Source organism: Xenopus laevis, chromosome 3S (assembly GCF_017654675.1).
Source record: "Xenopus laevis strain J_2021 chromosome 3S, Xenopus_laevis_v10.1, whole genome shotgun sequence".
Lineage (NCBI taxonomy): Eukaryota > Metazoa > Chordata > Amphibia > Anura > Pipidae > Xenopus > Xenopus laevis.
The window spans coordinates 8,660,708-8,732,796 of record NC_054376.1 but is presented as its reverse complement, the minus strand read 5'-3'; the positions used below and the strand labels follow the sequence as shown (position 1 = coordinate 8,732,796).

Genomic DNA, 72,089 nt, shown 5'->3' with positions numbered 1-72,089 from the left:
GGTCGAATTTCGAAGTGAAAAAACATGAAATCCGACCATCGAATTGCAGCAGTTTGATATTCGAAGTCGAAGTTTTTGTGATCGAATACGGCCATATTCGATCGAAGTAAAATCGTTCGATCAATCAATTAAATCCTTCGATTTGAACTATTTAATCGATCGAACAATTTTTTTTAAAAAAACATTGACTTCTAAAAACGTAGCCAAATCTTGGCTATAGGTTCTAGGAGGTCCCCGTAGGTTAACATACCAATTCGGCAGGTTTAAGGTGGCGAAGTGTCCAAGTCGAAGTTTTTTAATGAGACAGTACTAGTGATTTCGAATGGTCGAATATCCAAAGTTTTTCCACTTCGAATCAAAGTCGAATTTGGCCTATACGATGGTCGAAGTACCCAAAAATTACTTCGGAATTCGAAGTTTTTGAATTTGAGAATTCACTTCGAATTCACTTTGACCATTAGTAAATTTGCCCCATAGAATAGAAATGTCACAATATAAGGCTGATTAGTAATTAATACAGATAATTACTACATGGCAACACAGAAACCAGTGCAATTAGCATCAGAATTGAATAATCAGCAAACCTGTAGCATCAGCTTATATTACAGGGGAAGCTCATTTTCTGCTGGATAATTAGTGACGAGCCCTAAGCTTAGCTTCTCAACAGCCAATCAGAGCCCACTGAGCATGTGAGTGTCACAGACACTTTCCAAGATGGTGACCCCCTGTGATAAGTTTGAAGTCCTGGATCATTGCTGCTATTGACAAGATGAAACTTTAGGCTGGTCAATAAGTTCACTATATAAACATGGAATTTTTATCCATATTCATTTTCAGGGTTGTGTTCTCCTTTAAAGCGTAAAAAAGTCAACTTTTGGGGAAATGAAATGAAAGTAGGTAAAAGAAAAATATTCGCAATGCAAAAAGTTATGCCTTTGTGCAAACAAATTTGCCTTTGTGCAAATTTATATATATATAAACATATAGCTTTTGCAAACCTGTAAACTCTTTCGACAATAGAAGAAGGTTTGTGAATTCTCTAGTTTGGGCCAGTGCACAGGGAATGTAATAAAAGTTCTTACTGAAAAAGTCTGCAGAGATTATTTCCCGAGGCACCCATGCTAAGAACATACAGGTATTAAGGGGTGCAAATTTTCTTAGTGCTTTTGCACTTCAGTCTGAGGCAAAAGTAAATGACCTCTATATTTTTAAAGTTCAAGGGGCCGATTCACAAAGGGTCGAATATCGAGGGTTAATTAACCCTCGATATTCGACTGGGAATTAAAATTCTTCGACTTCGAATATCGAAGTCGAAGGATTTTAGCGCAAATAGTTTGATCGAACGATTTGAAGGATTTTAATCCAACGATCGAAGGAATATCCTTCGATCAAAAAAACTTAGGAAAGCCTATGGGGACCTTCCCCATAGGCTAACATTGAGTTCGGTAGCTTTTAGATGGCGAACTAGGGGGTCGCAGGTTTTTTCTTAAAGAGACAGTACTTCGACTATCGAATGGTCGAATAGTCGAACGATTTGTAGTCATAGTTGAAGGTCGTAGTAGCCCATTCGATGGTCAAAGTAGCCCAAAAAACCCTTCGAAATTTGAAGTTTTTTTACTTCGAATCCTTCACTCGAAGTTAGTGAATCAGCCCCCAAGTGTAAAAGAAATTGAAAACAAAACTCAATAAATGGTGCTCTTAAAGGGGCAGATTTACTAAGGGTCAAAGTGAATGTGAGGGGAATTTTCAAAGTAAAAAAATTCAAAATTCAAAGTAATTTTTTGGATACTTCAACCATTGAATAGGATACTACGACTTTGAATTTACTTCGACTTCGATTTCGAAGTAAAAATCGTTCGAATATTCGACCATTTGATTAAAGTACTGTCTCTTTAAAAAAACGTAGACTTCAATACTTCGCCAAATTAAACCTGCCGAAGGGCTATGTTAGCCTATGGGGACCGATCGAACGATTTTTATTCGACCGCAGGATTGACAAATTTGTTGAAAAAAATTTTTTTAATTCGATGGTCGAATTTCGAAGTTTTTTGTACTTCGAAATTCGCCCCTTGATAAATCTGCCCCAAAATTTAATAAATGGTATTAAGGCAATTAGAAACTAAGGGGCCAATTTATTAATAAATTATAGTCAATAATTATTGACTTCAGATTTAGCAAGATCTTTTATATAATGGAACAAGGTATAAGCAGACTTTTTCGCCCATTATAGTTTGTGGTGAGGTTCTTGGTTTTGTTCACAAATCCACCCTAGAATTTGATTTGTTTCAACAACATAGTGAACCGCACCAGTTTTGTTTATCACTAAACGAAACACTTTTGTGTTGGATTTTTTAGCTATCATAGCGTAGTTATTATTTCGCTCATCACTAGTGATGTGCGAATAAATTCGGCAGTCACAAATTCGCGAAACTATGGGGAAAATTTGCCAGCGGAAAATCTGCCACGAAAAAAAAAAATTGTTGTGCGGCAGAATAGTCACGCGCATTAAATTGTTGCGCGTCAAAATCTTTCAGACGGCCATTGACTTTATTGCATTTGGACAAAATGGTGGTGCGTATTAAAATTGTTGTTCACGTCAAAATTATTTTGACGCCCATTGACTTAAATGCGTTTCGAGAATTTTCACAGATTCGTCCATCACTACTCATCACTAGTTATTAATAATGGCTAATGTCTGTGAGAGTAACCCTGGACATCAGTTTCTCTCTCAGCAGCCAAGATGCCCAGTTCTCCACTACTACAAACTTTACTTCAAACATTACTTCAAACTTTACTTTCAATAATATATCCGGCAAAATCATCTGAAAATGAAGACAAATGCTTAATTTTCTTCCATATTAGAAAAGATTTTTTTTTTTATTTAAATACCAGAATCATGAATGGAAAACAGATTTTCCCATACCTTTAGCTTTCAATATTTGACGTGGAACTGAGAATCCTCTGCCAATTTCTCAACATTTAAGAGTGGATGCAAAATATATTAAAAAATACTCATTTTGGGAACAAACAGACCATGCCAACATAAGCAGAGTTTAGGCTTAGAACAAGTCTAATATAAATGATGGATAGTCGACTCCAAAATAGACCTTCATATACTGTAAAATGCAGAACATTTCATCTCCAACTTTAATTCGAATTTGGATGTTTCTCAAAGATAACCTATCGTTATAAATACCACAAAGGATATTTTGGGCACTAATCTGGGAGCATTTAACAATGGTTACAAAACACTGATAAAATATTTCATGGACCTGAAAAAAATGTAGTCTGGGGGCAGATCTATTAAAGTTCGATTTGTAAATTTTCAAGTTGAATTTTTGGTCAATCCAAACTCGAATTCAGATTCGACATTTATCATACCTGGACCCTGGGAACAACTCGAATTCGAGTTTTCGGATCAGGAATATTCGTTCTAGTTGTAGACGTTCACGTTTTTTTTATTAGATAACCTCCCATTCAAGTTGTAAGTGTATTCAAATTTAAAAAAGAGTTAAAAAAAAAATTCACATAAATTAAAAATTCTACCGTTGATAAATCTGCCATAGATGTCCCCAAAATTAAAAATGGGAAAAAAAAGTATATTTTGAACAATACTAATTGATTGTTTTAAATTTTTTCTTTATCAAAACAATATATAGATATATTTAAATGATATATTCATGTATACACATATACAGATATGGGACCTGTTATACAGAATGCTCAGGACCTGGGGTTTTCTGGATAACGGATCTTTCCGTAATTTGGGTCTTCATGCCTTAAGTCTACTAGAAATTCATTTAAACATTAAATAAACCCAATAGGCTGGTTTTGCTTCCAATAAAGATTAATTATATCTTAGTTGGGATCAAGTACAAGCGACTGTTTTATTATTACAGAGAAAAAGGAAATCATTTTTAAAAATTTGGATTATTTGGATAAGATGGAGTCTATGGGAGACTGTCTTAAATATATTGATAATGGGTTGAGTGCAGAGGACCTCTTGTAGTTGACCATATGTATTTTGTGGTCACACCCTCATTGCACCCCCGCCTAATGGTTTTAAAAAATAGTGGTGAGCACAACTTTCCCTTGTTTGTCTATGGGAGACAGCCATTCCGTAATTTGGAGCTTTCTGGATATTGGGTTTCCGCATAAGGGATCCTATACCTATATATATATATATATATGTGTGTATATTTAAACTTTTTCCTCTTAATTTTTTTCCGCTAGTAATTGACTGAAAAACTAAAACATTTTTTAGCTCACCATTGGAACTTTTTATTTTCAGATTTTTTAATAACTTTCATGGAATTTGTAGTTTTAGGAGGAATAAAGTTAAATCATAATTTCAAAAGCCTCTAAATCTGCCCCTAATTACCTTTGATAAATACAGTAGGCATCCACATTTGAAATCTAATAAGTGCAAAAACCACCAAAGTCAATGGGTGCTAAGCTGATACTATTGGACTTTTTTTTATCTTACATTTAGAATTTTTTTAAAAAAAATTCCCTAGTACTTGAATTTTTAGAGGTTTTCCAGATGTTCTTTTTTTTCAGATCGTTCAGCACTGTTTTCTGTTCGTACTTTTTAAATTTGAATCTTCCTATATCTTTCAACTTTTGTTCATGGTTTTAGAGAAATAGAGTTTAAGGGGCAGATTTATCAAGGGTCGAAGTGAATTCGAGGGAATTTTCAAAGTAAAAAAATTCGAAATCCGAAGAAATTTTTTGGATACTTCGATCATCGAATAGGATACTACGACCTTGAATTTACTTTGACTTTGATTCAAAGTAAAAATCGTTCGACTATTCGGCCATTCGATAATCGAAGTACTGTCTCTTTAAAAAAATCTCGACTTCAATACTTCGCCAACTGAAACCTGCGGAATTGCTGTTTAGCCTATGGGGACCTCCTGTGTGTTTTGCTAAGTTTTTTTAAGTCAAAGGATTTTTTGGTAAAATCGTACGATCCTATGATTAAATCGTTCCAATCGTTCGATTCGAAGTACAATCGGAATACGATCATACGATGTATAAAATCCTCCGACTTCGAATTCGAATTTCGGAGGATTCTATTCAATTGTCGAATTTCGACATTTTTTCTACTTAGACCCTTGATAAATCTGCCCCTAATTGTTGTTTCAAAAAGCTCTAATACCACAAAAATTTGACATTTGGGTCTCTATAAATAGCTGTTACTTTTTATATTCGTATCTTTTAATAACTTTCATGGCATTCGTGGTTTTAGAGGAATAGGGTTTAACTGTAGTTTCATTAAAATCCGACCTTATTTATTAAAGGTTGGATGGTTGTCAAAAATACATTATATTTATTGAACTTTCCATCCAAAGTTCTGTAGAAATCAACAACTGGTTTTATGCGTGAATAATGTATTAGCAATGCACTTAACTTGGATTCTCTATTGGTACCTGATCTAAAGTTGCCAATGTTCCATTAAACTGAGTTCATGTTTGCTACAATATATTGTATTATACAGAAACCTGTCATGTAGAAAGTTTGAATTATGGAAAGGCCGTCTCCCTTAGACTCCATTACAACGAAACAATCCAAATTTTTAAAAACGATATCCCTTTTCTCTGTATGGTGAAACAGTAGCTTCTACTTGATCCAAACTAAGATATAATTAATCATTATTAGAAACAAAACCAGTTTATTGGGTTTATTTAATGTTAACATGGTTTTCTAGTAGACTTAAGGAATGAAGATCCAAATTATGGAAAGATCAATTTTCCGGAAAACTCCAGTTCCCGAGCCTTCTGGATAACAGGTTCCATACCTGTATATTTGTATCTGAGACCACAGACAATTTATATTTTATGGAGACTGATAACTCAACACTACTGTGGATACAAAAGCCTTTTTCCGAATAATTACTTTTCAATAATATGATTAAATACTTGTATAAATAGACAATTACAGAGGGAATCACAGTTATTTTTATATAATTATTTGCTAAATATATTTTGATGATAATTAGGCGTTTTCTCTGTAACGTTACACAGTATCTTTCAAACTGTTTTTAGTAGCTTTAAGTCATGTTGCTCTAAATTAAAGAAACACCCTGTAGGGGTCCATTCTACTGCCGTTACAGTCTGGCAAATTTCCCTGCAACAATTACCAGGAAAAATCCTATTTATTAAAGTTAGTTGTTCCAAAGGGCACTTCTATGCAGTTCTGTAAAGTTGCAAATGGCTCACTTGGTTCTTCCTGCCTCCCAATTCAAATCAAGTACAGTTGCACCTAATGAAGCAGGGAAATAGGTGGTAGCTTTAGGGTTCCCACAGAGCCCTGCATTGCCCCACAGTGCAGTTGTGCTGAAGAATTGGGCAAAATGTCCCAAGTATTCCACAAAATAGATCCCACACATTATCATTAGGGAAATTAGAATTTTAGGTCAGTTACTTTTAGGTTGACAGTTAGGGGCCGATTCACTAACTTCGAGTGAAGGATTCGAAGTAAAAAAAACTTCGAATTTCGAAGTGTTTTTTGGGCTACTTCGACCATCGAATGGGCTACTACGACCTTCGACTACGACTACGACTTTGAATCAAACTATTCGAACTAAAAATCGTTCGACTATTCGACCATTCGATAGTCGAAGTACAGTCTCTTTAAGAAAAAACTTCGACCCCCTAGTTCGCCATCTAAAAGCTACCGAACTCAATGTTAGCCTATGGGGAAGGTCCCCATAGGCTTTCCTAAGTTTTTTTTGATCGAAGGATATTCCTTCGATCGTTGGATTAAAATCCTTCGAATAGTTCGATTCGAAGGATTTTATCATTCGATCGAAGGAATAATCCTTCAATCGTTCGATCGCACTATTTGCGCTAAAATCCTTCGACTTTGATATTCGAAGTCGAAGGATTTTAATTCCCAGTCGAATATCGAGGGTTAATTAACCCTCGATATTCGACCCTTTGTGAATCGGCCCCTTAAAGAAGAAGGACAATCTCTAGGGTTGTAACTAGTGATGTGCTAATTTGGGGCGTTTCGCTTTGCCGAAAAATTTGAGAATTTCCTGAGAAAATGCGCCGGGGGTCCATTTTTTTTGATGCCGGGGAATTTTTGCGGTGGTTTCGAAAATGTATTTGCAGACGGCGAATTGTGGGAATTCGCCGCAAATTCGCACCTGCCAAATAAATTCGCCCATCGCTAGTTGTAACACTAATTGCTAACATGGGACCAGCCATGGGCCTTAGGCCAGTGATTAAAGTCAGCCCCCAGTGAATTTTGGTTTAATTTTTATATACATTTTACTGCTTTAAAATGTGCACACATGGTCTGAGTGATACATGGGCTTAGTTACTGGATATTTAACCAATCAGGACCAGGCTACAAGAATTTCAGAATCATACTGATCCGACTGTAGGGGCTGTTGGGTTTTAGCACTCTATGTGTGGCCAACTAGGAACAGTAGGGAGTTTTCCTATCAATCGAAATGCGGCTCATTATTTTTGTGCATTTGTCATAACAATAAACTTATACACACTTTTATACCGTTTATATCAATGCTATATCCACTTGGGAAATGACAGAATAAAACTACAATTTAGCACTTTAAGGCTAATATAAATGTCTACACATTCATACAAAAGTGCAGCAGGATTTTTTTTTTACAGTTAACTTGAAATAAAACAAATTCAAGATCAGCGTTCAATCTGCCACGGCAGATTTAAATAGGTTTATTATTCTTAGTCCTGATATGGAAACATTTCCCTTGGTAGTTACACAGGCACCTGTCTTGCCTTGCTGCTGTCTCCTGGAAACAAACCTCTTGCATCAGAAAGCCCAAAAATACAATGGAAAACAATTACACGACGTGACAGGAAAGGCGCCAAGGGGGAGGGAGGGATAGAATGAAAATGTATTTTGTCACTATGACGAAAACTCTGGGATTCCCTCCTCGTGGGTACAGATGTCTAGTGACATTAAGTGCAGTCCCATTGCAAAGGACACAGTCCGTAGGAATTCTTGGTGGAGCTGCAGAGAGGTTGGAATTATACGAAGACCTTAAAGACATAAGGAAAGCTGAAAAGATTATATTTTCAGAAATTATCCAAAGCACTGGAGAAGCCTTAAGGACAGGAGGTGCACTTAACTGGACATGATCCAGATCCAGAATATCTGGCCATGGCAAAGGTGGGTTATGATTTGTTTAAATCAAGCATGTCTTCCAACAAATGAAAGTTTAACTCTATGTCTGATAAAGTTTTAATTTCATATCTCTATTCATAATTTAGCTGGTAATACTGAGGGGTTCAGGTTGGCACAAATTGTGATTTTAATTCAAAACAAATTACTGGAATTGTTTTAGACAAGCCTTGACTTGCAAGTTCTTTTATGGCTTTAAACAATGTCACAGAATAAAGAAATGACGCTCCTATGTAAATGAATAATACATCATTAATTTATTAAAAGAATGATAATAATTTATCACAAGTTGCTTTCCCTCTCCAACTTTTGTTATGGTGGTGCTGATGCATTTGGGTGGAGCAACACTGGATGTCCCCATTAAAAAAATATTATATATAAAAAATAAGATATGCAAAAATTCTGTAAAAAAGGAAAATTCCCCGAAATGGGCGTCAAATTTTTTTTGGCACATGACAAATTTTTGACACCCGACAAATGTTTTCACCCATTAGAGTCTATGGGAGTCATTTTCGCAGCGAAACTTGGCAAAAAATTTCGCTCATCACCACAGTGTCGGTGGAATACTACTCCTAGTATATAGCAAAATATTATCAAGGGTTAAATGACGTGTAGGGTGCTTGGCCAGGTATCAGCACTGATTTGCACTTGTGTGATCACCCTCAAGTTTTTCGTTGGCTGATATGCATGTTGATGCAGTTCACATATTGACGTTGTCCTTCAAATCAAATTTGAATCGAAAAAGACTAAACTTGAGTCGTTTTTGTTCTCGAAAAAAACTTGAATGCTAGGAAGGCTATTAACATCTTCAAATGGGTCGCTGGACCTTTGCCATTGACTTCTACATGAACTCATCAGGTTTTAGGTGGTGAATAGTCAAATTGGAGTTGTTCCAACGGTCCAGATATGATAAATCTCGAATTCAAATTTGAGTTTGGAAAATTCCCAACTCAAATTTGTGAGTTTTGACCTAAAATCCAACTAAAAAATTCAAATTGGAATTTACAATTCGGACCTTAATAAATCTGCCCCTTAGCATTTTACTAGCTAGGCCTTTTATTTATTTTATTTTTATTTACTGTATTTTATTTATTCTGACCTAAATGTGGATTTTATTAAAGGACAAGGAAAGTTAAAAACGCTGGGGGCATTCTACTTTGTCAAGGCAATGTTCAATATTAAGCAGGAAGTGAAGTCCAAAATAAATTTGTTTTACAAAACAATTCCCCTTATTCGCAAAATAATAATATTTACAAATGTAATGTAATATCTAATAATTTGCTTATAAAATGCATAGGTATTTACATATGAGGGCAGGCTCTGTTTTAGTTCTAATTCCTATAATTCCCCTCTCAACGTGGCCCCAGAGCAGCTGTCCTGTAACTGGAAGCAAATATTTTTACTGTGCTCCCATTTTTTTTTTTTTGTTCATTAACTGGTGGCTGAAAGCTCTTACAATCTGAGCTGAACAATGTTAGAGTAGAGTTTCCCAAGAGATCAAGAGATTATAATCGCAAGATAAGAGGCAACACATTTGCCAATAGTGAGAATTATATTAGTATAGTGTATTTTATCTCATACATAGCTTTATAAAATGTATTTCTCTGTAGTGTATGGGCAAAATAAAAGTATTTATAGACAAATACAAGAAGTCCTCTGCTCTCAACGCATTATTATTATATTTAAGACATTGAGACATTTTATGCATGTAGCTACTAAAAAATGCCTTACCCTTTAAACAAAACAGGGATTGTTTGTCCATATATTGCAATATATTTAAGCTGCCAACTACGTCAAAGTCATCCCATATCTGGCCAGTCCTACGCTTAATTTTCATCTGATTCATTAAGAATTCTATTGCTTCATTATACAGTTTACAAAATGACTAAGTATTATCTTTGTTTATTATAGTTTATACAGGAGCAGTGACCAGCTCCATGTTGTAGCTCCCACCCTTCCCAGCTATAGTCAGGTGATCCCACAGGTGGCCAATAAAGAGGCAACCAGGTTTGGGAGTTATACTTCCAAAAAAGTAGCAAGTAAGTTGCAGGTAAAACTTAGCCCCTGTGTAAAATGTAGAATGAAGCAATAGAATTCTTAATGAATCAGATGCAATTTGAGTGTAGGACTGGCCAGATATGGGATGACTTTGACGTAGTTGGCCAGCTTAAATATATTGCAATATATGGACAAACAATCCCTGTTATGTTTAAAGGGTAAGGCATTTTTTAGTAGCTGTATGCACAAAATGTCTCAATGTCTTAAATATATTGAGTACAGAGGACTCTTGTATTTGTCTATATGTATTTTGTGGTCACAGCCTCATTGCACCCCCGTCTAATGGTTTTAAAAATTAGTGGTGAGCACAAATTTCCCTTGTTTTTTCTAAAATAAAAGTATTACCATTCACCCACTTCCACCTACCATGCCCTCATTCATGCTCTTCCATTGCATGTCCCAGATATTTAACTTGGAGGTTGTTATTTAAAGGGTAAATTGGGAAGAGACAGTTTGCATTTTTGTTTCTCTTCTAAAAGAGTTTGCCAGGTTAAATGTTACATAAAGGGATTCATTTTCTCATATGGGGTCATTTATGACCCCGGGGGGGGAGCAAGTGCAAGAGCACTAAGTGGCATCCCCATTAGTGCTCATTTAGGAACCATTTATACCCCCCCCACTTAGTGAAGAGAATAGAGTCAGGAGTTGGCCTGCACCTATACCTTCTATACCTCTGAATGACATGCAAGGCACAGGGTGGGAGGGGGGAATCCTAAGTACCATCCCTGACCACCTCTCTTTTATCAAGTGATGCTTAGTGCTGGTGTCTGTGTACCATTTGTAATCTGTAATATTTACTATTTCTATATATCTGTAATATTTACAAGCACACCTGACCTACCCGCACTCTCTCTTCCCGCACCTCTTACCTTCTTCGCAATCACAGGGGACTGGGCAGTTGGGAGCCCCCAGTTCAAATGAGGCCCCGGGCAATTTGCCGCCCAAGGCCTGGGCCTTTGTCGCCTGCCCGCAAATCCAGGTCTGAAGGTTAATTTGAATGTCTAGAGAATCCGTTTATACAGGTATGGGACCTGTTATCCAGAATGCCTGGGACCTGGGGTTTTCCGGATAATGGATCTTTCCGTAATTTGGGTCTTCATGCCTTAAGACTACTAGAAATTCATTTAAACATGAAATAAACCCAATAGGCTGGTTTTGCTTCCAGTACGGATTAATTATATCATAGTTGGGATCAAGTACAAGCTACTGTTATATTATTATACAGAAAAAGTAAATTTTTAAAAATTTGGATTATTTGGATAAAATGGAGTCTATGGGAGACAGCCGTTCTGTAATTCGGAGCTTTCTGGATATTGGATTTCAGGATAAGGGATCCTATACCTGTATCTATAGCCGATCCAGTAACTGAAGATATTGCACCACTGACTACTTCTTTAAATGTAATACTTTAAAACAGATTCACATTAATCTGAGGTCAAATCAGTGAAAGTGCATATTTACAATTAGCCTACCTAGCTTTATATGGTGAGGGAAGGCCAGTTGACTCCTGGTCTCCTTAAATCTTTTAGGTATGCACAATAATAGAGAAGAAGCTAAAATTAGCATTGATACGGGGATTACGTTCGGCATAATTTCTCCAGAAATGTAAATATGGCACACCTTTTATGCAGCTGCTAATCACTTTATCAACCTGAATGTCAATATGAACTTTATTTTTATAGATTACCTTGGAAGCCATTCCCTGGATAAATTGTGAATACCATAACACATTAAAGCACCAATAAAAACGATGCCGAGGGCAGTATAAAGGCAGATGGTTTTCCTTAGCAAACACAACCATTCCACCTCTCATTACCCAGAATTAAGCAAAATGAAGACACTAATCAGATCCCAGACGCATTATTGCAAGATTGTAAAACATTATTTTGAGCAAATACTGTCCAATAAAAAAAACCCCACAAGAGTAAATGGGCCACCTGCCCTGACCAACTGCTGCCATGTGCATGCGGGAAAGTAGGAGCAACTCACTCAATCCATTGCCCATGGAGTCACTGACAAAACTCAACCCAATTACCATTCCAGCATTCTCCTATCACCCTAGTTCTGCCAATCAATGGAACCCCAGGCATGAAAATTAATAGACTTCATATAGTTCTCATACACATATATTGAACAGTGTATACTTATGCTATAACAAAAGCTTACAATTCTTTTCCAAATTTGGATAAAACAGAGCTCCTTACTGAGCCTTCCACTGCTTGAGTGATCCTAATCTTACCAAACAGGATGCATCTACTTGCAAATTGCTGCAGGGATGGAAAACTGACACCTGTTTAGTATCTTTTTTTTCAGACCAGTTATAAAAAACACAGCACAAGTTTCTCCCCTCCAGCCTTATCTTGCATTTTTAGCACAATGTTGTTCACAGATGCTAATTATCCAGCTGAGAATTCAATGTTTTTAGTGCCATCACAATTAGGAAAATGGTCACCGAGGGACTGAAAGACAACTATAAATGTGTTACTTTTTTTTAGTATTCTTAATAAAGAAAAAACATTCTTGCAGTTTGTGGACTCATTGTTTTGTTTCCAATTAAGTTTATTTTAAACTACCATGCAGTATGAGATGGTTCTGCAAAACCATAGGCCAAAAAAAAAGCTATTAAATGCTGCAGTTTTGAAGGCCTGTTAGAAGGGCCATAGTTCTTGGGATACAGACCCCCAGTTCCAAGGGCACATGCATCATAAAAACAAAAGGAATATCCCAAAACTCTATAATAAAGTTAAAAAGCTAGTTTTTATTTAACATCAAGTTAAAAGAATAGGCATACAGACCCACTGGTATTCTGCCTTACGTGTTTCATACCCTCTGGTACTAGTCATAGGCCTATGATTAAGTACCAGAGGGTATGAAATGCATAAGGCTGAATACCAGGCTGGTATTCTGCCTTACGCATTCTACACCCTCTGGTATTAATCATATGCCTATGATTAAGTACCAGAGGGTATGAAATGCATAAGGCTGAACACCAGTCTGGTATTCCGCCTTACACATTTCATACCCTCTGGTGTTAAACATAGGAATCTGTTTAAGTACCAGAGGGTATGAAATGCATAAGGCTGACTACCAGTTGATGTTAAATAAAAACTAGCCTTAAAGAAACAATAAAATTCCCAGGTCTAGTTGCGTAATTCTTGATCATAAAACTTGACACCACCCAAGGAAAAAAGGTTAGGTAACTAAATATGAGTGTTGTGGTTGTATCAAAGGTCCAGATGATCCAAACTCATACAAGCATCATAGTTTTGCTTTTCTAATCAACCTACACAAGAGTTCATAACTCCCACTGTACATCTCTTAATTGATCTCCAGATGCTCACCAAATCCTTCTTCTTCTTTCCCAAATTCTGTGAAACTTCCTCCCATTCATTCTGCCTTGAAAAGATCTCTTCAAACATATTTCTGTAGAGATGCTTCTGTTCATGTAGTTTAATATGGCTTCAAAGGGCACTAAATGCAATGTTTGATTGTCAACTCCCAATCATGGCCATCATCATGCCCTGCGGTTCATGTACATAGTAAAACAGGGCTAGTCTCCTTACAAAATCCCCAATTTGTTCATAGAGTATCATCTTAAAATGACAGTTCCTGAATATGAAGATAATTATCAGGAGACTGAAAGGAATGATGGGAAATTAATTTTCTCTGTGTTTTGCTTTACTTTTAGAAGCCAATCAAGCTTGACGGCATAAGAAGAACAATGTTCAGAGCGTTGTTTCTTTAAACATAAATTGTGGTGAAATTTTTTGTCTCTGTTCAACAGAACCTTAAAAAAGGTAATTATAAGTAAAAAAAAATCTATAGTCTAGATTGAAATTAAAACCAGCTATCACATTTAATCTGGTTATTATTCAAACCACACGCCTAACAGGGACTACCAGGAAACACACCATACTTTAATTCTTGTCAGTTGACGAAATAATAAGTATTGACTTTTATGATGAGTACTGATTTTAAGTTGTGATTATTTAAGGTGATTACAGTAGAAAAACCTTAGTCATGTTTCGTCATGTTTGCTTTATCGATCTGAGTGAAGGAGTACATTTCAAAATGAGAGCCTATGATCCCATTTCCTCCTTGGAGTGAAAGCCAGGGGCTTCACCAGCAACATGTTGCAGTGACCTTGTGTCAGCTGGAAAGACCTACTGGTAAATAAAGCATTAGAGAGATTATTATATGATCCCCTTTTATATTTATACATAGTTATCATATCCCCCCTTAAGCGCCTCTTCTCTAGCGTGAACATCCCCAATTTGGCCAGTCTTTCCTCATAGCTAAGATTTTCCATACCTTTTACCATCTTAGTTGCCCTTCACTGGACCCTCTCTGATTTAATAATGTCCTGTTTGAGTGATGGAGACCAAAACTGTATGGCATATTCTATATATATATATCCAATCTGAACATAAACATGTCCAAATATAAGTGTTCTATGACAGTGTTCTTTTCTACGTCATCAACTGCTAGACAGCAACCATTCCTACTCCTGGATCTGTTGACACCTAATGGTTGTTCCAGGAATGGGCATTGTCAGATTAGCTTCAGGGAGAGGTAAGAAAATGTCATGATAATCTGTCCAGTTTGCCTCCTAAAATGCCCATCCCACAGATGCAAGACCAGTAGTAAAGTTACGACTGGCAAAACTGCACACCCTCATCAGTGCATATATGGTCTTCTTTAGAAGACCTGATACTGAACTAAGTGTGTTTTTTTTTATGGGTGGAGTATATAGAAGTGGGATAACTTTGATTGAAGAGGATTGAAAACGGGCTTTTGAAAAGGAAGATACTATAGCACCTGTGTGGGGTTGTTGCATGGAAAATACACACTAAAGTGCATTTCTAAGCCAAGGGTCATCTAAGCAACTGTACTAAGTACCCTGAAGGTATAATTTACAAATTCAGCTCCAACTACACTTTAATTATTTGGAAAATAATCAGTGTTGATTTTTTTCAGTGAGGAAGTGTCCCAAGACAAAAGACTTGTGTCAAACAGACCCAGCTGGTGTAATTGCTGGGGGCCCAATGCAGCTCTGGACTATATTTATAACAGTAGCGTCAAGGAAAGTAGACGCCCATGAATGTTCTTAATAGCTACTTAGTAAAACCATGTCTGATGCTTTTGAGACACTTTATGGCCTAGAATTCTAGTATTCAGACAACACTGCTTACATTACTTCACCTTAAATAAAGCATATGACCCCTATGGCCAGAGGCAAACTTAACAGTAACACCTTTTGTTTATATAACACTAATGTTTGAATACCTTACCAGTGTTGAAAACATACTAGAATTGGCACCACTAGAGCAGAGCCAAGAGTGGGTGATACAAGTTGCACAGCTGGAAGTTTCAGGGCCCCCACTGTGGAATATTTTTACTGCTCACCAATGATATTCAAACAGTAATCTATTCTGAACACCTATATTAAAAATGTGTCATAATCAGAAGTGGCACTGGGCTGCTGTGACCCCAATGTTTTACCCCTGGAAATCTTCACATAAGCAAAATAAGTATATATATATTTGGCAGCTCTTACTCATGGGACAGAACAGAAATATTTAAGAACATGAGCAGTAACACTTTGGGGCAAATATACTAACTTCCGAAAATTCGCCATTGCAACACTTTGTCAGGTGTAGATTGGCCAAGACAACGCTAATTCACTAAAATCTGAAGTTGCGCCCAGGGCACCGAACTTTGACGAAGTTGTGCTAGCGTTACTGCCCAAAGTTGCGCTAGCGTTGCCTAATTTGCATAATGCAGGAAGTTAAATTTCAATGGACGTATATGTTGCAGCAACTACATTACACTACACAAGCCCGGGAAACCTTGATAAAATAAAATAAAGTTGTTATATTGCCCTACACATGAGCCCAGTGTATAGTTTATGTGCCATATGTTAGGAAATATAGGGGGGAAAAATTTTTGCTCTTTTGCAGCCTATCACCCTGAAAAATGAAAAGTCTCCAGCGTTTTTTTGGGACTTAGAAAAGGTCTGAGGTGGCGAAAGCAAGTCTGGCACAAGATTTAACGTTCAGTAAAATCCGCATCTTAGTGAATTTGCGTAGTTATGTCCATTCGCCAGAGCGCAACTTCACCAGGTGTAAGGGAGCAAATTACCGCTAGAGTCTATCTCTTTCGCTAGCGAAGTAATGCCTGCGCCCAATAGTAAATCGGCAAAGTAACGAAATGACATTTATTCTATAGGCACAAGCACATTGCATATATCGACATAGCCCACAGAGGGAACCCCAATAGGTGCCCAACTATAGGAAAGTACAAGGAGAATCTTTGAATGCCTGTCGCAATTGTGACTGCAACTATCAGCCCTAAAAAATCATAAAGATCTTTGAATAACATTGTTTTATAGTGATGGTCAAAAAAAAAAAATTTGCGAAACGCGAAACAATTCACCAGCGTCAAAATAGGTACCCATTAAAGTCAATGGGCCTCCGTTAATCGTCACCAGCATCTAAATTGATGCCGGTGTTGATTCCGTCGGTGCCGTCCAAAAAACTTTGACAGTTTTGGCGCAAGCGACTATTCAGACGTGCGTCCAAAATTTTTTGACATTGGCGAATTTTCACAGCAGTTTCTTGTATTTAGCTAGATGCGGAAATTCGCCGCAAATTTGTGCCTGGCAAATGTATTTGCCCATCACTAAACTCCACTCAAAGCTTCCAACTTCAAATGCAGAGACAAAGAACATGGAGCCAGATAATATGTTAAAGTATGCTGGGAATTGTAGTCCAGCACAAGTGATGGGCGAATCTGTGCCGTTTCGCTTCGCAAAAAAACTTGCAAATAAACAGCAAAATATTTGAGAAATGCATTAAAGTCAATGGGCATCAAAATTATTTTGACGTGTGACAATTTTGACGCGAGCATCACTTTTAGGGGCAAATTTACTTATGGTCGAAAGATAATTAACCCTCGATATTCGACTGCCGAATATCGAAGTCGAAGGATTTACTGCAATCCGTTCGATCGAACGATCGAACAAAAAATTGTTCGATCGAACGATTAAATCCATTTTAATCCATCGATCGAACGATTTTTCTTTGACCAAAAAATACTTAGAAAGCCTATGAGGACCTTCCCCATGGGCTAACATTGACTTCGGTAGCTTTTAGGTGGCGAATTAGGGGGTCAAAGTTTTTTTTTAAGAGACAGTACTTTGACTATCGAATGGTCGAATAGTCGAACGATTTTTAGTCCGAATCGTTCGATTCGAAGTCGTAGTCGAAGGTCGAAGTAGCCAATTTGATGGTCGAAGTAGCTAAAAAAAACATTGAATTCGAAGGTTTTTTTCTTCTATTCCTTCACTCGAACTAAGTAAATGGGCCCCTTAATGTGCGCGACTATTTTGTCCAAATGCATTAAAGTGAAAGGTGTCGGAATCATTTTGACATGTGACTATTAGACGTGCAACAATAATTTTTTTGTCGATGCAGATTTACCGCCGCAAATTTGTGCCTGCCGAATTTATTCGCCCATCACTATCCAGCACCAATTAAAGTGTGTTTGAGCAGTGCAGCTCCGCAGAGTCCCTTTTTGATGTCCCTTCGTCATTCATGAGGATGATAATAAAAGGTAAACATTTCCTACAATACACAGCCGTCCCACAAATCATCTACACGCATCATTATACCAGTCGGCATGTGCAGCACTTGAAATCCCTTATTTCTTTCTTTCAGCGCTCAGTATTCCAGCCACATAGTGGTGCTGTTGCAATGGACAATAAGTTTAGAAATATAATTTTGCACAGTAAGTAATGTTCCGTGGCAGTTTGGTAGTTAAAAGACACCAGGACTTAGGGTTCTTACACACGGGCGGTTTTTCCTGCGCTCCCCTGCGTTGCGCTTTTTTTGGTTCAGCCGCAGGGGAGCGCAGGAGTAGACACACTTCAATTATTGTGAAGGACGCATGTATGCACAGAACGCAGGTGAAATGCAACATGCTGCGTCCCACCTGCGTTTGGCGCTTACATGCGTCTGTGTGAGTACTGCCCCCTTCATAATAAGTGCGTCTACTCCTGCGCTCCCCTGCGGCTGAACGGAAGAAAGCGCAACACAGGGGAGCGCAGGAAAAACCGCCGGTGTGTAAGAGCCCTTAATGTTTCAATCCATTCCAAATAATTATTAGGGGAGTGTAACTAAAGGGCAGGATACAATTCTGTGCAATGGAGGTGTTTGCTGTGTGTTAGTTGTTTATACAGATGGATAACGCATGTGCTTTATGTGTTTATTCGCCAGAGCAAAGCAGCTCGGGATTATTTAATAGTCCTCCTCACTACAAACGCTTCTTGTTAATAGCACAGGACAGCTTCAGCCCCTTGTGGGAACGAATCCCCCCACCTTTTCATTCCTACTCTGTACATTGTCTCCTCCGTTCTATAGACTACAGTCAGGCTAATAAAACCCAGAATTCATTTTAAAGATCATTCTCCCCATATGAGTATGATAAAAAAACAACTTTCAATAATATCAAAGATGAAACATTGTCACTGGCTCCTCCATAAACAAGAAACACGTTTAACGTCGAAATGTTTTTGAAAAAAGGGGGGGATAAAAGTTCTGTTTTAAATACTTTAGCACTACACATACTTGGCTAGATTAAGCTGTCAGATCTCAGATTACAAGGCGTGTTGTTTGCATGCAAATATATACAGTACACACTCACACACACTCACACACACACAGGCTGACTTTTTCTTCTCGCACTCCCATAGCAATTTGTGCACCATGCAAAGTAATCTGGGCTTTAGTCCCTGTAGAATAAGCACCGAGAGCTGTGATCACTGCTGATTGTAGCCAGATTTCCTTAGGACTTTGTGGAATAAATGAACCTCATGCCTCTGCTTTATCTTTGTCTTTTTTAACCCTTTGTCAGACGGAGGGTTTTTTTTTATCCCTGTCGATCTACACCAGCATGAGGGTTTCTTTTCAGCTCCTAACCTGGATGGCTTATTCTGTCACTCACTACCCAGGGAGTGGTGCGTTCTTATGGGGAAACACTCTATGAGATTTGCCAGTCTATCTCTCCTCTTTGGAATCCATGGTGAAAAGTAAATTCAACGGCGGACAAAAAAAACAGAAACATTGCAGAGTTTGCCATTTTTTTCCTTTCCACTCGGAGGACATAGAAAAATGCACAGACCATTGACCGTCCTATCTACTGAGAAACAGTGTTTCAAAGAATCCTCCTGTCCGGAGCGTGTTCCAGAAAGCTCTTTTGAATCTAACTTCCAGCCTCCAGCTTCGACCAGTACAATTGTCAGAGATGATCAGACAAGAGAAATTTGTATAGCAGTGATCTTTTCCAAAGTGTTTTGTCTGCTTCATCTGATTGCGAAAACTCCTCGGTTTCCAAGTGAAATTGACCCTACTGAGAACGGTAGACCAAGAAGAGGGTGTAGGATTTCCTGAAAAGAGGGCACAGGTAGGGGTTGTCATGCTAAAAAAAAAAAATTTGAGGATTTAAAATGGGAAATTGGAGATGGATATACAAAGGAACACAAATGGAATTTGGGGAAAGTTTTTACTTAATGAACAAAAAAGGCTAATTTCGATGTAACTCAATACTTTAAGCCTTAACATTAATGTTGGAAAATAAATGGTATCTGCAAGCAGACAATGATTTACTAATTCTAGAAATTACATTATTATTATTTATTTTTTTTAAATTCTGAACGGGCAATAATTGATGCAAAGAGACAAAGACCACTGAAAAGCATTCAGAAGTATTGTGATATCACTTTATTGTGATATCATAAGCTGTACAGTACATTATCATTACGATTACACATATACAAAGTGGTGTCATATTGCACAGTGCTGTACATTAAATAGGTGTGTATGGGTATATACAAAAATACCACCAATAAAAGAGGGAAAGGGGGCCCTGCTCAATAGAGCTTACAATCCATTGGCCTTTAAATGAATGGCAAACTATAATACCCCACCCCAGAACACTGATTCTAAAAGACCATGATTTAAACATTTATTGTAAATGTTTCAATACAAAATAGCGCATTTTCCCTTTGGTTGACAGATTTTGCACACTCGTTCTTTGTTAAATAATAAAAAATAAAATAAAACCTAAACCAACCCCCCTGAGCATTTTTAGGAAAGAAAACCAAACTGCTGGTTAAAAAATCTGCACAGTATAGTTCAGGCATCTGGCAATTGAAGTGTTAATCTTCAGAGCACAGAGCCATCTGGCTGGGCTGGTTTGGTATAATCGAGAAGATTATGTTCACAAGACTCAGAGTTTAAGTCTCCTCACCCATAGAGCAACAAATCTTTGCACAAGGCTCACAAACCTACTTTTTAACCCCGACTGAGCACACTTCCAGCCATCTACAGCTTCATGTCGACGTTTTTTAAAGCATTGACGCCGATGCCATGGTTAAATCTTCCACCACGGTAAGACGAATTGCCTCTGATCTTAAGGATGGAAAAAAGGTGCAGACAATAGAATAGGAAATAAGGGAGATTGGGACATTTAGAAATGACACCTGGAAACCGTACATGTTCTGCGGAAAGGATTCTGTTTGTTGAAGGTGCTGTTTAATTTTTTTTTTTTTTTAAAAAAAAAAACCCAACTCCATGGGGATTAAGTTCATCTCGTCAATGGAGAATGTTATTGTAGTCACGAAATTGAAATAAATAGGTGTAAAGCTGAAATTTCAGTTTTTTTGCTCAGGTGGTTCATTTTAGTTTCTATACAACCCTTTTCATTGTTTGTGCCTATGGAATTTTCTGTCTCTGCTCCTTGTCTTATAGACTACAGAATATATTTGGTTATAACCTCTGGGGTGCTCTATATCTAAAGCAAGTGATTCCATGTGCATAGGATATAGCAGAACGTTGTTTTATCCTCTAGGACCAGATTATTTCTGTTCAGTTTTAAGTAACGTGTGCGTAAAGGGATTAGGGTTAGGTGATACGACACTGCTGTGTTAAGTGACCTGTGAGCTTAATTAGCACTTGTCCGCAATAAATGTCATTAACAGCATCCCAAACGGGCTGATAACAATAGGCTGCAAAGAGTGTTTGCTCCAGAGAGTGCAGAATTCTATATGTAGTTAACTGGCTCAGTTATATGACCATTGCCCTGAGTGCTTAATGACAGATATGCAAGGTCCAATAGGGAAAAAAAATAAAAAATATATATACAGTATATACATGTTTTTGGATATGTGAATATCAATAAACTTGACTGATGCTGCATGCTGGGGTATATTGGCTTCATATAAATAAGACAAAGAGGAAGCAAGAGGTGTTATTGGATAAATGACCTCAGCTAATTACCTTGTTGGCTAGAAAGTCTGTTTAGGTGTTGGAGGAGATTTATGTGTATCATTTAGCTTTCCGTTTAGCTTTCTTTCTATTCCAGCAGCATCCATCGTCTTGTTTTTTTTTTACCTCCAGGGACTGTGTAAGCACTTTGTTTAAGTCTGTGTTGGAAATTTACCCTTAATAGGATTAAATGAGTATACTGGACACAGAGACAATACTACACATCATTGAACGCAACTCATAGGACATGCGATTTTGGGGTGTGTGTGGGGGGTGGAGTGTAGAGACGAGGTACATTCCAAAAAAAATTGTAACCAGAGTACACATTTTAAATATTTGGACGAGTGGGGGCAGGGAATCAAGGAGCAGAATATTGACTTCAGTACTCTGAATATTTTATTATATATATAGACAAATGGTCAATGTTGGTCTAGTTGTGATGTTTAACTTTGTATATGAGGAGGTTGCTTAATAAATAAAATGATTATTGCAGAGGTTTGGGGCTATAGATCTATTTAATGAACTATAACAATATTGTCTTCTATATGTGCCAGGGATCTGGCTAGTTGGGAGGCTTCAACCTCAACAAAGGTCTTTGTTTCATTAAAGCATAATGTTAGCGTAGGTTTATTCTTTATGAGACTTGTCAAGTGAGTTAGAAATATGAGTTATAGAAGAGGTCACGGTCAAGAAATATCAATAATATGGCTATGGGGGGCATTCAAATAACAACAAACTCTACCTAAACATCTATGCTAGTGTGGTGAATAAAATGTTCCCTTCTGCGTGTAGCATCTTAGTCTTCAGTTGTACGTGCAGCTATTTCTGTCTGTACTTAAGGGACGGTGGAAACATGATCTTTTGGGAAAATGCTTGACTTTTTTTCTTTTTTTTTTTTTTTGGTTGTGTTGAAAGTTTCACTGTTACAAGGAAACAATGTTAAAGCACTTAATGCGAGTAGTAAACTTAGACATCCACACGTGTTTATTGCAGGGTAGCCCAGACGCAGGTTGGGGGCCTGTTTTAGCCATGTGCATTCTTCTGCCATGTTGAACAATCAACTCAACAGTGAGCTCATGGCTTGTGTCTTTTTATAGAGTTCTTTGTAGAGAGTTGTTGTAGTGGAACTGTTTTCTCCAAAAGCCTTCATTTACTTTGTCTGATTACAGTCAATGGTTAGAACCATCATCTAGAAGCCTATGATTAAGTGTCCTAGTGACACGAAGATGATTGTATAAATAAAGTATCTATTTTTCATTTACAAACCTTTGGTCTGATCTATACGTGAGTTACCAGGGTGCCCTGCACCTACATTTACTCTTTGTAGAACCATCCTCTACCCCACATCTCAAGATGACCTATCAATTACAGGTTTGTATTCGAAAAAATGTAAGCGTCTTTATATGTGACGATTTTCTGAAAGGATGACGATGCATGATGATAATGCGGTTAATAAAGAGTCGCTGCACATGTAAAATAAACTAAATGGGACAAGAATGTGCTTAAGACTCCATTGTCACAGAACATGCCTTGAAGGGGTGGAAGTGTAGCAATGTTTATTCTTATATTACAAAACATTGGCGTGTATGCCAGGAACTTTTTTTTTTTTATTGTTGGGCACAGGCATGCATATATCATCTGCTTGTGTTATTCAGTCATGTTTATTATTTTAGGATACATTTTTTTTTCTCAGTTTACCTGTCCATTTCAGGTTATGACTTGGTTATGGTAATTTTTGTTGAATAGCGGCCTTTTAATTGCATTATTGAACACTTACTGGCACTTGTTTGCTGCGATGGAAGCTGAATATTCAAAGAAATGCCTTTTTTGATAGAGAACTTGCTGCAAAGCTAAGGAGCACAAATGTAGAAGAACTTCTGACAGTGTGATGGTTTAAAGGATTTTATTGCCACTAGATTAGCTGCAATAGAGCAAGCTAAAATGCTATGTTTATTCTGTTTTCCCATACCTGATTAAAAAGCTCTAGAAGCTCCCTGTTTTTTTAGGATAGCAGCTGCAGTATTAGCTTGGTGTGACATCACTTCCTGTCTGAGTCTCTCCCTGCTCACTTATAGCTCTGGGCTCTGATTACAGCAGAGAATGGAGCGTGGGGGAAAAGGAGCAAACTGAGCATGCTCATGCCCGGGGCAAGGAGGTTTAAGCTGAAAACAGGAAGTCTGATACAGAAGCCCATGAGTACACAATAGAAGGAAAGAAATGTGGTGTTTCTCTTGACAGATGACTCAGAGCAGCACTACTTTGAGGGTTTACTGTTATATTCAGATGGGCCTTTCTGATAAAGCTTACTTAGCCAGTTATCCCCAACCAATGGCTTGTGAGCAACATGTTACTCAGCACTCCCGTTAAGGTTGCTCCCAGTGGTCTCAAGGCAGGTTCTCATTTTTAGACAGTAGAATCAGGCAAGTTGTGAGGCATAAAGACTGGTTTACTGCCAACTTGAGCTTCCTTCAAGCTGGAAGTCCAGACCTTTTACATTTGAACGTGACTCATTCACAGGAGACCTCTGGTTTCTGCTATGTCTTATATTTTTCTTCTGTGACAGCTTTGATAGTATCCAGTGCACAATAAGTAAGCAACACGTTATTGCACTGCAATTTCAACAATAGCTCACATGATCTCAATAGGGTATAAGTGAGGAATTTAGCAGTTAAAAGTTGTACCTAGGGCAAATATCTCAATCAATAAAATGTTCAAAATTCTACTGTGCCACCAAGGATGGGCGCCAAGTTTCTACTTGCAGAAATGACAGTTTTATTATGTTATTTTGTAATATGTTACAAACATTTGGTGATCATCCACAAAATGTTCATGCTGCCCAGTTATAAAACACCAAAGCCACGTGTTGATTTTAGTATTAGTAGATAACTTACTGTATTTAAGAAAACTCTTTTGCATGGGAATCCTGATCAAGTATTAGTACAACTTTCACCTTGATGATGCTCTTTACAAACAATGTTCCAGCACATAAGTAGCTTTCCTTTAAATGGCAGTTAATCAGGTTCTATAGGTGAACATGCAGAGTCACTAATGGAATTTCTTGCTATGCAGCTTCTACAGCTATCATTAATGAGTACAAAGGGCAAAAGTCCTTTTAATAGGTCCAATACCATACCTGTAGGAACATGTACACTTTACAAGAACTAGCAAGTACTGTGATCATTGCTAATTTAAAGAATAGATATAAAATATCAATTTATGCACTTCCCAGGGCCAGATTTACATAGCAGGCGCCCCTAGGCCCACTGTTGTTCGTCACCTCATCCCCTCCCTTTTATTCAATCAAATTTTCATCATCGGGACCACAGCAATGGGGATTGGTATACAGGAAATTTTAAAAACGATTGTATCTCCTGCGCCTCCCCAGTGTTTCTGAACCAATGTGGGTGTGGTTGGGCAGCATGCCGCCCCCTAAAATCCTGCCAACATAAGCCTGGGCCTGGCACTTCCTTTAACGAAAAACCATACCCTTGAAAAATGTAGGTCCCTATACAAATATATTGCATAAAACAGCTCATATGTAAAACCCTGCTTCATTTAAATATACCATTTTCATAATAATATACTTTTTAGTTGTATATGCCATTGGGAAATCCTAAATAGAAAATTGCTATTTTAAGAAGTAAGGGCCTCCCCCTAGGTTCCTACGATTCACAGTGCACACAAACAAATCATACTTGTTAGATCACATGAGCCAATGAACGTGCAAAGTTCTGTCTTTCGATTCCTCACTTCTTCCTGTTACAGTTAGAGCTGCAGTATTGTGACCAGGTGATCTCGGGGGCAGCACACAGTCCATCAGAAAATGGGGGGTTCATCTGAAAAGGTGTAAAGGGGCAATATTTAGTAAATATATATCCCAGTTTGGTAAGATTCGTTATTGTGCCACTTAATATGATATAACTGTTGCTTAAGTATTCATTTTGGGGGTATCGGTTTCTTTTAACATATATCAAATATATTAGTATTTTGGGGGACTTATGTCACTCCACATACTCTACTATGTTCACTTAAATTGCCGACTGTACATTCTCTAGAACAGTGATCCCAAACCAATGGCTCTTGAGTAACATGTTGCTCTCCAACCCCTTGGATGTTGCTCCCAGTGGCCTCAAAGCAGGTGTTTATTTTTTAATTCCTGGCTTGGAATTGGACAAAAAACAGGTGTACTGCCAAACAGAGCCTCCTATTGCCTGCCAGTCAACACAGGAACTACCAAATAGCCAACCACAACCATTTTTTTGCACCTCCAGGAACTCTTTTCATGCTTGTGTTGCTCCCTAACTCTTTTTACATTTGAAAGATTGGGGTACCACTGCTCTAGAAGCACAACAGTGGGGTAAAGAAGTAAGTGGCTTGTCATAGTAGTTTTGGGAGTAATAGTTATTTTTAAGTGTTTTTTGCCAAACTTTTTTGTGTGTATTTATAAGCATGTACCAAATTCCAGGTTTGGTTAAATATTCGGTCAAATCCAAGCCATGTTTGGCTGAATTCAGGTTTGGTTAAATAGTGGAGGCCTATTTATTGAAGGCTGAATTTTAGTGGTTTAAGAGGTTTTTTAAACCACGACTATACTCACATTCTCGAAAATCACGAAAATCATTGAATTTATTAAATGAACCAAATATACGGTATAGTAAAGTATGAACATATAAAAGCACTGAACGATGCTCTAATAGAATACGAATACCTGGAAAAACTGGGAAACTTCAAATTTTTTGGACACTACCTAAATATTTTGGATACTGCCTAAATAGTTCAAGGCATTTTTATTTGCAGTTCTGTGATGAAGAGGAGTTTGGAGACCTTTATTGCTTTTGTTAGTACCTACCTTTACACTATAAGCAACCAATGTTGAGTAATTATTTGGTATCATTATTAAACAGTATTTAATTTTATTTTTCTCCCTTGCTTTGGTTGAGCAAGAGAAGTAGAATCAGCACGAGACAAAGTTCAGGATTCAGCCAATTCCTGATCTAAACATATTTAATTTTTTTTCAAATTAGGATTTGACTTTAATGCCCACATTAATGTCAATGGGTATCCGAATAATGTGCGTCCAAATTTTTTTTGACGCTCTGATTTTATTCGCCCATTACTAGGTCAATGTAATAAAAATGGGAAAATGTGCTCAGGTGTTGAGATCTACTGAAACCAATCTGATGTGGGTTTATAGTTTCAGTAGACCATTCTGGGATCCACTGTTGGTCTTTCTCAAGGAAAGAGGAAGTCTGATGATGTCACAGGCACAGGCTTGGGTTGAGGATGAGGATGATTATGAAGTAACAATATAGTATCAATATCTGCTTGGGTTTCACTGGGTATTCTGGTTTCCTTCCACACTCAAAAAACATATATAGGCTCTTGATAAAAATGACCCTAATGTGCATAAATGTGATAAGAACATTAGATTGATAGCTCCACTGGGACAGGTACTCATGTAAATTATGTATGATGTCTGCATAGTGCTTTGCCTATATAAATAGGTGGTTAATAGTGATGGGTGAATTTGTCCTGTTTCGCTTCACCGAAAAATTTGCATCAATTCTGACGCTCTGTCAATTTTAATGCTTGCGTTAAAGTCAATGTGCGTCCGAATAATGTCCTGCCTGCATCAATTCTTACGCTCGCTTCAATATTGACGCCGGCGTTAAAGTCAATGGGTGTCCAAATAATGTTGACGCGCAATGGTTTTGACGTGAACAACTTTTTTCTGACGCACGTCCAAAATTTTTTGACGCCGGCGAATTCTTATGGCAGTTTCGCGAATTTATTCGCTGGTGCTGAAACGTAGAAATTCACAGTGAATTCGCGCCTGGTGAATTTACATTTTACCATCACTGGTGTTTACTTTAAAAATAATCCTTTTTCACAGATTTACTGTTTAACTCAGTTGATCAATGGAATCAGCTCATGCATGAACAAGGCCTGTTGGTTTTGCTCAAAGCTCAAAGCATTGCAATCAAGTCTTGCTTTGAGGAGTTCATAAATAACATAGAGGTATAATGTTGGCATGCGCAGTTCTGAGGCCTTACATGAAAGATTGCATTCCGAAAAACTCAAAGTATAAGGCTATTGTATAGAAAAGTCCCAAAGTTCCTTCTATTATATACATTATGCTACTAGAATATCTTGCCATCAGATTTTAATCTTGTGATCCAAAACAGTATTTGACAGTACATCAAGTATTAATCCATCATTTCAATAGTCACTTATATACTGCAATGTGCTGTAAAGGAAATCACTTTTAACATAACTTTAGTGCCCTCCAGCATTGTATTGGCACATAGAACCTGTACACTGGAAAACCCTTGAGGAACCTATAGAAGGAACACTCATTAGAGTATAAACTGTGAATTATTATTGACATATGTGTTAACTTGTACATTAGATTTCACACATCTGAGCACATTGTTTTGCTTAAGGTATTTTTAAATCTTAATCGTAAGCACCTGGATAGTTTGGAAAATGATGAAACCCCTTTAGTCTGTTTTTTTTTCGGGGGGGGGGGGGTCTTTAATATTTGGCATCTGTTTCCGTTAGGTTAGTCCATACACATGAGCTCAAAACATTATATGGATTTGATGACCAAGAAGAAAAATGGCTTAGTATATAATCCATTGATGGGCCCCTTTAGGAGAAGAGTTTATTTTAACATGTCATTGGCTTGACCCCATTTCAGGCCTTTCTAAAGCACTGAGAAACATTGATATGTTTGAATAAACACCTGTCAGCATATTGAAAACCCTCCAGAATTTTAAGCAGTGGTTTCTGTTGACTCTTTTATCATTATATACACTTTGCATCTTATCTTACACCAGACATTTGATGGCTGTAAACTAGTGATGGGTGAATTGCTCCCATTTCACTTTGCTGAAAAATTTGCTAATTTCCAGCAAAATTTGCAAAAATTCCCTCATTCGTGAAACTCAAAAATTGACGCAGAGTCAATTTTGGACGCGCATCAGATGCGTCAATTTTGATGCCGGCATTAAACTCACTGGGCGTGTCCAAAAATTTTTATTCGCCACCAGCGTTACATGGAAATTCGCTGTGAATTTATTCGCCCATCACTACTGTAAACTACTACCGAGTAACACAAATACAGAACAAGAGATAAACTGGTTAGTTTAATAAACTGGGAATATAGACTTCCTATTCAAGTTGTACATCAATGTTAGAAAAACGAATCAAGGTGCAGTTCTTTCCTGTACTTAAAACAGCCTTTGAGAAAAGACCATGGGGCAGATTTACTAAAGGGCTAACGTCAGTGACTTATCGCCAGAAGTCACATCTGCAGGGACATCACCAATTCACTAAAAGGCGCAGGTGCTAGCGAATAGACCATCGCTAACATTCGCTCATACTCTATCGCCAGGCGACTTTTCGCTCAGGCTAATGGTCGTTGCTCCGCAAATTCACTAAAGTGCGGATTTTACTGAATGTTAACTCTTTCGCCAGACTTGACTTTGCCACCTCAGACCAGACGAAGTGCTAAAATGAAGTTACATCCTCCTCAATCTTATGTCAGTGACATCATATCCCGTCTGCCGAAAATGCATTAAAGTTGAAAAAACGCTGGCGACTTTTCCTTTTTTTAAGCAGGATTGCCTGCAAAAGTTATAGCAAACTTTTTTTGGGTTAACATTTTCCCCAGACATTTGAGGGCCACGGAACATTCATTTTAGGGTGGGCTCATGTCTAGGGCATTAGAGGATCTCTTTTGTCTTTATTAAGGTTCCTTGGACATTTGTAATAAAAAGTGGCCGCTTAAAGCATTTGCATCAACATCTCTAATAAAGACGTCCATACGACTTTAATGTACCAGCCCTTTTAGAATTGACCTAAGCATTAGATCACTAGCGAATTTTCGATAGGCATAAACGAATGCTAGCGAATCTTCAATATGAAATTCTCTCACTGAAGAAGTATCGCTAGCGAAAAGTTTCCATAGTTCGGCGCCCAGGACGCAACTTTACATTTTATTACATTTTCCTCATAATAGGACAGCTTTATAAGGTTCAAGATCTCTCCTTTTTTCTTTATTCTTGTCTCCAGACTCACAAATGTAGGAGGTTCAATGGGCTGCAACGGGTGCTGTACGTTTGGTGGAAAATACAGGGCTGACTTGTGCCCATCACCACTACATTCATCCAGAAGTGCAGACCACAGCTAGATCTGGACAGAACCGCAAAGGGTCACCAATAGTGCTCCCCATAGTGGTCTTGCAGTTCTCTCCAGGGCTACATAAATTACCTGTAATGTTAATTATATGGTAACCATATATTTCTCTTTTGGAAAGTGCAAACCTGAGCAACTTTGCTGTTATGCAGGGAGACATTTGAATCTGGGTGCATTTTGGAGGGGGAGCTCCAACAAATGGAGCCCTATTAAGATTAAACCACCCAAAGAAACACAATGATACAGGGGTTAGGTTTGGTCCATTGGGTTCCTTGGTTCAGTTCAATCAGGACACTATCTTCATGGGGTTTAAATATATTCTTCATTAGTGATGCATGGGTTGAGGATTTCCTGACTGGAAGAAATATTCGACACGTGCATCACTAATGAAGAATATTTATAAACCCCATGAAGATAGTCTTAACCTGCCCCTTGCTAAATATGGAACTTTTATTCCTGTACCCTACCTGGCCAATGTGGCGACAGAGGTGATACTATAGGGAGGTGGGCTTGGCACAGCACAGATAGTTATAGTTAAACGTTTCTGTAAACTGCAACTAGTTAATAGCAACTAGTGATGGGCAAATTGGTTCAGTTTCGCAGAAAAATTTGCGAATTTCGCGCAAAATTTATGAAATGGGGGAAAATTTGCGAAACGCAATTTTGCCGCCGGTGACAATTGGTGGGCATCAAGATTGACGTCAGGGTCTATTTTGTCTATTAAATTGTCAAAATAGTCGTCGGCATTAAAAACATTTTTGACGAGGCAAATTATTGCTGCAGTTTAGCAAATTTATTCGCCGGCGGTAAAACGCGGAAATTCCCTGTGAATTGGCGCCTGCCGAATAAATTCGCCCTTCACTAATAGCAAACCAAACCAATAGCAACAACAAATAGCAACCAAAATAACTGATGGGTGAATAAATTCGGCAGGCATGGATTCGAGGCTAATTTTCGCATTTCGATGCCCGCAAATTTTTACGTGAAACTGAGTCAAATATTCGCCGGCAAAAAAAATCTGCCACAAAAAAAATTGTCGCGCCTCAAAATTGTCACGCGCATTAAAAATTGTCGCACGTCAAAATTATTCGGACGCCTGCCGACTTTAATGCATTTGGTCAAAATAGTCAATCGTATAAAAATTGTCGCTCGAGTCAAAATTTGTCACGCGTCAAAATTGTTTTGATGCCCATTGTTTCGCTGTTGCGCCAAATATTTGGCAAAGTGAAACGGCCCTAGATTCGCCCAATCCTACATAACATGATTTCTAAAATTTTTTTTTTCTATGTGAATCAGTTAATAGAGCTGCTCCAGCAGAATTCTGAACTGAAATCCATTTCTCAAAAGAGCAAACAGATTTTTTTATATTCAATTTTGAAATCTGACATGGGGCTAGACATTTTGTTAGTTTCCCAGCTGCCCCTGGTCATGTGACTTGTGCCTGCACTTTAGGAAAGAAATGCTTTCTGGCAGACTGCTGTTTTTCCTTCTCAATGTAACTGAATGTGTCTCAGTGGGACATGGGTTTTTACTATTGAGTGTTGTTCTTAGATCTACCAGGCAGCTGTTATCTTGTGTTAGGGAGCTGCTATCTGGTTACCTTCCCATTGTTCTTTTGTTTGGCTGCTGGGGGGGAAAGGGAGGGGGGGTGATATCACTCCGACTTGCAGTACAGCAGTAAAGAGTGATTGAAGTTTATCAGAGCACAAGTCACATGACTTGCGGCAGCTGGGAAATTGACAATATGTCTAGCCCCATGTCAGATTTCAAAATTGAATATAAAAAAATCTGTTTGCTCTTTTGAGAAATGGATTTCAGTGCAGAATTCTGTTGGAGCTGCACTATTAACTGATTCATTTTGAAAAAAAAATTTTTTCCCATGACAGTATCCCTTTAAGTAAATTGCATAAATGCATTGTTCCGTATCTGTCTGCGCTCCTGAAATGAATCCATATAAGATTTTACTGTCATCAGAAAGCCGGATATGTAATTGCCTTATCTTTAACAATAGTCTTACTCAAAACAAAACCTATACATTAACTTGAACTACATTTGTAACTTCATTTAACTTGGTTTAGGGATGGTAACACAAAAAAAAGTATATAAATCATAACAGTTAGAATACACCATAAAACAACTTGCACCCTTGAGAGTAAAACAAAAATATATTCTGGAGTAAGTGTAACCTTGCTTTCCCCTTGCGGTACAACAAATCATTTCAATCAGCTGTTCATGCTGCTGACTTGAGACAAAATTCAAAGTTCCCAGTAGAGATGTCAGCTAAAGCATAATGGATTATTTTACTACATTGAAAAACATTTCATTTTTTGTGCCAATTTCCTTTATTAGATTGCTTTTTTTTAATCTATTTCCAGCTAAAGCAATGCATATTTAAAGCATATTTGATGTGTTCTGGATAATACAGGTAGGGGACCTTTTATTCAGAATACTCAGGACCTGGGGTTTTCCCGATAACAGATTCTGTATCCAGTTGGATCTTCATACCTTAAAGGATAAGTAAACCTTTAACGTAAGTGAATGTAAAATTGATGAGAGTGCTATTCTAAGCACTTTTGTAATATAAATCCATTATTTATTTTCTTTTTATTCCGAGATATTAAGGGGCAAATGTACCAAGGGTCGAATATCGAGGGTTAAGTAACCCTCGATATTCGACTGGGGAATGAAAATCCTTCGACTTCGAATATCGAAGTCGAAGGATTTTGCGCAAATAGTTCGATCAAAGGAATAATCGTTCGATTGAATGATTAAATCCTTCGAATCGAACGATCAAAAAAAGATAGCCAAGCCTATGGGGACCTTCCCCATAGGCTAACATTGAGTTTGGTAGCTTTTAGGTGGCGAACTAGGGGGTCGAAGTTTTTTCTTAAAGAGACAGTACTTCGACTATCGAATGGTCGAATGGTCGAATAGTCGAACGATTTTTAGTTCAAATCGTTCGATTCGAAGTCGAAGGTCGAAGTAGCCCATTCAATGGTCAAAGTAGCCAAAAAACACTTCGAAATTCAAAGTATTTTTTCTTCTATTCCTTCATTTGAACTTAATGAATGGGCCCCTAGGAGATGCATGTGCTGTTAATATGAATAAAATTTGTTACAACATCACCACCTGCTGGTCAGTTTCGGATCAGTCTGACCACCAAGTAGTCAAGGAAGTTGTCAGGAGAAAGAAAGAGGCTGCTCTGATGTTCTACTGCTTAGGAAAGATTTGAGAAAGGTTTCTAATTATTTTCCTAAGCAGAAGAACATCAGAGCAGCCTCTTTCTTTCTCCTGAAAACTTCCTTGACTACTTAGTAGTCAGACTGGTCAGAAACTGACCAGCAGGTGGCGCTGTTTATTCATATTAACAGCACAAGCATCTCTTAATATCTTGGAATAAAAAGAAAATAAATAATGAATGTAAATGACAAAAGTGCTTAGAATAACACTCTCATCAATTTTATATTCACTTATTTTAAAGGTTTACTTATCCTTTAAGCCAACTAGAAAATCAATTAAGCATTAAATAAATGGAATAGGCTGGTTTTGTGTCCAATAAGAATTAATTCTATCTTAATTGGGATCAAGTTCAGGTATGGGACCTGTTATCCAGAATTCTCTGGACTTGGGGTTTTCCAGATAAGGAATCTTTCCTTAATTTGGATCTTCATACCTAAATTCTACTAGAAAATCATGTAAACATGAAATAAACCCAATAGGCTGGTTTTGCTTCCAATAAGGATTAATTATATCTTAGTTGGGATCAAGTACAAGCGACTGTTTTATTATTATAGAGAAAAAGGAAATCATTTTTAAAAATGTGCATTATTTGGTTTTAAAAGAGTCTATGCCAGACAGGCTTTCTGTAATTCGAAGCTTTCTGCTTAACGGGTTTCTGGATAACGAATCCCATACCTGTACGTATGAAAAAGTAACACAGTAGGGGGTGAATATAAGTTCATAGCTATTCAATTTCCTACATAAATTAAATTAAAGGGGTTGTTCACATTTAAATTAACGGTTGATATGATGTATATAGTGATATTCTTTTCTTATTTTATTATTTGTGGTTTTTGAGTTATTTAGCTTTTTATTCAGCAGCTCTTCGGTTGGCAAGTTCAGCAATCTGGTTGCTAGAGTCTAAATTGCCCTAGCAACCATGCACTGATTTGAATAAGAGACTGGAATATGAATAGGAGAGGCCTGAATGTAAAGATGAGTAATAAAAAGTAGCAATAGCAATACATTTGTAGCCTTACGGAACATTTGTTTATTAGATGGGGTCATTGAACCCTATTTGAAAGCTAGAAAGAGTCAGGAGAAGAAGGCAAATCATTCAAAAACTACATAAAATAAAAAATTAAGACCAATTGAAAAGTTGCTTCGTTTACGACAATCTATAACATACGAAAAGTTAACTTAAAGGTGAACCACCCCTTCTCTAGTTTTCCACAAGTGGGTGAAATTCATGATAACTATAAATTGGTATTTGAATCACTCTACAAGTCATTTATGGGGCAGCAATAAATAAGTCTATATGTAACGTATTTGTTGATGCTAGTAATTAGTAGGGATGCACCGAATCCAGGATTCCGTTCGGGATCCGGCCAGGATTCAGCCTTTTTCAGCAGGATTCGGCTGAATCCTTCTGCCTGGCCAAACGGAATCCGAATCCTAATTTGCATATGCAAATTAGGGGGGGGGGAATTGCGTGACTTTTTGTCACAAAACAAGTAAAAAATGTTTTCCCCTTCCCACCCCTAATTTGCATATGCAAATTAGGGTTCGGTTCGGTATTCGCCCGAATCTTTCACGAAGGATTCGGGGGTTCGGCCGAATCCAAAAAAGTGGATTCGATGCATCCCTAGTAATTAGAGATGCACCGAATCCACTATTTTGGATTCGGCCAAACCCCCGAATCCTTCACAAAAGATTTGCCCAAATACAGAACTGAGCCTTAATCCTAATTTGCATATGCAAATTAGGGGTGGGAAGGGGTAAACACTTTTTACTTCCTTGTTTTGTGACAAAAAGTCATGCAATTTCCCTCCCTGCAGATAGGTTTCAGATAGCATAATCCAATGCAAGTATGGGATTCATTATCCGGAAACCCGTTATCCAGAAAGCTCAGAATTATGAAAAGGCCGTCTCCCGTAGACTCCATTTTATCCAAATAATCCATAGTTTTAAAAATAATTTCCTTTTTCTGTGTAATAATAAAACAATAGCTTGTACTTGATCCCAACTAAGATATAATTAATCCTTATTGGAAGCAAAACCAGCCTATTGGGTTTATTTAATGTTTATATGATTTTCTAGTAGAATTTAGGTATGAAGATCCAAATTACGAAAAGATGCCTTATCTGGAAAACCCCAGGTCCATGAGAATTCTGGATAACAGTGACCTGTAGTATTCTTGGGCAAAGTCACAAAGTTGTCAAAGCTATGAGCAAATGGGAGCAAATAGAAAACAATCATTGTGCAAATCACTATGATCCCAAAGTCATGAATGTCACTGACAGTTTAAATGGAAGATGCCAGTTCTCAGCCAATTGAGTGGTGATTTATTGCCAGTTTTCGCCAAAGAGTATTTCCAGCCATATGATCCTTGAATCAAATCTTGGTTGATTTACCCCTCTCCATTAATTCCAAGTTGAATCATTATAATTTAGATTTGTTTTATTTATCTCAATTACTCTGTATGCAATAGCCTATTGCAAATACCATATACAGTAGGAATGCAGTTCCAATCAGCAGTTTATATAGATAGACTCCTGGTGTAAAGTGATGATTAGAGTGTCAGCGGGTATGGCCAGCCCTGCCATTTTGGGGCTCCCCTCCTTCCCCCATACATTTCCTAACTCATGGCACCTTAACTATACAGTGGGCACATGTGTAGGGCAAAATAAAAATTTTATTTGATGTTTTGAAGGTTTCCCAGGCTTGTGTAGTTCTGCTACATATACTTCCATTGTAAATTCAATTTGGCGCCGTATGCAAATTAAGCATCGCTAGCGTAACTTCGCTTTACCTGGCGAATTAACGCTAGTGCAACTTCGCAACCTTTCATTTCCCTTGAGCTCAACTTCAGATTTTAGTGAATTTGCGTAGCGCTGGTGAAAATTCGCCTGGCGAAGTGCGGCGAAGCGGACGCTGGCACAACTACGAATCTTAGTGAATTTGCCCCACTGTCTCTGTTTGTTTAGGATACATGCTGCCATATTAGCTTGCTGTGACATCACTTCCTGCCTGATTCTCTCCCTGCTCATAGATCTGAGGTCAGATTACAGGGAGGGCAGAGGAGAGGAGCAAACTGAGCATGCTCAAGCCCAAGCCCTGGAGGTTTAAGCTGAAAACAGTAAATCTGATAAAGAAGTCCATGTGCAAGGAAATAAATGTGATGTTTCTTTTGACAGAGGACTCGGTGCAGCATTACTTTGAGGGGTTACCGGTACTAATGTATTTATATAGACCTTTCTAATAAAGCTTACTTAGTTTTAACCTTTCCTTCTCCTTTAAACAGCATATAATAAATACATACAACTGCTTAGATAGAATTTCTAGACTAGGGTATTCTTCACGAGCAAATAGCAGATGGCAACTTACCTAGTATACCCAGGTACTTTTTTTAGGATGTACCTGTCTGGTGCACTTGCAAAATATAATTTAGTTTCTAATCATGACAAATAGTTAAAATGGTACCTATGCCTCCATCATGAATGAGTAGTTGTGACTTGAGATCATGAAGGGGTGACCTTCAGCACCTTCAGCTGCATCTCCTTTCCCGAGTATGTCTTTGTGCATTTTTTTCATTCCAATAATTTGCACTGAATAAAAAGTTTTCTGAAGCAACCAATCAGCTGTTTTTGCTGGCCTTGCACAATTAGAATCCCGAAGACAAGCATCTGATTTCTATGTGCCTCAAAGCTGGTAGGGCTAAATTGGTCACTTTTCAACCACAAGCCTAGTTGTCCATAATATCAACCACAATTGTCTTCAAGGGGCTGTGATGTGGTATCGCAGGGGGGTGTTTTCTGACCTTTTCAGATATTTGTCAGATGGGTTCCACTGCTGAGCAATAGGAAGTGAGGGATTTATTCTTTCTTTAGAGGAGTTCTTGCTCTGGTGTGAAACAATTGATTGGATTGTTGGGATTAGTTATTTATGGTCCATATGAGAGCAATGAAGGAAATGACTCACTGTGCGGCGGTTTAGCTGAGAGTGCTGCGTATAATGTAAGACTTTGAGAGCATTGTAATATGCACACAGGGTCAGGGAATACTTTCATTTTGTCTAATTTATTTCATATATATTGAACATCATAATTAATGTTTCTATTCAGGATGCATGAAAAAATGGTATTAGCATAAGAGCACATGAATTGTCAAACAGAAGTGCCACATGAGGTCTTCTTGATGGGGGTTATTTCCATATTGGCTGCTGGACAAACTCTCACCCTTACCTCTTGACTGAAAAATGCTTGAACATCTGGGACTTATCAACTAATGACTATGAATTTTGTCACCCGTGGTTTGATGCGTTTTAAATTAAATAAATTAGCACCATCTGTAACTCTACTGGATGCATACAAACCCATGCTCAGAGAACCTTGCCTATATTTGGTGGATCTGATTGTGTCTTTTGCCATTGGAATTAGTGATGGGTAAATTTCTCCCGTTTCGCGAATTTCCCGTGAAATTCGAGAAACGGGGAAAAATTCTGACGTTGGCGACAATTATGATGCCCATTAAAGTCAATGGGCGACTAGAATTGTCGCCGGCGTCAAATATATTTTGACGCCAGTGAATTTTGGCCGAAACATGGAAATTTGTGAAACATGGAAATTTGTCGCAAATTTGTGCCTGGCGAATAAATTCGCCCATCACTAATTAGGAAACAAAATCATGAATTTTTGATAACATTAAAACATGAATTACTAACTCTCAAACAGAGGAGTCACATCAGGTCTCCTTGATGGGGTTATGCCCATTTTGGCTGTGGAAAATCCTTTCCCACTTGATTGCAAATGCATACAAACATCTGGAACCCATCAATAGTGATGGGCGAATTTGCGTCGTTTCGCTTCTCCGGAAAATTTGCGAATTTCAGGAGAAATTCGTGAAACGGCGAAAAATTCGCGAAACGGCGGCGTCCATTTTGCGAATTTATTCGCTGGCGGCGAATCACGCAAATTTGCCGCGAATTCGCGCATGGCGAATAAATTCGCCCATCACTACCCATCAATAAAGAATTCTGTCACCCAAGGTTAGATCGTCTAAAAACAGGGGTCCCCAACCTTTTTCACCCGTGAGCAACATTCAGATTTAAAAAGAGTTGGGGAGCAACACAAGCACTGGAAATGTTCCTGGGTGGTGCCGAATAAGGGCTGTGATTGGCTATTTGGTAGCCCCTATGTGGACTGACAGCTTACAGGAGACTCTGTTTGGCAGTACCTCTCGTTTTTAAGCAACCAAAATTTGCCTTCAAGTTTGGAATTCAAAAATAAGCACCTGCTTTGAGGCATCTGAGAGCAACATCCAAGAGGTTGGAGAGCAACATGTTCCTCACAAGCTACTGGTCTACTAGGGGGTCACTGGTCTAAAACATAGGAAGGGCAGAGAAGCATTGTCTGTAAGTCCGTTGGGTGCATTCTAGCTTAGGTTACAGGATATGACTGTTATGACAAGCTCATACACAAACAGACATTGCCTGCATTTGGTGGAGCTGAGATTGTGGTATTTTCCTAACACAAAATCATTCATTTTTGACATTGAAATGCATACATTTTCAAACATAAGTGCCAAATGAGGTCTTATTGACGAAGTTACGCCCTTACTGGCTGCATAACAGCATCAGACTTATGAAGGGCAAGCATCATCTGAAAGTCTACTTTAACTAAGATTATAGGTATGGAGGATGTAATGACATTGGTATAGACATTGGCCACATTTGGTAGACCAAAGAGTTACATTTTGACACAAATAAAACTTGCATTGCTTACTGTAAAACAGATCTTTCCACATGAGGTCTTCTTCATGGAGTTACATTCATACTGGATGTGTGACAACACACATTTCACCCTCCCCTTTGGGACCTACCAACTGATGACAAAGAATTCTCTTACCCATAGCTAAAATTTTCTAAAGCCATTTAAGGGTTGAGTAGCATGTCTGTTAGTCTACTAGGAGTTTTTAGTAGACTAGGTTACATTGTCTGGTTGTTGTGACAGGAAAAGCTACACTGGCCACATTCAGAGTTCCTCAGGTTTATGTGTCTTTTAATAATGAAAATCGTTAATTTATTAAGCAAATAAAATTTGAGTTGTTAACTGTCAAACTGAAGTGCAGCACATCTCCTTGATGGGGTTATGTCAATATTGGCAGCATCTCCCACCCTCTTGATTGAAAATGCATACAAACATCTGGGATCCATCAACTGATGACTATGAATTTGGTCCCCATGGTTAGATGCTTCTAGAGCATATAAAGAGTTAAGCAGTATTGTCTGTAAATAACTAACACACAGAGATTGGGGAGCACCTACCATCATTTGATGTTTCAGATGATGGAGTGCAAAGTCAAATATATTGATCAATTGAAAGAAGGGAAAAACAGTAATGACTTATATAGTTACGGTTACGGTTTCTGATACAGCTTTGGCCAGACCACTAAATGAAGTTACTCTATGTGGATGGCGAGGCGCACACAATTCAAATCCTTCGCAAGTTGTGTAGTTCTATCAGACCCTCAGGGCATCCACCCACTGCCTCCTGTCAGTCAGTCCCCCTGTCCTCTACCTTTGTTTTAACAATAATAATGTGCTTTGGACATTGTGTTTTAATATAATTCAATAAAAGTATATTTTATTTAACAATCTCTCGTGGGTAGCGGAGGTGATGGATGGGATGGTGCAACAGTATTGTCTGTAAGTTTACCGGGTGCATTCTAACACAGGTTAAGGCTAGGGATGGGCGAATAAATTTGCCAGGTGCGAATTCGCTGCAAATTTCTGCGTTTTTGTGCTGGTGAATAAATTCTCAAAACTACAGCGAAAATCCGTTGGTGAAAAATCCACCCCGTTGAAAAAAATTGGCATAAATTTTTTTTGGCAAAACGGGACAAATTCACCCATCACTAGTTAAGGCATCTGACTCTAAGTCATTCATTGGAGTTGAATATGTAAACTCACTTGTTAGTCGCTAATGTAGGGGTCCCGAGCCTTTTTTTTTACCCACGAGTAGTCATTTATTCGCCTGGCATGGATTTGTGGCAAATTTCTGCATTTCGCTGCCCTCGAATGCTTTTGCGACATGGAGGTGAAAATTCTTTGTATCGCAATTTTTTGGACACCCATTGACTTTAATGCATTTGTACAAAAGAGTAGTGTGTAAAAAGATTGTCGCTTGTGTCAAAATTATTTTCACTCCCATCACTACCCATGAGCCACAGTTAAATATAAAAAAAAAAGGTTGGGGAGCATGAAAAAAGTTCACAGGGGTGTCACATAAGGTCTATAATTGGTTATTTGGTAGCCCCTATGCGGACTGGCAAATTACAAATGGGTCTGTTTGGCACTACACATGGGGTATATTTATCAAAAAGTGAAGTTAGAGATCACCACAGTCCTTTAGGTCTTTATGCCTCCCAAACTTGCCTCCAAGTCAGAAATCCAAAAATAAGCACCTGCATTGATGCCACTAAGAGCAACATCAAATAGTTGGTGACAATGTGTTGTTTGTGAGCCACTGGTTGGGGATCATTCCTCTAATGTGAAGTTACAGAAGGATCACCAAACTTTGCAATGTGGTAAATCTTCCCCCAAACCATACTTTACTATAGACAGCAATATTTTGAAGGACTGTATCTTTAAGATATTTTAAGGCTCCAAAATTATTTAATAATTATACATCCCATGTATGGTTTCTGATGCTAATACTATTTCACATCCATATTTATTCTGTCTTTGGAGCTCCCAGCTCCAATATACAGTAGTATGGAGCCGTTATAACTTACAGTATGCAAACCATTCCTTATCAGAAATCGAATTCTAAATATTCTGACTTTTGGCTATGCAGTTATCTGAGCTGATTTTTTCCACTATTACTCCTAAATGCCTAAAAGAGAACAGGCCTAGAAGTTGTGAGCAATGCTGATAGCTAGCAGGACTCTGGGTTGCCCACAAAGACATATCAGAAGAAGTAAAGGAGTGCTTGATGGATCATGTAGGCCTCACACATATCATTGTCACCAGCACTGAAGGTTAAACCTCTTGGCTGAATTTAAAAAAAAATAGAGACTAGAAGAGGGAACTTCTTGACATTATATTTGCAGTAGTGGAACTTGTTTCAAGGAAGAAATAGATTTCAGTGCTCCTCTCCAGGCTGACAGGTGCTTGCTAAGCCTATGGCAGGGGATGGAGAGGAGGTGGGGTTCATTTCTGGATTTACAGCAGATGCCTTGCAGGTAGGAGTTCATCAGTATTGAGGTCTGTTAACTCCTTCCTGGCTATTTCATTGTAAGTCTTTTGCTGTGGTGGTGGCAGTAATGGTATTAATTGTGGAATTGTGTTATAGATTAAAGGCCATGTTGTGTATCCTATTTATAACCATCTGCTTCTTTGACAAATGTTAAGCAGTTTCATAAACTATGTTTGTATGCGTTCACATTGCAGTCAGTGCTAAAGCCCTTAAAAGATTTGCATACTACTTTTATTATTTTATTACATTATTTTATTATGATACGTTGGAGCCTGTCATGTGTAAAAAATGGAGAAACATCATTGAGAGTTTGTTACAGTGAGATCTGTGAAGATGTGGAATTGTCTCCCTGAATCAGTGGTACAGGCTGATACATTAGATAGGTATAAGAAGGGGTTGGATGGTGTTAGGCAAGTGAGGGAATACAGGGTTATGGGAGATAGCTCATAGTACAAGTTGATCAAGGGACTGGTCCCATTGCATCTTGGAGTCAGGAAGGAATTTTTTGGCAAATTAGAGAGGCTTCAAATGTTTTTTTTGCCTTCATCTGGATCAACTAACAGTTAGACAGGTTATATATAGACTTAAAAGGTTGAATTTGATGCACGTGTGTCTTTTTTAAACCTAGCTTACTATGTGACTATGTTACTATGTTGCCCATAAGCAGCCAATCAGCAATTAAAAAGCAGTTAAAAAACATCTGGTTGCTAACGATGATGCGTCTCTCCATTTTTTATCCAGCATGATAAATAGACCCCTTTAGACTTTTTTGTTTTTCTGTCCATCCGTGCTAAAAACAGTTATCTTGCTGTTATCTAATACAACAAGGTTACCTTTTAGTTTTAGCCTTCCAATATTAGACAAATGTAATCAAACATCAGAAACGCGGCCATTTTGCCATTTAGGTGTTTGCTGCAAGAAATGCTTTTAATGCATCTAATGATTATCACATGAACAAAGAACAGGGTGTTAAGTGTATGCAGAGCATTGGATGATCCTCTTCTAGCCCTACAAAGCTGAATAATAGATTATAGTGGACATAGTGTTGCTCCACCCAAAATGTTGTTGGGCTGCAGCCCATAAAATGTTATCCAAACCCATCTGTACTAGAAGCTCAGTTGATGTAAACTGATCTTCAAATAATAATCCTGCCTGTTCTGTTTACACTTGACTCTCTCTTCCTGGTGTCATACAATCACTATATAGTTTACAGCTATAGAAAAGTACCAACAAGATGACTGAAGTAGTACTGGTAGGGATGATTTTCAATGTAGAATCCCTCTGTTGAGACTGCAAAAAAGGTTTACCTGCCTTTGGTACAACATTTTTGGATTAGTAATCTAGCCTTCATGTTGAAGAACTAAAGTTCCTAATGTTGTAAGCGTCAATATTGTGTTGGAGTATGCAATGTCCAGCAATATGTGGCAAACCATGGTTTAGCAACAGTATTTTCACCTCTTTACTGGTAGAATTGCTAAAAGTTTGATGTGGGTAGTCCTTTGCTTTGATCGGAGATCAGTGTAGTACAGGAGTGCCCATTCTTTTCTAATGCGAGGTCTATTTTGAGTGATGTTGTCCCATTAGGATCTACATCCATATAAGCATTGTTAGCAGTCTGTTCCGTGGAAAATATTGCTTAAATATTGATTGATGGGAAATTGTATATTGCTATAATTAAAAGGATACTGTCATGGGAAAAACATTTTTTTCAAAATGAATCAGTTAATAGTGCTGCTCCAGCAGAATTCTGCACTGAAATCCATTTCTCAAAAGAGCAAACAGATTTTTTTATATTCAATTTTGATATCTGACATGGGGCTAGACATATTGTCAATTTCCCAGCTGCCCCAAGTCATGTGACTTGTGCTCTTATAAACTTCAATCACTCTTTACTGCTGTACTGCAAGTTAGAGTGATATCACCCCCCTCCCTTTTCCCCCCCAGCAGCCAAACAAAAGAACAATGGGAAGGTAACCAGATAACAGCTCCGTAACACAAGATAACAGCTGCCTGGTAGATCTAAGAACAACACTCAATAGTAAAAACCCATGTCCCACTGAGACACATTCAGTTACATTGAAAAGGAAAAACAGCAGCCTGCCAGAAAGAATTTCTCTCCTAAAGTGCAGGCACAAGTCACATGACTGGGGGCAGCTGGGAAACTGACAAAACGTCTAGCCCCATGTCAGATTTCAAAATTGAATATAAAAAAATCTGTTTGCTCTTTTGAGAAATGGATTTCAGTGCAGAATTCTGCTGGAGTAGCACTATTAACTGATGCGTTTTGAAAAAAACATGTTTTCTGATGACAGTATCCCTTTAACAAACCACTACTTCTTATGTAACCTTAACGTTATAAATATCTGAATGAAGCATGTAGAGTGATTTAGAAAAGCTGTTTGTTGACAGTGTCTTGAGATCTACTGTTCACAAGCTAAAGGTCTACTGGTTAGATCCCGATCTACCTTTTGGGCACCCCTGGTGTTGGGCAATGACATGCAACCTACTGTTCAGGCTATTGCACAACCTTTTCATATCAAGATTAAGGTACCACACAGTTTTCATTTTGCCAAAACATTTGGTTCAACTGTTTTGTTGTTGTTTTGTAATGGAAACAGTCTAAATTATTGTTTTATGGGCAAGACTTTGCTTTCTTGTCTGGTTCGTTTGAAGATATTAGCAATTTTAAGTCAACACCCCAAATTAAGCCTCTCCTATATTATATAAATTTAATTATGCCAAACAACACCAGGTGTAATGAGAAAATCATTTTTATAAAGTATATATTAGTCGCCTAAGAAGAGGAACCTTTCCGAGACTTTCTCTGCACACAAGAACAGTACGGGGAAGAGAAACAGGAATACTGCAACAGGTCATGATAACTGTAAGTGTGTCAAACTTTGGGTAGTCTCATTTTGTTTACTTTATTTTTTTGTGATGGGCTGTGGTATTACCAAGGTGGAATACACATTTTGATCCCACCACAATTCTTTGTTAGGACTAAGTTAATACAATCATGCAATATTACATGATTCTAAATTTTCTTTTCATCCAAAATTCTATTGTAGATCATCATACTTACAAGGGATGTTTTTTTTTATGAAAATGGTACATTTTTAAAACAACTTACAGCACATTATCACTTATTTTTGCTTTATTGAACATCCAACCATTTATATTTTGAATTTGCTTACTGTATCTCTTAACACAGAATAAGAAATAGTTATATTTATTATATTTCACAATCAGTTAGTTGAAGTTGCTCAAAATTCTATAAAAACCTTTCCAAGTTTATATACAGTATAAACATATAGCGGGTCATCATGTGATTTATTTTTTAAAGCATTTTGCAAATTTCAGGCACTTTAAAGCAAAATTCAATGCAAATTCAAATGTTTTACTTATTTCAACCACATTTTATTTTTATATTAATGCTTAATATAGGATTCAATGATTTCAGGTATTCTGAACCATGCTTAGTCTATCTATCATGGCTCAATTTACAAAAATCTGAAAAAACATACATTATTTATGTGAAGCCTTAATATAATTCTTTGTATTGGAATGTTTCTTGCATTGGTGCATAAACATATGGATCTGTCCACCCTGCACAACCTCAGCAGTCTTGGACACTCAACCAATGGGTTTAATTAATTTTTTATCTTCATTCCATCTGTCTCTGGATTCAATTGATTCTTTGTTAAAATAACCCGAAAAAATGGTAGCCTAAGGTGAAAACCCTTTAAGACAAGAGACCCCTGGCTACATGCCCAGTATTTAAATACCTCAAAGCCCCAATCATTAAAACAAAGAGCACTGGACATTTTTACAGGAGTGTCATGTTCATATTTATTTGTGGAAGAACTGTTCTGAAATACCATAAAACAATGCTGATCTGTACACTTTCATGCTAGGCAATGGATGTTATATTAAAATAATATATATCAATATAAATGTGTTTTTCCAAATTATAATATACTGAAGAAAAAACTAAAAATGTACTTAATCGCATCTTTCTCTAAGTACAAACTAGTCTATTAACTTCTAGCTATCCATTATAGTTTGTTTTAATATCCAAATAAGTGTGTGCGTTGGGTAGGGCATTCATTGGTCACGTCTATGTAAACCCCATAAATATATTATTGTGATATGAAACGTTACACAAAAAAATATCTAAATACAGAACAAGCTGTTAATTGTTTGTTTCTGAATGTTGTCAGGCACTGTGATTCCAGAATCCAATTTTTCAGTCTGCATTTTAATTTTTTATTACAAAATGGAGTAATGTTTATTTTTAACCCAACAAATTGGGATTTTAGATTTATCTCGGAGGGCAAAAAGTCTTCCTCCCCAATTTTTTTTATTTAGCCTTTAGGCAAGTAGTGTTTCAGGCTCAATCTGGATGCCAGCCCCACTATTTGGAAACCACTAGTCTAATGTATGCTTGAAATTTTGCACCAGCTCTTTGCATTTAGGTGTATCTAGGCCAGAAAATGTACATTACCCCCATTTCTCATCTTCATTGTCCTTTAAGATAAACCTCCGTTATATATAAATGCAAGAAGGCAGCAGAGTTGCCAGGTCACAATAAACTTGTATTATGCAGTTTGTCCCCCACTTAAGGTTAAAGTAAAATTGGCAAGCAATCCCGTAAAGTGTCTTATAAGAAAAGTTCCCTTCTATGGACATTTCAACACGTCCCACTGAATCGTAGCTAAGCCAAACGGTGGCATTTGTTCACAAGATTCCGTGCATTCTCATCCAGGTTAAATTAAGATTTGCTGTAGATTTTAATCATTTCTTTTGTTTTCAGATGAAATGGTTTATAAAGCTCATTTTAGAAAAAGTCATAACTGAGAATATGTTTTGTTTATATGCATATATCAGTGCCTCTTTCTGTTACACATTTGCATTGTTTTCTTAGTAGCCATGGGGCTCCGATTATTTTACATTGAACTGCTGACTACAGAGGGATAATGACCTTTTTTAAAGGCACCAAGAATAAATAAATTTTATTTTTTTCCCATGGGTGTTATGTTTGAAGTGTTAATCATCTGGCTTGACTGCCGGCTGTTTTTGTTTTGAGGTCAACTTAATGCTCTAACTGGCAACAGGATTCTAAATTTGCACTCTTAGAGAATGAACAGCTATTACTGTAGGTACTTGTTCCTGGGTGAAAACACACAGACAAAAGGTAAACCAGTTATTAGCAACTGTGGGGAAGGCCTTACTTGGTGGGACTTGGAGCAGTGTTGGGTACATAGCCTGAAGGCCAGGTAGGCTGAGATTTGGGGAATGGAATTCAAGTGGGCTGGAAATCAGATGTTTAGCTCTCCTCGTTATGCCAACTTTAAAACTCTGACCGTGCTGAGCTAAGATTGTTGGCAGTGGCCATTGACCTTGTGTATAGGCGATTCCTCTTGGAACAACTTGATATTGAGATTGAAGGGACAGCATGAGTCAGGATGTTTCATGGAATGGTGAATGGACTGTTTGACAATGCAGAATCTCTATAAATCTTTGATTGGGACCAATATGGATCATTTATCATTCAATTTCTTCTGCCCCTACCCCTACCTGATTTTTGTGTTTTTGAAGTAAGCATTTTCTGTAAGGTATTGGACTAATTGTGTAATTATTTTTACTCAAATTTTATCTCCCATGTGCTGCTCTTTCTCATACTGCATGTGTCTCATAGACTCACCATACTGCACTGTGTTCAACTTGCATCCACATAGAGAGTCATATTATGATCAAAAAGGAGTTGGCATAAGCAATACCCTCCTATATACTTTAAAATTCTTTTCAGGTTATAGGAAACAGGATAGCAATGGGATCCACATATTCTTGTATATTCCTCTGCAGACGTTTGGTCTTAATATGTAATAGGATTAATTACTTAATTTTATAATAAAATAATTTTTTAATGAAGGATTCGTATTTATCAGCATATGGTTTCAGAAATTGCTAAATGCTATTTAGTCACTGCGTTAATTGGTAAATAGCTGACTATTTTGGTTGTCCCTTTTGGAATAATGCACCTTTTTTATGTTAAAAATTTGTATTTGTGTGTGTGTATATTATGGCAGTGCATTTCCTGATTTGTAGCAGTGGGATCTTAGGTTTGATTCCAGGCGCTCATTGCAAGAAATTGTTCTCCTCATTTCAGTGTGGCTTTCCTCCAGGTACTCCGGTTTCCTCCAACTCTTTAAAAACACAACTGGGGGAATGTAATATGTTTGCAAAAAAAGTTCTCAAAGACCTTTGCAAATGTTGATGGCCATGTAACTTTAGAGGAAGCAGACCCTGCAGTCCAGGCCCTCCTGTTCCTGGCCCCCCATGCAACTGCAGGGTCCTCTATAGTTATGCCACTGACAAAACAGATTATTTTTGTTTGTTTATTGGCTAAGACATTTTAATATTCTAGATATTCTGCAAAGTGGTAGTTTAACTTAATTAGTAATATTTAGTAAGACGTTTAATACAATTGTAACGTTGGCATCGTTTCCAGAATTATAACAGCATGTCTACATGTTAGCCATTATATTTACAGCTTTGTTCAAGCTATTACACTGATTTCCAGGAGGTATTTGGCCATGCCCCCAGAACACCGGGCCAAGTCTGGAATACCTGGCCACACCCAAATTATGATGCCATCTCTGTTTAAACAGACCTGTTTAAACGCTGTGGATTTTTATACCAGTTCGGCAGAACAGGAGTTCTGCCGAACTGGTATAAAAATCCACAGTGTTTAAACAGGTCTGTTTAAACAGAGATGAATATTAAAACCCGTGGGATACCCGTTAAAGGATGAAACAGCCCAGGTGGCATCTCAACAAATCTCTGTAGCTAGATTAGCTAATTTAACCTAAGGATTACAGCACATTTCATGTTTAAGGGGTCAATCATGATGGGAAGCATGCCTAGGGTGCAAAACTGGAGGGCACCAGGCACGCATCTTCTCTGCCTTCTACCCCCTAGTCTGGTCCCGTCTTGGTGCTCTGGCCGGCCTCTCCATCCTAAAGCATGCATGTGTATGTGTCCTTCTCATCTTTTTTCGGACATGTGTCCTTGTCTTTTTTCACCCATGCGTCCTTCTTGTCTCTTTTTTCGCGCATGCGTCCTTCTCGTCTTTTTTCATGCATGGGTCCTTCTCGTCTTTTTTCGTGCATGGGTTCTTGAGCAAACGTCTTTGTTTGAAGTTGCCTAGGGAGCCTGGCCGATTTGGCCCGGGACTGGGAAGTGCAATGTTTGCACTTTGCTCATTTTCCTTTTGTAAAGTGTTCAATAAAAACCCTAAACATAGAATAATTATATCCAGTAGCACTGCATTTATGAGTATCCTGGAAACTCTGGTCGGCTATCCCCCGCCGCCCCCCCCCCCCCGTATGTCCGCGCTCGCTCACGAGTGTGAGCATGCTCCATAATAGAAGAAAATGGAGGGAGGGGAGAGCAACGAAGGAGAAGGGCAAGGGAGGGAGGTAGGGGGGAGTGACAGAGGGAGGGGAGAGTAATAGAGGGGAGGGGAGGAGAGAGGATGGAGGCAAGAGCAGCAGGGGAGCAAACCTGAACTAGGGATAGGCAGAAGACCTTTGCCCAGCACCCCACACCATTGCCTACCCCTAGTTCCAGCCCTGCTACCTGTACCCTAACTTACATGTTTTTAAGATGTGCAAGTTAGAGAGTGCAAGTTGCAACAGGGGACTGAGGGAGAGTTTCTTTGGGGTTTCAGCTCTGTATTTACAGCTCCCTTTAAACATTGGTAATATGGAAAAGTATGCAGGGTTATATAGTCTGGGTCGAGCAGCACTGCATGAAACATGTTATCTTCCTGATCTGCACTATGTCTGTATTTTATTTTGATTACATTCTAATACCAACAAGGCAAACTTGCAATGATCATGACAATTCACAGTGAAGCTTTCACTTACATCTCATGCTAAGCTTATGATAATAACCCTAGATAATATATCAGTATTTTGCTTTTTATGGTGATAGCACTATGACATATTGAGCATTGATGCTTTATAAAAAGAGAAAAATAACAACAATTTTGACTTGCTTGTCATTTTGAATTGAGAAATTTCCTAGATAAGATTGCCAATGATGTAGAGGTCCTTCAGTTTATTCTGGTATTTCATAGATTTGTCCATTTATAAAGATTTTTATTTTGTCCCGCTGGTAAAATAGTTTCCTATTAGTAAAAGTCTGTGCTAGACAAAAAGAAGAACGAGTTGCATTATGTAGTGTTGACAAGTGGAGTCACAAACTAGAAGATGACTCTGGTACAGGTTCCCATGAGAAACCAAGCTAATCATCGTCCCGGCCTAAGAAAAGGTCAGATATGTTTAGCATGTCAAATGCTCTAACAGCTTTCCCTGTGCAGCACCAGCGATCATGTTTCATATTTGCGACATCGTTTTTCAAGCACTTTATTAATGTGAACATGGTCTTGATCCAGATTAATGAGTAGGATATCGGCGCTGCTTTATAACACTGTCATCCTGAGATTAGATATAAAGAACGACAAACTTGACAAATCTACTATTGGAATGTCACTTAATGGACTTGGGTTATGCAGCCATATCACAAAACCACAAAGCTAGTCATCTGGCAACGTAAGCGAGTTTTGGTTTTAGAAAAAAAAAAAACCTTAAGATAGGGTGGATGCGTTGGGGGGGAGATTTCAACATTAAATAATCAGGTTTCTGATATGAGTTAAGAGGGTTCTGTGGGAAAAGATTGTTTCCCATGTTTTGTGATTGAAATTATTTTTATGAAGCAGAGAGGAATATTAAAAGCTGTGGGATACCTGTTAAAGGATGAGACAGCCCAGGTGGCATTACGTTGTAGGTGGAACCTCAACAAATCTCATTTAACCTAAGGATTATAGCACATTTCTTGTTGTACTCAATGCTAAAAAAATGCTAAAAACATCCAGGGCTTTAAAGTTGTGCAGAGGAGTTCCCCATTTTGGATCCTGTAATCTTTTGAACGCTAATGACAATTCACATGCTCAGTGAGCTCTGGGCTGCTGTTGAGAAGCTAAGCTTAGAGGTTGCATCAGGTCATTAAAACAATAGCAGAAAAGGAAGTTTTATCTGTCATAGTGGCTTAATTAATTCTAATACAGAACACACTAGCTTGTATGGAGCATCAGCAAACAGGAAGATAAGGAGCTACAGGTGCATCTGCAAAGGGACTGTTAAAGGGCAGCCTTAAGCTGTTAAAGAAGCCCAAAAGTTAAGTATTTTTAGCCTAATTATTTGTTGTGTTTTAGTTCTCCTTTAAGCTAGGCTGCTTTCATAAAGACAAAAGACAAGAACAAAATATTACATAAAATCATAATGGCCCTTTAATCATTTCCCTTTTGGGTATTGAGAGGTTGGTTGACCTTTAATGGTTGACCTATAATACAGACTTTTTGCGGTCAGTTTATTTCCTGAAATTGTACTCCGACCACAGTCGAGCAGTGAAAGATGCTTTAAAAAAGCAGGAGTAGAGTTTGGTTGAGAGTAAGCCAATGGTCAAAAAGATTTTGGGTGGAAGCCAGACTGCGATGGACCGAAAATGCAGTTGCTGGAGAGAAAATTAGTGATATTTTTTCAGCATTTTAGGTGGAGAAAATGAGTTATATGAAGTAGTAGGACTCATTTACCATTATAGGTCAACATATAAACTTCAAAAAATGCACTCTCTATTTGTCAATTTGGCCTGAGCCATTTTTCTCCTAGAATGGAACACATTGGACTATGCCTTGCACTAAATGCATTGCTGCTTGTGTGGGTGATGGAGGTCACTTGCTTGCACATCATTCAGACCCACAGTCTATTGCAAGGGTCCCCAACCTTTAATACTTGTGAGCAACATTCTGATGTAAAAAAGAGTATGAAAAATGTTCCTGGGGTGCCAAATAAGGACAGGCTATTTGGTAGCCCCTGTTGGGCAGTACACCTGGTTTTTATGCAACTAAAATGTGCCTTTAAACCTGGAATTCAGAAATAATCACCTGCTTTGGGGCCACTGGGATCAAAATCCTTGGGGTTGGTGAGCAACATGTTGCTCATGAGCCACTGGTTGGGGACCACTGGTCTAGTGAATGTCTAGGGCTGCAAAGCACTACTTACCATCTGTCTATGGGATCCATTTAATGGGTTTCCATGTGTCTGGCAGCACTGGTGCAGGGTTCATGTTTAACAGACCCTATGAGACTTAATTTTGCACCTGTAGTGCTATTGCATGTGCAACTAAAACAATGGTAACTTCGAGGACTAATGTCACCCTCTACGGTGTGCATTTCATGTTTGCACAAGATTGCACTGATGAGAAAAGCTTTTCAATAACTCAAAAACAGATACCAGGGCCATGCGACCTATAGTTACGTTACTGAAAACTTGTGTACTGTGGTAAGTAGAATAGCCATGTTCCTATACCGTAGATCTCAGAATGAGAATCATTAAAATACAATGCAAATTGTCCATACTGTTTTTAAATGGATAAATAAAAAATGGAGTTTTAATTTCATCCTGGCTTTTGGGGTGCTCTGTGATATATATTTTTTGATTGGATACAGATGCCGTCCAGGGGCTGGAACTTACGCTGTAGACCAGCTTCTCTCTTAGCAAACTGAAATTCAGAAAAAAATAGCATATTGAGAATTTTGTAAATTTAAATGTGTTCTGGTTTGACTTGGCAATGAAGGCATATCATTGTATCTACTGTATCTAGTATCTGTTATTTACTTTACCTTCCTATTCTGCAGAATTTAATTTCTGAAGTGTGAGGTCTATGTTAATAAAAGCACCTGCATTTTAAATCTCAAGATTTACTGTAGTGACTCAGCCCTAATCCGAAAACGTAATCTAGTGTGTCACTACCTTAGGCCCATGTCACACACCATGTTTTAATCACTGCTACTACTGGTAGGGATTAAACCACTACTGCTAACACTGGATTGCTTCCTATAAATGCAAATACTTTTTTGGACCATTAGTAGTATTTGCCTTAGACCTTTTGGTATTGTCCATAAAGAACATCATTTTTTTTATGTTATCATGATCAGTTTTGTATTGTTTTACTGTATTATATTGTATGGATGAACATCACCACAAGCAGTGTGCAAAAACCGCTGCATACTTACTCCACTTATTCCTGGGGTACAAGTGTTAGAGCACTAAGGATGCAGGAGTGCCCCCATTAGAGCTCCCTTGCATTTGCAAGCACTTGCCCACTGCTAATACTAGTGATGGGCAAAAAAATTTGTCAGGCCTCAAATTGTGGCAAATTTCCAAGTTTTGCCGCCGGCAAATATATTTGCAAAAGTACAGCGAAAATCCGATGGCGAAAAACAAAAAAAATTGCGCGCATAAAAATGACACGCATCAAAATTAATCAGACGCCCATTGACTTTTATGCATGCATTTGAAGACCAATGCATTTTGCACATTTTTCGCTGTTTTGTGAATTTTTCGGCAAAGCAAAATGCCATAGATCTGCCCATCACTTACTAACACAATCAAAGTTGTATTCTCAGTCTCTGCACCGAAATGGAGAGCAAATGCCTGCAGCCATTTAGACAATGCAGTACACAGTACGCAAAGTAGAAAAAAATGCATTTTGCCTCTTGCTGCAAAAAATTATTTCCGACTACATTCGGCATTGCAGACCAGAAACCAAGTCAAAAAAAGACCTCCCCGAGGCAAGGAATGTTGCTGTTATCTAATTTAGATATTACTATATAGTTATGATGTGCTGATATTTCATTATAATCAGACGCAGCTTTTTAGTGCTAAAACTAAGCTAATTTACCTCTTCAAGCTGGAAGAACAGTAAACTGTCTCATTGGAGGATTTTCTTTATTTTATACTTCTGTTTTAGCTACTAGTATTTCTAAAAAAAAAAAAAACAAACATCACTGCTATTGCAGGACAAGCTCCCAACATGCCTTACCATTGCTAATATGTTTAATGATATAGGGTGTTCAGTACTATTGGGTAGGCCATACTTCAACAGCACCATTTACATTTCTATGTTGCATGCATGAGCTTTATTTCATGCATTTTATTTCTTTCCCTAGTGGAAATGATCGGGGCCTCAAAATTAAAGTGACAACTCTTGAATCTGCAATTGAATTTGGGCAATCTAATCTGGAGATACTAAGGGTATTATATCACATGTAAAGAGACGCCAAGGGGCAGATTTACTAAGGTTCGAATGGTAAATTCGAATTTTTGATTTTTTTTTTTTGGTCAAAACTCACAATTTCAAATTTAAAACCACCAATTCGAATGTGAGATGTATCATACGTCGACCCTGAAAACAGTTCAAATTTGATACTTCACCACCTTAAACCTGCCGAGATCATGTAGAAGTCAATGTCAGAGATACGTTGAACCATTTGAACATGTTAATAGCCTTTCCGACACTCAAGGTTGTTTTTTGAATAAAACTTGATTCAAATTCGATTTGAATTTTTGGGGTTGTTCCTATTCGATCGAATGTTAAGACATTCAAGTTGTTTCATAAATAACCTCCCATTCAACTTGTGAGTGCATTCCAATTTATTAGAGTTAAAAAAAATTACATAACATTAAAATTTGACTTTTGATAAAACCAAATCGTGCCGTACTGCACTACTCAACCATCATTAACCACTCATTACATAATTGTTACTGGGCTACAAATCCTAGCTAATCTGTGTAAATCTGTAAATCTGGCAACATGTTCTTTATTCCTGCATTTGGCATTGGAAGTCTGTCCTTCTCCCCATGGTTGATTCCATTATAATTTAATAACCCAAAATTGCACAATAATCTTTGTATGTAAGATAAAAGCAAGATGGCTGACATAATGCTGAGCATCAGCATTCTCAGTGAGGAATTATCTTACATCTGTAATTATGTTTTAGGTCAGTGGAATTCCCATTGGTGACTTGTTTTCCATTGGAATTATGTTGTGCATCAGCTTTTATAGGGAGCTAGGGCTGCAGTGGGACAGCTTTATGGTTGGGTTTAAGTAGCCTAAGGCTGACAGCCTTTAGTTGCCCTTTATAAGACTCTTGAAAGTGATGATTGGAATTATACATTTGAATGTGCAATATCTTTATGGCTAGAGATGATACTTAGGACAATATGTGAGCCAAAATGAATTTATGTGAGATAGATCTTGTCAGACAAACAGAATACCTTTTCTGTGATCAGGTAAATATAAACTAAGATCAGAATGTTGAATAGATAATTTATTAAGATATTCCTTGAGCTTGGGCACTGCATCAAATAGGAGAATACTATGTATAGTAATAATACAACATTATAATTCAAAACTTGTTTAAGAAGGAACATAGACATGTGGACAAATGAAATATTATCCAGTAGCAGTGCATGTAAGCATTGATCAATCTATCGTTTGAATGCTCTGTGTTCTGTTGGCGACAGTCATCAACACTGTGCACTGTAGATCTGTTGTCATTCGGACATTAAGTCACTTCTAAAGCACAGGGTGGTTGGTAGAAAAACCTTTCAAACTACTTGTCTAAATACCATAAGTCCCAACGTGTTCCCCCTCAGTAAATATTTTTCTGCAGTCAATCATTCTAACTCTAGCCATCATGAACTGGTAAAAAACGACATGCCAGTTTTACCTTTCATACTAAGTTTATTATGTTCTGTCTATATGCAATGTTGTCATTGAAGGGGCCATAAGTAGTCTTGGCACATGCATTAACTCTGCATAGTTAGCCAAATATCTGTATAAATTACCAGGGGTATATTGTACATTGCAGGTTATTCCTGGACGAAGTTCAGGGTGTGGAATAAAGAATGAATCCAAGTTTTTGAAGAACTTCTGAAGACAGGCTTAATTCACATGGGAAAAGAAGAATCTGTGGTGAGGCAAGAAACATTTATAGACTGTTGTTTTTTTTCTATATGCATATCTACGCCCTGAAACAGTGTCATTGATTTGGAATGGTTTGACCATTTCCCTAATGTTACTAAATATTCCCAGGTCTTATCATGCGAGCTGCTCATTAGTAGGGATGTAGCGAACGTCGGAAAAAAAGTTCGCGAACATATTCGCGAACTTGCGCAAAAACGCGAGCGGTTCGCGAACGGTTCGCGAACCCCATAGACTTCAATGGGAAGGCGAACTTTAACATCTAGAAAAGACATTTCTGGCCAGAAAAATGATTTTAAAGTTGTTTAAAGGGTGCAACGACCTGGACAGTGGCATGCCAGAGGGGGATCAAGGGCAAAAATGTATCTGAAAAATCTGCCTGTGTGTGCTTGGAAGAGATAGTGTAGGGGGAGAGCTGTTAGTGATTTCAGGGACAGATGATAGTAAGTTTGCTGGCTAGTAATCTGCTTGATACTGCTCTGTATTGGAGGGACAGAAGTCTGCAGGGATTTGAGGGACATTTTAGCTTAGGTAGCTTTGCTGGCTAGTAATCTACTGTTCTCTTTAAACAACTGCCATACGTTGACCTTGTAGGCATTGTTTGCCCAGTTTTTTTGGACGCAGCCACTGAAGCACAGTTGCCAGAAAAAATATGCCATATAAATGCTGAAAATAGTCATTTTTCGCCATACGTTGACCTTGTAGACATTGTTTGCCCAGTTTTTTTGGACGCAGCCACTGAAGCACAGTTGCCAGAAAAATTATGCCATATAAATGCTGAAAATATAAATTTTTTTGGTTGCAGCCACTGAAGCACAGAGGCCAGAAAAATTATGCCATATAAATGCAGAAAATATGCATTTTTTTGGTCGCAGCCACTGAAGCACAGTTGACAGAAAAATTATGCCATATAAATGCTGAAAATATAAACTTTTTTGGTTGCAGCCACTGAAGCACAGAGGCCAGAAAAATTATGCCATATAAATGCAGAAAACATGCATTTTTTTGGTCGCAGCCACTGAAGCACAGTTGACAGAAAAATTATGCCATATAAATGCTGAAAATATAAATTTTTTTGGTTGCAGCCACTGAAGCACAGAGGCCAGAAAAATTATGCCATATAAATGCAGAAAATATGCATTTTTTTGGTCGCAGCCACTGAAGCACAGTTGCCAGAAAAAATATGCCATATAAATGCTGAAAATAGTCATTTTTTGCCATATACGTTGAGTCAACGTATGGCAAAAAATGACTATTTTCAGCATTTATATGGCATATTTTTTCTGGCCTCTGTGCTTCAGTGGCTGCGGCCAAAAAAACTGGGCAAACAATGCCTACAAGGTCAACGTCGTTGACCTTGTAGGCATTGTTTGCCCAGTTTTTTTGGCCGCAGCCACTGAAGCACAGAGGCCAGAAAAAATATGCCATATAAATGCTGAAAATAGTCATTTTTTTGGTCGCAGCCACTGAAGCACAGTTGCCAGAAAAATTATGCCATATAAATGCTGAAAATATAAATTTTTTTGGTTGCAGCCACTGAAGCACAGAGGCCAGAAAAATTATGCCATATAAATGCTGAAAATATAAATTTTTTTGGTTGCAGCCACTGAAGCACAGTTGACAGAAAAATTATGCCATATAAATGCTGAAAATATAATTTTTTTTGGTTGCAGCCACTGAAGCACAGAGGCCAGAAAAATTATGCCATATAAATGCAGAAAATATGCATTTTTTTGGTTGCAGCCACTGAAGCACAGAGGCCAGAAAAATTATGCCATATAAATGCAGAAAATATGCATTTTTTTGGACGCAGCCACTGAAGCACAGAGGCCAGAAAAATTATGCCATATAAATGCAGAAAATATGCATTTTTTTGGTTGCAGCCACTGAAGCACAGTTGCCAGAAAAAATATGCCATATAAATGCTGAAAATAGTCATTTTTTGCCATACGTTGACCTTGTAGACATTGTTTGCCCAGTTTTTTTGGTTGCAGCCACTGAAGCACAGAGGCCAGAAAAAATTAAACCAGTAGGGTTTGCACCCTAGTTTGTAACGGTGGCGGAGGGAGGAGGAGGACGCTAAAGGACAGCTGTGTGTGGAGTCATGAGGCTTGAAGAGAAGGACAGCTGCATAGAAGTCAGAACAAGTCTTCCGGCGTGCAGTAACCCTCCGAGATCCACCCCTCATTCATTTTAATAAAGGTCAGGTAATCGACACTTTTGTGACCTAGGCGAGTTCTCTTCTCAGTTACAATCCCTCCTGCTGCACTGAAGGTCCTTTCTGAGAGCACACTTGAGGCTGGGCAAGACAAGAGGTTCATGGCAAATTGTGACAGCTCTGGCCACAGATCAAGCCTGCGCACCCAGTAGTCCAGGGGTTCATCGCTCCTCAGAGTGTCGATATCTGCAGTTAATGCCAGGTAGTCCGCTACCTGCCGGTCGAGGCGTTCTTTGAGGGTGGATCCAGAAGGGTTGTGGCGCTGCCTTGGACAGAAAAACATTTGCATGTCTGACGTTACAGACTGGCCAAAGGGCTTTGTCCTTGCAGGTGTGCTCGTGGCAGGATTACTGGCACCTCTGCCCCTGGAATGTTGATGAGTTCCTGAAGTGACATCACCCTTAAAAGCATTGTACAACATGTTTTGCAGGCTGGTTTGTAAATGCCGCATCTTTTCGGACTTGTGGTATGTTGGTAACATTTCTGACACTTTATGCTTGTACCGAGGGTCTAGTAGCGTTGCGACCCAGTACAGGTCCTTCTCCTTAAGCCTCTTGATACGGGGGTCCTTCAACAGGCATGACAGCATGAAAGACCCCATTCTCACAAGGTTGGATGCAGAGCTATCCATCTCCGCTTCCTCATTATCAAGGACTGCATCATCCACGGTCTCCTCCCCCCAGCCACGTACAAGACCAGGGGTCCCCAAAAGGTCACCACTAGCCCCCTGGGAAGCCTGCTCCTGTTGGTCCTCCTCCTCCTCCTCCACAAAGCCACCTTCCTCCTCTGACTCCACTTCTGGCACCTCTCCCTGCGTTGCAGCAGGTGCCTGGGTTCGTTCTGGTGATTCCGACCAGAAATCGTGCGCTTCCAGCTCCTCGTCACGCTGGTCTACAGCCTCATCTGTCACTCGTCGCACGGCACGCTCCAGGAAGAAAGCGAAGGGTATTAGGTCGCTGATGGTGCCTTCGGTGCGACTGACCATATTTGTCACCTCTTCAAAAGGTCGCATGAGCCTGCAGGCATCGCGCATAAGCACCCAGTAACGGGGGAAAAAAATCCCCAGCTGTGCAGATCCAGTCCTACCACCCAGTTCAAAAAGGTACTCGTTGACGGCCCTTTGTTGTTGCAGCAGACGTTCCAACATAAGGAGCGTTGAATTCCAGCGAGTCTGGCTGTCAGAAATCAAACGCCTGACTGGCATGTTGTAGCGCTGCTGAATGTCAGCAAGGCGTGCCATGGCTGTGTAGGAACGTCTGAAATGGGCCGACACCTTTCTGGACTGGGTGAGAACGTCCTGGAATCCTGGGTACTTGGAGACAAAACGTTGGACTATTAAATTTAACACATGTGCCATGCAGGGCACATGTGTTAAATTGCCTAGTCTCAACGCTGCCAACAGATTGCTTCCATTGTCACACACCACTTTTCCGATCTGCAGTTGGTGTGGGGTCAGCCACCGATCGGCCTGTGACTGCAGAGATGACAGGAGTACAGATCCGGTATGGTTTTTGCTTTCCAGGCACGTCATCCCCAAGACAGCGTGACAACGGCGTACCTGGCATGTCGAATAGCCTAGGGGGAGCTGGGGGTGCACAGGTGTGGAGGAGGAGAAGGAGGACCCAGCAGCAGAGTAAGAAGAAGAAGAAGACGAGGTAGAGAGCGATGGAGGAGTAGAGGTGGTGGCAGAACCGCGTGCAATCCGTGGCGGTGACACCAACTCCACTGTTGTTGTTGAGCTACCCATTCCCTGCTTCCCAGCCATTACCAAGTTCACCCAGTGGGCAGTGTAGGTGACATACCTGCCCTGACCATGCTTGGAGGACCATGCGTCAGTAGTCATATGGACCTTTGGCCCAACACTAAGTGACAGAGATGCGGTAACTTGGCTCTGCACATGTTGGTACAGGTGTGGTATTCCCTTTTTAGAAAAAAAATTGCGGCTGGGTACCTTCCACTGCGGTGTCCCAATTGCTACAAATTTGCGGAAGGCCTCAGAGTCCACCAGCTGGTATGGTAAAAGCTGGCGGGCTAAGAGTGCAGACAAGCCAGCTGTCAGACGCCGGGCAAGGGGGTGACAGTCAGACATTGGCTTCTTACGCTCAAACATGGCCTTCACAGAAACTTGGCTGGTGGCAGATGACTGGGAATGGGAACAGGTGGTCAAGGTGGAAGGCGGAGTGGAGGGTGGTTCAGACGGGTCAAGGAGAGCAGAGGTAGAGCAGTAAGATGCTGGACCAGAAGGAGTGTGGCTTTTAGTTTGCCTGTTGCCTTTGAGGTGTTGCTCCCAAAGTGCTTTGTGCTTGCCGCTCATGTGCCTTCGCATAGAAGTTGTACCTATGTGGCTGTTGGGCTTACCAAGGCTCAGTTTCTGACTGCACTCATTGCAAATTACAATGCTTTTGTCAGAGGCACACACATTAAAAAAATCCCACACTGCTGACTTTTTGGAAGTGTGCGATCTGGCGGTAACAGTAGAAGTTGGCGGAGTTGGCGGTATTGGCGGCAATGGCGGGTGCGTTGGCCGGCTGAACACAGGTGCCGATACATGTTGTTGCCCTGCTGATCCCTGCGGGCTGTCCTCCCTGCTTCTTCTAAGTCTTATTCTCCTACTGCCTCTCTGACTCTCCGTCTCTCCATCTGAACTACCCTCCTCTTGCTCTCTTCTACTAGGCACCCACAAAACATCAATCTCCTCATCATCATTCTCCTCAGATGCATCAATTTCTTCTGACACATCACAGAAGGAAGCAGCAGCGGGGACCTCCTCCTCATCACTCATTATGTCCATCTCTATCGTGTTCTCTGCCAGAATTAAATCTGGTGTAAGGTCCTCATCTCCTTCATCTTCTTCTGGCAATAATGGTTGCGCATTACTCAGTTCAAGAAACTCATTGGAAAATAACTCCTCTGACCCCAGTGAAGAAGGGGCACCGGTGGTGGAGGAAGTGTTACGTGGGGTGGCCATAGCAGTGGAGGATGAGGAGGATGTTGTGGTAAAGTTAGAAACGGTAGAGGATGGGGTGTGCTGTGTAAGCCAGTCAACTACCTCTTCAGCATTTTGGGAGTTCAGGGTCATTGGCTTTTTAAAACTGGGCAATTTGCTAGGGCCACAGGATTGCATAGCAGCACGGCCCCTAGCACGGCCTCTGCGTGGCGGCCTGCCTTTGCCTGGCATTATTTTTAAAAAAACAACAACAACAACAAAAACTCAGTTGGTTTTTCTGGAAACGATAATACACACAGCTAGATGGCGGGTTGAAGAAAACACTGTGCAAATAATGCCTACAAAGTCAACGTATACACTACTACAGCGGTGGATACGGATTACGTAAAATATATGAATGCTGCTTGAAAAAAGTAACTCAAGTGGTTTTTCTAGAGACGATAATATTATCAATATTTAGACAAAATGTGAACAAGGTCACACAGCTCGATGGCGGGTTGAAGAAAACAGTGTGCAAATAATGCCTACAAGGTCAACGTATACACTACTACAGCGGTGGATACGGATTACGTAAAATATATGAATGCTGCTTGAAAAAAAGTAACTCAAGTGGTTTTTCTAGAGACGATAATATTATCAATATTTAGACAAAATGTGAACAAGCTCACACAGCTCGATGGCGGGTTGAAGAAAACAGTGTGCAAATAATGCCTACAAGGTCAACGTATACACTACTACAGCGGTGGATACGGATTACGTAAAATATATGAATGCTGCTTGAAAAAAAGTAACTCAAGTGGTTTTTCTAGAGACGATAATATTATCAATATTTAGACAAAATGTGAACAAGCTCACACAGCTCGATGGCGGGTTGAAGAAAACACTGTGCAAATAATGCCTACAAGGCCAACGTATACACTACTACAGCGGTGGATACGGATTACGTAAAATATATGAATGCTGCTTGAAAAAAGTGACTCCGGTGTTTTTTCTGGAGACGGTAATATTATGGATATTTAGACAGAATGGGAACAAGGTCACACAGCTCGATGGCGGGTTGAAGAAAACAGTGTGCAAATAATGCCTACAAGGCCAACGTATACACTACTACAGCGGTGGATACGGATTACGTAAAATATATGAATGCTGCTTGAAAAAAGTGACTCCGGTGTTTTTTCTGGAGACGGTAATATTATGGATATTTAGACAGAATGGGAACAAGGTCACACAGCTCGATGGCGGGTTGAAGAAAACAGTGTGCAAATAATGCCTACAAGGTCAACGTATACACTACTACAGCGGTGGATACGGATTACGTAAAATATATGAATGCTGCTTGAAAAAAAGTAACTCAAGTGGTTTTTCTAGAGACGATAATATTATCAATATTTAGACAAAATGTGAACAAGCTCACACAGCTCGATGGCGGGTTGAAGAAAACACTGTGCAAATAATGCCTACAAGGCCAACGTATACACTACTACAGCGGTGGATACGGATTACGTAAAATATATGAATGCTGCTTGAAAAAAGTGACTCCGGTGTTTTTTCTGGAGACGGTAATATTATGGATATTTAGACAGAATGGGAACAAGGTCACACAGCTCGATGGCGGGTTGAAGAAAACAGTGTGCAAATAATGCCTACAAGGCCAACGTATACACTACTACAGCGGTGGATACGGATTACGTAAAATATATGAATGCTGCTTGAAAAAAGTGACTCCGGTGTTTTTTCTGGAGACGGTAATATTATGGATATTTAGACAGAATGGGAACAAGGTCACACAGCTCGATGGCGGGTTGAAGAAAACAGTGTGCAAATAATGCCTACAAGGTCAACGTATACACTACTACAGCGGTGGATACGGATTACGTAAAATATATGAATGCTGCTTGAAAAAAAGTAACTCAAGTGGTTTTTCTAGAGACGATAATATTATCAATATTTAGACAAAATGTGAACAAGGTCACACAGCTCGATGGCGGGTTGAAGAAAACAGTGTGCAAATAATGCCTACAAGGTCAACGTATACACTACTACAGCGGTGGATACGGATTACGTAAAATATATGAATGCTGCTTGAAAAAAAGTAACTCAAGTGGTTTTTCTAGAGACGATAATATTATCAATATTTAGACAAAATGTGAACAAGCTCACACAGCTCGATGGCGGGTTGAAGAAAACACTGTGCAAATAATGCCTACAAGGCCAACGTATACACTACTACAGCGGTGGATACGGATTACGTAAAATATATGAATGCTGCTTGAAAAAAGTGACTCCGGTGTTTTTTCTGGAGACGGTAATATTATGGATATTTAGACAGAATGGGAACAAGGTCACACAGCTCGATGGCGGGTTGAAGAAAACAGTGTGCAAATAATGCCTACAAGGCCAACGTATACACTACTACAGCGGTGGATACGGATTACGTAAAATATATGAATGCTGCTTGAAAAAAGTGACTCCGGTGTTTTTTCTGGAGACGGTAATATTATGGATATTTAGACAGAATGGGAACAAGGTCACACAGCTCGATGGCGGGTTGAAGAAAACAGTGTGCAAATAATGCCTACAAGGCCAACGTATACACTACTACAGCGGTGGATACGGATTACGTAAAATATATGAATGCTGCTTGAAAAAAGTGACTCCGGTGTTTTTTCTGGAGACGGTAATATTATGGATATTTAGACAGAATGGGAACAAGGTCACACAGCTCGATGGCGGGTTGAAGAAAACAGTGTGCAAATAATGCCTACAAGGCCAACGTATACACTACTACAGCGGTGGATACGGATTACGTAAAATATATTATGGCTGCTTGAAAAAAGTGACTCCGGTGTTTTTTCTGGAGACGGTAATATTATGGATATTTAGACAGAATGTGAACAAGGTCACACAGCTCGATGGCGGGTTGAAGAAAACAGTGTGCAAATAATGCCTACAGGGCAAATAATGCCTAAAAGGTCAACTTATACACTACTACAGCGGTAGTAAAATAAAAAAAAGTAAAATAAAAAAAAAATGAATATTAAAAAAAAAAAATTAAAGTTGGTGCTGCTGAACTACTAGGAGCAGCAGATTAGCACACCAGTCCCACTCCCCAACACTGCTAGACTAATAGCACTGGGCTCTTATAGTAGTAGTAGTAGTAGTAGTAGTAAAACAACAAAAAAATAAATAAAAGCAGTCCTTACAAGGACTACTGTTATTGCAGCAGTCAGCAGATGAGATCAGAAGCAGGACAGCTGCCCACTGCAGCTACATACAGAGCACTGCAGTAGAAGGTAGATTACTAGCCAGCAAAGCTACCTAAGCTTAAATGTCCCTCAAACCCCTGCAGACTTCTGTCCCTCCAATAACAGAGCAGTATCAAAACGATTACTAGCCAGCAAACTTTCAACTGTCCCTGAAATCACTAACAGGCAGCAGCTCTCTCCCTACACTATCTCTTCAGCACACACAGGCAGAGTGAAAAAACGCTGCAGGGCTTCGGTTTTTATAGGGAAGGGGAGTGGTCCAGGGGAGAGCTTCCTGATTGGCTGCCATGTACCTGCTGGTCTGGGGTGAGAGGGCAAAAAAAAGCGCCAACAATGGCGAACCCAAAATGGCGAACGTCGCGCGACGTTCGCGAACTTCCGGCGAGCGCGAACACCCGATGTTCGCGCGAACAAGTTCGCCGGCGAACAGTTCGCGACATCTCTACTCATTAGATATTAGTGCTGAAACTTATGGGCTCATTGCTTTGTCATTTCCAGAATAACTTTTTATCTATTTTATGGCTCTGTCCTGAAAATAGCAGTGCAACCTATTTTTTAAATTGGCAAAACTTTGACCAGTTTGTTATAAATTACAGCAATTTCAAATGAATGGGAAGGAGGCTATGTATTTATAAAAAAAAAAACTCATATTAAAAGAAAACACTAGCCCCTGGATTTATAAGCTGTTTGAAGTTCACGGACATGAGATGACTTTTTAACAGTTATAATGAGTTAGATTTGGAAATAAACTTGGCCTTTCTTATTCAAAGGAAGCCTCTGTTTTATCCTGCCCCTTAAGGACAATATCATAAAAAACAGTACATTAAATTAAACTAGATGAAAAAATTGATTTCAATTAATTCTGAAATTATTGTATCAACTAACTAAATACGTAGATATACTGCATGCCACTTGTGTGCCTATATATTTCCATTCAGCATCTAGATGTCTTCCAGCAAAGTTTCATACAGCTACTTCTTCAAAAAGTTCTCTGAATTTATGTTTTGTTCTGCCCCCCCCCAACATTTTCATTATCCTGTAATATAATGCAGGAAAAAGATTCAGCATATTTGCTGGTGACAATTTTCTCACACGACTGGAACAAGATAGATATATTAATAGCAGGAAATATGTAACAAAAACATTGCTCATAATTTTTGTTAAAAATAAGAATGTAGAGACATTAAGTGAATCCCTTTCATTAAATCATGGAAATATTAATTGATTTCAATGATAACATTTATTTAAAAGTAATTAGATAATGCATATAATAATTCATTTTAATTATGTACTTAATTAATGTTTCAATTTAAAAGTAATATGAAGAAATAAGATAATTCCTTGCATTAAATCATGAAAATATTAAGGGGTCAAATAGTAAATTCAAATATTTTTTTGGTCAAAACTCTAATTGTGAATTATCCAAACTTGATTAGAGTTTTAATTCAAATTTGAATTTCGAGATTTATCAAGCCTATACCCTGGGAATAATTAGAAGATGTTAATAGCCTTCCTTCGGAGAAAAAACTCGATTCAAGTTTAGTCTAATTCTATTCAAATTTAATTTGAGTTTTTGTGTTGGTTATGCTTGTTCGAGTTTTAGATATTCTATTTTTTTCTTAAAGTATTTTCGGGTATATTCGAGATAAAAAAAAACTCACATGAATTCGAAAATTCAACCTTTGATAAATGGGCCTCTAAAACTCAAGAGAGTTTGATAGCTGATGTAGTATTAATTATAATTATATAGGTGTATTTGCCATGTTATATTTTATGCTATACTGTCATTATAAAGACTTGCTTGCTGTCGATATTTGTGGTAGGAGAGTCGCTATATCCTTAAAATAGATTGGAAATCCCTGATGTCTGATTTAAGGAAGCTGAAAGAGAGAACTGGGGATTCCTCCTTATGATTACCAAAGACTAATACAGTACCTCACCTAAAAAACCCTTTTAATCACATTAAGGGATTTGGCTGAACAGAAATACAGAAAGGGAGCATAATACTGAGAAAGCAGAATTCTGAGAGTGACACATGCATTCTAGCAGAATCTCTTTCTACACAAATTGTCTTGTTAAAGAATTAATTTATAGCTATTTCAGTTCATGCATCTAAGAAAAACTGCAACAGTCTTTATTCACTCTGTATGTGTTTACAGTTTAATTTTATTGGGCACGGGATTTACTTTTCTGTCATCTACATTAGCACTCAATAAAGGGCATGTTAACCTTCCATAATCACTCTATAACACAGCACTTTTTATGTTTGAAAAGTTGGTGGCCAATACTTAATTCAAGATGAAAGGGGATATTCAGTAACAATCCTGCTTAGCAGCACTAGCTGTTATTTAACATATGCAGATTACTGGACAATGTGACTTTCTGACCGTTAATAAAACATTAGAAGGACAAAGTGACCTTTACGTGTTCAATGAGAGTGAAAAATGTGTTTAAGGCCTATTGCACATTAGTGTTTTGACTGAATAGAACCAGGAGCCTAATGGTGCTAGACTACAGTTCCAAACATGCTTTAATCTTTGATAATATGTTGAGCTTAATGTGGTCATCTATCCGCATTTTTTAAGCCAAATCTGAACAACAGTGCTTACATCCCCTTTAAAAGAAAACATGCATCTCTTATAAAGAAAGCTGATCTTAAATTCTTGCTTGGATCATAATTCTAAAAGACCGATGACCAAAAGTAAAATGGCAGAAAAATGGAGGATTGATCAGAGGACTGGTTCTTATATAGAGAACCACTATTTTCCTCTTGACCCCTTTGTTAATGGTTTATCATTCCTGAAGCATTTCCTTTGAATTTTTTAAGGAATAACCACATTAAGGGGCCGATTCACTAACTTCGAGTGAAGGATTCGAAGGTAAAAAACTTTGAATTTCGAAGTTTTTTTTGAGCTACTTCGACCATCGAATGGGCTACTTCGACCTTCGACTACGACTTTGACTTCGAATCGAAGTATTCGCAGTAAAAATCGTTCGACTATTCAACCATATCGAGGGTTAATTAACCCTCGATATTCGACCCTTAGTGAATCGGCCCCCAAATATAATCAGTGCCACCCTTTTTACAGTTTTTTTTCCATAATTGTTAATTTGATCTTCTGCATGTCATGCTCCACACTGCAATAAGAAAATCTAAGTTTGAGTTGCCCTATGAAAAAAGGCAAGTAGTATCATGGTGTTTATTGGTGCACATTATTGTTATTCCGGCATCTCTTTCTTTTGGTCGTGTATTTTACTATTTTCTTGTTTCTTTTTGCATTCTGTGTAGGAAGAAACATGTTCTCAAACTGTATTTACATTGGAAAATGACCTAAATGTACCTAAATTTCTGGTATTTTCAAGGTGATTTCTTTCTAGATGATAAAGTGAGCATATCATTTTAGGTGAAGTGTGGTTTATCCCAAGGTTGTTCTTATTCTGGACATGATACTGGTAAATGTCCCAGGAAGATTACTAAAGAGCAGAGTTGTTTAGAGTGGATATTTGGTTGTAAAGGATTGTGAGCAGAAAAGGATAGAATGAGGGTGGTTGGCAATAAACTGAAGGCTATTGTCAATTGGGCACTTTTGTTATGTTTAATTCCCATAGAAGAGCACCCAACTTATCAAACACCAGATTGGCCAATGTTTTCCCAGCTCCTATTGACTAAATTGTACCTTCTACCATGGAGAATTTCATTCTCATCTTGATTGGCTTCCTAGTATTCGGCATTTTTGGTCTTGTTCCTACTTCATACATACTGTAGCTTCTTTACAGTGACACAACCTAGACCCAAGCAATGTGCTTATTTTTGAAAAAAATGGCTTTAGATGTTTCCCCATTATAGCAAAGCAAAAACTTAAAAATAACTTTTAGCAAACGGTCTTTTAGCAAAACATCTTGGAGTTTATTTGCTACCATTATGAAAAACCAGGGGGAGGTGTACAAAAGGATAATGGGGTGCAATCACCCTGTGCCAGGTGTCCTCTCTGGCCAGAAGTGGTAACTTATGGTAGAATAACAGGAGATCATTAGATGTGTTTTGTGGAATCTGTTGACAAAGATCACCTTCTTCTCAAATGGTGGAGATTTCTTATTGCAGTTAGAAGATGTACAATATAGTCATACTATAAATATTGGACAACCAGAGCAGTTGGTGCAGCTTAATTTATTAATGTACTAATCCCGTATATGGATATACATTGTCATTTTGTAAATGTCCTTATGTGATATCATCCAACTATTACACCATTAGTATGTATAGCCAACTAAAATCCCCTTCCAATATTCCTTCAGCTTTTTGGTTTGGAAATATAACAAAAATGTAAGTGGAAATTAAAAGATGTGAGCCATTTAATGTGGAACTTGATACCCATATTACAAGAAACATCACATAACAGGTTCAATATTGACTTTATGAAGAACAATGTTGTGAGAAATACGTATGAAGGGAAATTTGGAGTCTAGTAGTAGCACCTAATCTACAGTATATAAAGAATCATAAATACTGTCAAATGTGAATTTTCGCGTTATTGAGTAGTTTTGTAAAACACTGATACTTATTTGTATCTCAAGTATATTTCAACCCATGCTCCATAGAACAAATCACAATGGTAGCTTTTCTCTTATCATCCCATCCTCCTCACAAAGTTTTTTTTTTTTTCACTACACTCAGTTTACCATTCAGTCTTTCTTGCCAATGTAGCAATGTAATCAGCCTTTAAAAACATGCATATAGTACTGTTTTAGTGTTTAGAGCTAGAAAAAATGTGTTTCATACCTTCAGCAAATGAAACCAAGAAGAGAAAATGTAGGTGTAAAAAGTTTCATTTGATGACCCTCTCAGATCAGTTGTGCCATTGACCCTTGAAGACTTGAAAAACGTTCTTTGTGCGCTGCTGTTTTACCAACATATGTCTGCGACTGCTGCATTAATGCTTTAATTCTTCAGATGTATAATTGTTGGAACTGTAGTCTAGCAACATTATAGTGGAACAACACTACTATGGAAAGTACTGTAATTAATGACATATTATTTGTGCCCCCATATAGTCTGATGTGTTGCATGTTGTAGAATCTATGCCACCTGCATGAAAGTAATGTAGAATGCCATATAATCACATTCATCAATTCATAGACAGAAATCCCTGACATGGAAAGGGTTAATGAAATCCAGTAAGACATTTTGGTCTAGACTTTTATAAGCCTCACCTGGTATCTAGGATACATAGGATTTTAAAGCTAGGGATAGGCCAGAGGGTATGGTTCATTAGCACAATGACTCCTATAGTTTGCCTTCTTGTTTCTGCTAAAAATATAGAGAATGTGTTGAGACGAATGTGATGGACCATATAAGATGTTAAGGCAGGTTAAGATTTACCCATCTAGGATCCCTTTCCGTTCAGTATTCGGCTCAATCATTCATAAAGGATTTGGCTGAATCCTAATCCTAGCAGATTTGGTGCATCCCTACTTAAAGATATATATTTATTTTGCATTGATGCTGCGCTCCCCATACTGCATTATACTGCATCATACTATCGCTGTGATTGGCTGTCCAAGCAATGGCAGGATTCTTTGTATTTATAGAAACCTAGACAGAAGGTCATATTGAAATAGGGCATGGGGCATAGTTATAAAACAATGGTGCTCACCATTGGGTTCCTACATTAGTGAACTCTTAAAGGGGCAATTCATTTTACTGGAATTTACAATAAAATTAACTTGTTGGGAGGATGATATATGTCCAGTATACAATATTATGGCTAAACTTCCAGAAAGAAATCATGGGGAAGAAATCCATTTTGTTGATTTAATGAATCTACCTTAGTTATTCATGATTTTGAGTGTGAATCTGAATATTATACTGTACTGTTAAGTCAACACATATAGGGTAAGCATGTTGGGAACAATGATCAGAGGTCATTTTTTAATTCATATCGGTAGCTAAGCATTAAAAATTATTGTAATAATGCAATCATTTGGTCACTTTGTTAGACTTAATCTGCACTGATTTACATGAGAAATGTCTGAAACTCATGAAACTCATAAAAGTTGTTCAGCATATGGGATAGAGCAGTGAAGGGAGAATGATGCAGTGACGGACTGGCCCACCGGGATACCAGCCAATGGGCCCTCATGCTTCTTAATATTGGGCCTATTTCGTGGCTATTCCTTATTTCTATGAGAACAAAGAGGCTAAATAAATGGACTAATAGATTATAGTATGTAAAAAAAATAGACTAGGAGAATAGAGGTTGAGTGAGGTGAGGAAGAAAATAGTCCTGAGAGTGGGCCCCTGATCTAAAAATTTTTGGTGGGTCCATGGTCTAAGGTTTTTTTGGTGGGCCCCTATTGATCCAGTCCGACACTGGAATGAAGTATTACATTACTGATATTAGGAGGTCTTAATTCCAACAGCCCTTTACTTTGTGAAAATATGTTGAAGTTATTAGACCAAAACATCACTAGTAATTAGTCAGTTTATGTCAGAAGGGTGGTTTGATACGTACAGAAAAATCACAGAAGTCTACGTTATTTACATTTTTATATTCACAAAAAAATAATATTTTTTTTTTATCTTCCCCCCAGATCTTACAGGTGAATAGGGTGATGTCCATCCTGTTTTGTGTGATGTTTCTTCCTTATCTTTGTGGCATCCACGCTACCAACATGGATAAAAGGAATTTGCCAGAAAACTCGATGAATTCTCTGTTTATTAAACTTATTCAAGCAGACCTTTTGAAAAACAAGATCTCCAAGCAGTCAGTTGATACCAAAGAAAACCATCAAATCGCCATACCAAAGCCAGAAATTCTTCTTGACTTGGACGGGGATGATAATATGAAACATGACTTCCAACCAATCATCTCATTAGAAGCAGAACTAGTAAAACAGCAGAGGCAACGGCGATACAAATCACCTAGGGTACTTCTAAGTGATAGCCTTCCTTTGGAGCCTCCTCCCTTGTACTTAATGGATGATTATATTGGGCATTCAACAGGGGTAAATAACAGAACCTCAAGGAGAAAAAGATTTGCAGAACATAAAGGCCATAGAGGGGAATATTCTGTTTGTGACAGTGAAAGTTTGTGGGTTACAGACAAATTGAATGCAATTGACATTCGAGGACACCAAGTAACTGTGTTGGGGGAAATTAAAACAGGAAATTCTCCTGTGAAACAATACTTTTATGAAACAAGGTGTAAAGAAGCAAGACCTGTCAAAAATGGCTGTCGTGGCATTGACGACAAACACTGGAATTCCCAATGTAAAACATCACAAACTTATGTGAGAGCATTGACTTCAGAAAATAGCAAAATGGTGGGTTGGCGGTGGATAAGAATAGACACGTCCTGTGTTTGCGCATTATCAAGGAAAATAGGAAGATCTTAATTGCATTTTTTTTGACATATAAATTATTACTTTAAATTATATGATATGCATGTAGCATATAAATGTTTATATTGTTTTATATATTATAAGATGTTCTTATTTATTAAATTTCAGCGAACTTATATAATAAGCTTTATGCCCCCCTCCTAGAAACAAAAAGAAAAAAAAAGAAGAAAAAAAAAAGAAAGAGAAGAATTCTCTGCCTTCTCTCGGGCATTCCAAAATTCTGGAAGAATATGTTTGAGATTTTGCTGCAAGCAGTATATACTTCACTGTAAAACCAAACCTTTGTGTGTCAGTATTTTTTCCTCCAGTATTTTCATGCCAGTGATTTTTTTAAGCAAGCCTATTAAATCCAGTTATATCAGAGATGTATAAACTGTATGCACATTATATTCAATTTCAATATATTTTACCTCGTATTGAAAAAAAGACAATTTAAAATGACCCTACAGATGAATGTTGACAAAGAAAAGACCCCCAACGATGTTCTACTGTGTTTTTGTTTTGTATATATAAGAATAGTTTTATCGACATAGCTTTTTATCTGAGACAGTGTTTCTAAAGCAATGTTTATGGTCCATTGATTTTTAGATTAGATTTTACTCTATCAAATTTGCTTTGTAATTGGTCATGTTACTGCCAACAACTTTTTAAACGACTCTGGTAGTAAATTTTAACTTTTTAATTTAATAGCAAAAATTGAAACGGATGGTGCTGGTAATTCAACATCACATTATAAAACTTTTTTTTTTTTTTAATGTTTCAGTTTATTTGGTCTGAAACTTCCATCTACAATGTATTGCTAAAATATTCCTACTTTAAGTAAAATGGAAATTCTTTTATCCAGTATATAAATGACAGTCACTGAATAAAATGTGTCAATAATATATTGAAGTTTTGTAAATCTCAGATTATTAAAGCGTTATGTTTACATGTTGTTGTATTCACCCTATGCTATTATTTTCAGGTATTAAAGGGGATGACCATCTTTTCTAACAGTTATACTCAACCAAACAAAGCCACAGTTCCCACCATACTTTATTATTAGGGATGTAGCGAACGTCGGAAAAAAAGTTCGCGAACATATTCGCGAACTTGCGCAAAAACGCGAGCGGTTCGCGAACGGTTCGCGAAC

General features: G+C 38.3%; 1 protein-coding gene across 3 annotated transcripts; it reads left to right on the top strand.

Annotated features, from left to right (window-relative positions):
* The first annotated feature begins 18,827 nt into the window (after nt 1–18,827).
* ntf3.S (neurotrophin 3 S homeolog) lies at nt 18,828–71,848 on the top strand. Of its 3 annotated transcripts, none has more exons than XM_018254271.2 (3): nt 18,828–19,695; nt 55,013–55,116; nt 70,148–71,848. In XM_018254271.2, the coding sequence occupies exons 2-3, from the start codon at nt 55,096–55,098 to the stop codon at nt 70,949–70,951; spliced, it is 825 nt and encodes a 274-aa protein (XP_018109760.1). In that variant the 5' UTR covers nt 18,828–19,695; nt 55,013–55,095; the 3' UTR covers nt 70,952–71,848. The 3 variants fall into 3 exon arrangements, with proteins under 3 accessions (XP_018109760.1, XP_041443564.1, NP_001086209.1); NM_001092740.1 differs by lacking the exon at nt 18,828–19,695 and adding an exon at nt 20,551–20,681 and having other exon boundaries at nt 70,148–71,120; XM_041587630.1 differs by lacking the exon at nt 55,013–55,116.
* Nucleotides 71,849–72,089: the final 241 nt, after the last annotated feature.

Coding starts and splice junctions, on each gene's coding strand:
- ntf3.S (XM_018254271.2), top strand. CDS start 55,096: ATGGGAAAAGAAGAATCTGTG. Junction 55,117..70,147: donor TGGGAAAAGAAGAATCTGTG/GTGAGGCAAGAA, acceptor TCTTCCCCCCAG/ATCTTACAGGTGAATAGGGT.